Here is a 60,948-nt window from a genome sequence, read left to right on the forward strand (position 1 = left end):
GCCAAGGCCCGCGCGGCCTTCAGCCGCATTAAAGGGGACATTGCCAAAGCAACGATGCATGCGGTGGACGAGACCATTCCCTTCCAAGTAGAGAGTGACGCCTCCGATTTCGCGCTGGCTGCTACCCTCAATCGGGCAGGAAGGCCGGTAGTATTCTTCTCTCATACCCTTCAAGGCTCTGAAATTCCGCACTCCGTGGTGGAGAAAGAAGCCCAGGCCATAGTGGAAGCTATTAGGCACTGGAGGCACTATCTCGCCGGCAAAAGGTTCACCTTGCTGACCGACCAGCGCTCAGTTGCGTTCATGTTCAGCAACCAACAGCGGGGCAAAATCAAAAATGATAAAATTTTGCGGTGGAGAATAGAACTCTCCACCTACAACTATGATATCCTGTACCGGCCTGGAAGGCTCAATGAGCCCCTTGATGCCCTATCCCGGGGAGTGTGTACCAGCGCACAGCTCGACCGGCTATACGCCCTCCATGCACATCTTTGCCATCCGGGGGTCACCCGATTTTACCATTTCATGAAAGCCCGGAACCTGCCGTACTCCCTTGTGGAAATCAGGACGATGACCAGGGACTGCCAAGTCCGCGCTGAGTACAAACCACACTTCTACCGTCCTGAAAAGGCACAACTTATCAAGCCCACCCGCCCCTTTGAGCGACTGAGTGTGGACTTTAAGGACCCCCTTCCCTCCACCGACCGCAATGTCTACTTTCTTAACATAATCGACGAGTACTTTCGAGTACAAGTACTCGAAAGCCAGTTCCGGGCTTTCATGAAATGGAAAAGCCAGGTGACTCCCGGGTGGCAAAGATCTGCATGGAGGGCATATAGCCGGTCGAGCTGCACGCTGGCACATGTTCCCCAGGATAGGGCATCAGGGGGCTCATTCCCCTTTGCCATCCCCTGCCCCGATACCACTGCCACCTACATCATAAAGGCCCTACGCCAGCTCTTCACTCTGTTCGGATATCCCTGCTATATCCACAATGACAGAGGGTCCTCGTTTATGAGTGACGAGCTGTGCCAATACCTGCTGGCTAGGGGTATTGCTATTAGTAGGACCACGAGCTATAATCCCCAGGGGAATGGACAGGTGGAGAGGGAGAATGCCACTGTGTGGAAGGCCACACTCTTAGACCTTAGGTCAAAGGGACTGCCGGTCTCTCACTGGCAGGAGGTCCTCCACGAGACACTCCACTCCATCCGCTCCCTGTTATGTACGTCCACCAATGCCACCCCTCAAGAGCGACTCTTTTCTTTTCCCAGGAAGTCTGCCACTGGGACCACCCTACTGGCTTGGCTGACGTCCCCAGGGCCAGTGCTGCTCCGGAAACATGCAAGGAGCAATAAATACTCCCCACTGGTCGAGAGGGTTCACCTACTTCATGCGAACCCCCAGTATGCCTATGTGGTCTTACCTGATGGGCGGGAGGACACGGTCTCCATCTGCGACCTGGCACCCGCAGGAGCACCAGACCCCTACCCTGAACACTCCACAGTGACTATGAACCCTGTACCCACCGATGTATATCCCCATGAGACCCCGCGCACGCTCCCCTCTCAGCCGAGGCCCGCGCGCACACCAAGCCCTACACAGACTCCTCACGACACTCCCATACCGGGCACCAAGCACACGCATGAGGGGTTACTGATGCCTAATGGGCTGGCACCTCAAGTCAGGCCGGAGCCAGCACAACCACCGTCACCGATGCAATCACCACCGGCACCTGTGCAATCACCACCGGTGCTACGTAAATCGCAGCAACAGACTCGACCGCCTGACAGACTTGACCTGTAAATATACTTGTCAGAAACTTCGCCCCGTGGGGACTCTCTTTTAAAACAAAGGAGGGGTGAATGTGGTAAACTATGTATACCTGTCTGAACACGCCCCTCTGCTGACTGCTCCTGTGGCTCCTCCCACAGACCCCTGTATAAAGGCGATTGGGGCACTGCTCCTCCCTCAGTCTTTGAGATGTCGTGCTCCCTTTTTGCTGTTAATAAAAGCCTATCGTTCACTTCCAGTCTCCTAGAGTTATTGATGGTGCATCAACCCAGTGATAAAATCCAGCAAGAGGTGGGACCAGAGACCGTGAGGCACAGGCAGTGGGCATACCAGACCAGGAGGGCTCTGACACGTTATCTTGTACTGAGCACAAGTGAGACAGGCAGAGATAAAGTTGTGGCTATCCTGGGACATAGATGGCTATCAAATTCATCTCTTTATAAATTCCAGGGTCCATTGAATCACTGGATGGCCAACCAGATGGAAAGACTAACCCGACTCCAACACTCAGGGCTCACAGTGGCAGGGAAAACAGCTGGTTGGGAGGTCCTCCACCTGGGTCTGCTCCAAATATTCTATCTGCTTCTATTCCCCAAATCACCGGAACAACTATGCAAAAATGACAAAGGATGGGCTCTGGAATGGCGCTGTCTTCAGTGATATCGAACTGGCAGGAGAGAGCATCAGCCTTACTATTCTTGCTGCCAGGATTGTAGGCGAGAGTGAAATTAAACCAGGTGAAAAAAAGAGACCAGTGGGCTTGACAGGAATTAAGTCTCTTAGCATCATGGATGTCGGGGAGATGCTTGTGATCCCTCCATTACAGAAAGGGGTGCTGTGCCCTCTCCAGACAGTGTCGTGATGCTGCAAGGACTTCCTTGACAGCCTGAAGTTCTCAGTTCCTGACATCCCGACAGTTCTCAGTTCCCGACATCCCGACATTCAGCAGGAGCAAAGCAATAGGGAAGAAAAGCACAGGGGTGCAGCCAATTCTCTACAAACGAGTGCTGGGAGGGCACAGCTCCGATGCTGGCATCTGATGCATCAGCCTCAATGATGAATGGAAGGGATGGGTCTTGATGTGGTGAAGTGTCATTCCAGTTTTGAAAATGCTTGGTCTGCTTCATTTGTTCATAGGAATCCTGCAGGGGTCTTTTTGGTGTGTGTGCTTATGGAGGCCATGATAGAACTGATGTTTCTGACAAAGTGGTGATAAAAGTTTGCAAACCCCATTAAGATAGTTTGGGCCACTAGACCAACAGGGCAGTCAAATAAAACTCTCAAACAAAAGCTAACGCCAACACCGACGCTCAGAAGCAGTAACTTAATACTAAATTAGTTCTTCTCCTTCACAGCATTAGTCTAAGCTGTCGTCTTGTTCCACAGAACGAGGACTAAGGTAAGCAGGGAGCGTGGCCATTGCTGTGTTTTGATCAAGACTTAACAAGACTGAAATGAAAGGAAGGGAATTAAGTACAACCACAATTAAATACCAGTTGGCTGGTATACACTAATCGTATACTCACGAGCGTAATTGCCAACACAGTTCAGCAGACTGCCTACAAAGGTGCTCAAACTCCACGGCAGAGTCCATGGTTGTGACTTTGCCTAGCTGTTAAATGCATAATATTTGCAGAAAAACTGCTTTAGTCATCAACAGCCACAAACAGATTAACACTGGTAAAAAATCAATACTAACATTAATAGTCCTTTGTGCAACTCCAAAATTTGTATCAGGATTTGCAAGCATGATATTGTTGATGAACTTGTTGATATTGTATTCAACCAAACCTTCTGTTTCTGGGAAGCAAACCAAATCTTTTGACAATTTAAATGTTTTACAACTTATTGCTACCCTTTGTGTTCCTTTAGGAGCTGCAGATGACAGAATATCAGCAGGCGTGAGGTGGAATCATGATTTTGACATTATTTCATGCAAATCTGGCAGTGAAAGCACGGGGAGGTAGAAATTCCACAATGTATTTCTATCTCTGCAACTGAACTGCTGTCACACACAAAGAGCCACTTCCTTGCCTTCCTGTGATTTTGCTCAGTGTCATCATATTCACCCAAGATTACACTGAATGATGCATAAACCATCTTCCCACATGGAGGGAAACACAGCTATTAGGAGGGGTGGAAGGTGTTGAAAAGGAGGAAGGTTTTGAGCTACTGAGTACAGCAGGATAATTAATATTTAGATGACCTAAATGTCATGGTCAGATTTGAACATGCATCTGAATCAATAATCCACGTCTCTGGATTTCAGATTTGTTTCAAATTATTTTCATTACACTTCCTGTGAATCTTCGTTAAAATGAAATTTCTTTAGACAAAATGTGGGAGAACTAGGGCTGGAGATGCAAGAAAATTCCAATGATTAGACTAGTAATGTTTAAATTGCTCCTCCTTCACCAAACATGTCACGAGTTGCCACTGATCTTGTTTTCCTTTTCCCTTTCAGTTTGTAGCCCAATTTTGCCTCCTGACTCTCCCTAGGTGTGCCTAGGTGTTGGCAGGAACATTCCAGCTGTTCCATTGATACGTTTTGATGCAGTTTTCCACAACTGTTCCACTCATGTTCACGGGGTAAACGGTCAATCATCCATTGAGAGATCAACGGAATCTCTCAGTGGAAGAAGTCAAGCCTTGTACAGCATCAGGTCCTGTGTCATCACACATATCCACAGGCTTATCCTTGAGCCCGAAAGCTCCAGAAAACAGAGGGATATGAATGTCTTGGCAAAATAACAGGAATGACAATGACCACAATCAGGCTTCTTACAATTCACCCATTAATGAAATAAAGTCAGTATGTGTGTCAGAGATATATTTGATTCTATACACAGTTACTTCACTTTTAATCTCCAAGTAAATGAGACACAGTTGTGTCACTGATTTCCAAATTCTCCTCTGCACCTGCCAACAACACTATTTCCTGCTCCATCACTCTCCCGTGCATGTTGTGCTTTTACCCTGAGGGACTGCATTGGAAAGATGAAATACAGTCAGAATGGTAATCCTGACACATTTCATTGAGTCTGGGCTGAGGAACACTGGTGTGCAGATACATGGCAAGATGACACTGAAAGAGGTCTGAGGAATGACATGGGATCATAAACTTTGCTTGTTGGTAAATCATCAAATGTAGTCACTTTACCTGACTTGCTTAAGTCATTAAAACACTTCCCACAGAAATCCAGCAATTGGACAGAACATACTCTGTTCAACACTCCTGACTCTGTGATGAAGCACAACTCAATCAATGACACACCATGGCTGGTAGAATCTCAGATAGTGATAAGGAGGTTTAGGGGAGTTAGACATTATCAGCTGGTCGAGTGGTGTCACAACAATAACTTCACTAAGGCCAAGGAAATGACCATGAACTTCTGGGAGGGCAAGTCAGGTGAACACACACCAGCCCTCATTGAGGGGTTACCTGTGGAAAGGGTGAGCAGCTTCAAGTTTCTTGGTGCAGTGTCTTGGGGAATCAATCCTGTGCCCAACACATTGATTCAAAGAAATGTGCCAGCAGCTATGAGTCATTAGGAGTTTGAGGAGATTTGGTATATGAAAGACACCTGTGAATTTCTACAGATGTACAGTAAAGAGCATCCTGACTGGTTGCCTCAAAGCCTGGTATGGAGCCTCCAAAGCACAGAATCACAGGAGCCTGCAAAGAGCTGTGAACTGGGCCGGCTCTATCACAGGTACAGCTATCTCCACTATTAAGGGCATCTTCAAGAGACGCTGCCTCAAGAAGGCAATATCCATCATCCGGCACATGCCCTCTTCTTGTTAATAACATCAGGAAAGAGGTACAAGTGCCTGAACGTCCATCCTCAAAGATTTAGGAACAGTTTCTCTGCTCTCTGCCATCAGATTTCTGAAGTCCATGAACCCATGAACACCAACTCATTATTCCATGCTTTTTGCACTATTCATTTCAATAATTTATAGATTTTTATGTCTTTGCACCATACTGCTGCCACAAAACAACAAATTACATGTCATACACTAGTGATAATAAATCCGAATTTGAACTGCGGAATTTCAAGCATTTAACTTTGTAATTAAATCTCATCTCAGTCAGAGTGACCATGAAACTACTGGAATGTCACAATAAACCAAATGTTTCATTAATGTCCTTCAGAGGAAGAAACTTTCATCCCTATCCATCTGGTCTTTATGAGACCCCAGGAGGCCCAGTGAGATCGACTCTCAACAACTTCCTCAGTTTGGGTACAACTAGGAATGTACAGTGAATGCTTGTATTACCAATAACATTAACATCCTCTGACTGCGTAAAAAAAAATCCTTGGTTGCAACCAATCTTGGATGCTGCCAATCTTGCATTTTTCGCTACCCCTGCTCCTGACCTGCTTTTTGGTAGTGATTCATAGAAAGCCTCTTTGAATGGGAGACAAATAAATGGTAGATGAACTTAATAAGTATTTAGCATCAGTCTTCACTGTGGGAAACCACAAGTACTATGCCAGAAGTTCAAGTCAGAGGGCAAAAGTGAGTGTAATTGCAACTACTAAGGAGAAGCTGAAAGGTCTGAAGGTAGAAAAGTCACTTGGACCAGATGGACTACAACCCAAGTTTCAAAAAGAGGTAGCTGAAGAGATTATGGAGGCATTAGTAATGATCTTTCAAGAAATTCAGAATTCTGGAATGGTTCTGTAGGACTAGAAAATTGCAAATGTCACTGCACTCTTAAGAAGGAAGGGAGGCGGAAGAAAGAAAATTATAGGCCAGTTGGCCTGATATGACTGATTGGGAAAATGTTCAAGTCCACTTTTAAGGATGAGGCTTCGGGATACTTGGAAGTGTGTAATAAAATAGGCCAAGGTCAGCATGGTTTCCATAAAGGATCTGGGGATGCACCTAGACTTGAGTGGAGCACCAACACAGAGGCTGTGTACAAGAAGGACCAGAGTCACCTCTACTTCCTGAGGAGACTGAAATCTTTTGGAGTATGCAGGCCTCTCCTTCACATGATCTACCAGTCTGTTGTCACCAGTACAATCTTCTATGTGGTGGTGTGCTGGGGCAATGGCATCGACACAGGTGATGGCAACAGGCTCTATAAACTGATTAGAAAGGTTGGCTCTGTTAAATGAATCAAACTGGATATGCTGGAGGCTGTGATAGAACAAAGGACCCTATGGAAAATCCTGGCAATTCTGGACAATGTTTCTCACACTCTGCATGCCACCTTGTCTGAACAGAGGAACACTTTTAGTAATAGACTAAGACAACTGTGCTGCTCCAGTGAGTCAACCTATAGCCAGGGAAGTGATGACCCCCTCCTGTTAGACTGTTTGAAGCAACTTAATTTTTATTCTTTCTTACTTCTTTTCTAATATTTATATATCTGTCTACCTGTAATGCTACTGTGCCACTGTAATTTCCTTTGGGACCAATAAAGTATCTCTCTTAAGGGGAAATCTTGCCTGACAAATCTGTTGGAATACTTTACGGAAATAACAAGAAGGATAAACAAACGAAAGTCAGTGGAAGTCAGATTATTTGGTTTCAGAAGACCTTTGAAAAAGTACCACACATGAGGCCAGTTAACAGGATAAAATCCCATGGAATTCCAGTAAAGATACTAGCTTGGATAGAAGATTGGCTGACTGGCAGGAGGCACAGAGAAGGAGCCTTGTCTAATTGGTCACCGGTGATTAGTGGTGTTCCACAGGGTGAGTGTTGGGAGTGCTTCTTTTCATGTTATATATTAATGATTTAGATGATGGATTTGATGGCTTTGTGGCCAAGATAGTGGATGACAGAAAGATAGGTGGAAGGGCAGGTAGTGTTGAGCAAGCAGGGAGTCTGCAGAAAGACTTAAGCAGATGGGGAAATGGGCAACAAAAAGTGGCAGATGGGATATCGTGTATGGGCTTGCACTTTTCTAGATGGAATAAGGGCATATACTGTTTTCTAAACAAGGAGGAATTACAAAACTCAGAGGTGAAAAGGAACTTGTACAGGATTCACTAAAGGTTAATGTGCAGGTTGAGTCAGTGGCGAGAAAGACAAATCATTTATTAGCATTTATTTCAAAAGGACTTGAATATAAAAGCAAGAATGCATGCTGAGGCTTTACAAGGCATTAGTCAGACCCCACTGAGTATTCTGAGAAGTTTTGTGCCCCTTATCTAAGAAAAGACATGCTGGTATTGGAGAAGATTCAGAGGAGATTCACGAGAATTATTCTGGGATATGAAAGGGTTAAACATAGACCAAACGATATAGGAGTAGAATTAAGCCATTTGGCCTGTTGAGTCTGCTCGACCATTTCATCATGACTTATCCGATCTTTCTCTCAGCCCCAATCTCCTGCCTTCTCCCCGTATCCCTTCATTCCCTGACCAATTAAGAATCTATTAACCTCCACATCTGCCTGTGGCAACAAATTCCACAGATTCATCTATCTCTGGCTAAAGAAATTCCTCCTCATCTCTGGTCTAAAGGGGCACCCCTCTATTCCTCTGAAATCTAGTGAATACAGGCCCAGAGCCATCAAGCACTCTTCATATGACTGGCCATTCAATCCTGGAACCATTGTGAATTTCCTTTGAACCCTCTCCAGTGTCAGCACATTCTTTCTAAGGGGCCCAAACCTGCTCACAATACTCCAGCCTCACCAGTGCTTTATAAAGCCTCAACATTACATCCTCGCTTTTATATTCTAGTCCTCTTGAAATGAATGCATTTGCCATCCTCACCTCAGACTCGGCCTGCAAAATAAAGGTCAAGGACTCCCAAGTCCCTCTGCATCTTGTTTTTTTTTTGTTTTCTCTCCATTTAGAAAATAGTCAACCTTTTTATTTTGGCTACAAAGTGCACCATACACTTCCTGACACTATTCCATCTGCCATTTCCTTGCCCATTCCCCTAATCTGTATAAGTCCTTTTGTAAAGTAGAAGTTACTACAAATACTACCTCAGTACTTTTTTAAAAATTCTATTTTTATATAACATACAGTATCTACTTAATGCAAGTCATAGTTTTTGAACTATTACTATGTATTACAATGTACTGCTGCCGCAGAGGCAACAAATTTTACAATGCATGCCGGTGATATTAAACCTGATTCTGATTCCTCATTTTTGCATATGGACATTTAGACAATAGACAATAGACAATAGGTGCAGAAGTAGACCATTCGGCCCCTCGAGTCTGCTCCGCCATTCTGAGATCATGGCTGATCATTCACTATCAATACCCAGTCCCTGCTTTGTCCCCATATCCCTTGATCCCCCTATCCATCAGATATCTATCTAGCTCCTTCTTGAAAGCATCCAGAGAATTGGCCTCCACCGTCTTCCGAGGCAGTGCATTCCACACCTCCACAACTCTCTGGGAGAAGAAGCTCTTCCTCAACTCTGTTTTAAATAACTGACCTCTTATTCTCAATCCATGCCCTCTGGTACTGGACTCTCCCAACATCTGGAACATATTTCCTGCCTCAATCCTATCAAATCCTTTAATTATCTTAAACGTTTCAATCAGATCCCCTCTCAATCTCCTCAATTCCAGCGTGTACAAGCCCAATCTCTCCAATCTCTCTGCATAAGACAGCCCTGCCATCCCAGGAATCAACCTACTGAATCTACGCTGCACTTCCTCAATTGCCAGAATGTCCTTCCTTAAACCTGGAGACCAAAACTGTACACAATATTCCAGGTGTGGTCTCACCAGGGCCCTGTACAAATGCAAAAGGACATCCTTGTTCTTGTACTCAATTCCCCTTGTAACAAAGGCCAACATTCCATTTGCCCTCTTCACTGCCTGTTGCACTTGCTCATTCACCTTCATTGACTGGTGAACTAGGACTCCTAGGTCTCTTTGCATTTCCCCCTTACCTAACTCTACACCGTTCAGACAATACTCTGCCCTCTTGTTCCTGCTTCCAAAGTGGATAACTTCACATTAAATAATCTTTGAGTTGGCTTCATATGTGTATGCATCTAGCACAACCTGGAGATGTGAAACTTATCAGGGTGAAATCAATCCATCAGATTCCACGCACAATTTCCTCCCTTCCAAAACTCACATCAGCATTAATATGAGCTCCACAATTTTGCAAATTTCAGTTATCCTGCACAAGCATGCACTTGCTGGAACTGCAATAAATACACTTTATTATGTCAGTTATGCCTGCACAGAGATAAAGAGGTATTTTCGTCCATGTTGTAGAATGGACCCGTATATGGTCTATATAAATCAATATAATTGCACTAGGATTTTGGTAGCATCTGCTATTTGCTTCGTAAAGGATGCAACAGATGTGCTTTCAATATGAGTATGGCTATTTTTCTTGCAAAATTTGTCCCAGTTGGAAACATTTCTCTAAGCTGTAACAGCAGTGAATTATATGAGGAAATTCTAGGTAGGTTTATTCATATTGCACCAGGACAATAATGATTTAATAAAGAAAAAGAAACATTAAAGAAATACTATTCCATCTGAGTGCTGACTTTTCTATGCTCCAAAGACAGCATAATAAAAAGGGGTGGGGGGGGGGTAGAATAGCTCAGTCTCCTTTAACACAAGTGATGCTGCAGATGCTGGAAGTCCAGAGCAAAACACACAGAATGTGGAGGAAATCAGCAGGTCAGGCAGCATCTATGCAGAGGAATAAACAGTGAGATTTCGAGCAGAGCACCTTCATCAGACTAAAACATTGACTGTTTATTCCTCTCCATAGATGCTGCTTTAGTGCAACAAAATTGCACGACAGTGGAGAATAAGGTACTTATAAGCTTCTAAATATTGTAAATGGTGGCAGTTGATAAACCCTCTCTCCGTGAAGTTACTTTGCTGCTGAGTGTTGTGACTGGCTGCAGTGCAATACTATCAATGCTGCTGATCCCAGCTAACCTTTGTGAACAAACGTGCAGATCCAGAGGTGGCAATCTGCAGGGCCAAGCTGAGAACAGAAGAGACAGAGGCACCCTTCCCTGATAACCGCAGCCCAGTCGTTTCCACTGCAGGTCACTGAGTGCTCTTGCCTAGGAAGGAGACAGCAGGCCTAGTACAAAGTGGGAGGTGGGAGAGGATGGTCTAATTGTGGGTGGTGAAGAATGAGGCTTCTGATTGTGGCCATGAATTTAGCTTATCTGTCCCCTTCCTGGCCAAAAGAGGCAATGACCATACACATTATGATCAGACACCACATGAGTGAGTTCTCAGGGAAAGTTGCGAAGAATTCTAACCACCCACCAGTCAGGAGAGATGTGAATACTTTATCAATTGAAAACCTAGTCCTAAGTCACCTAGACAGAGTAGATGTGGAAAGAATGTTTCCAATAGTGGGAGAGTCTAGGATCTGATATGCTAAATGGTTATAGATACTGTTATGTACCCCTAGGATTCATATTTTTTGTGGACAATCACTTTAAAATGTCAGCAGAATGTGACTGGCTTTTGGACACTGTTTGAGCTGTATTAAGAGAGAGAGAGAGAGAGAGAGAGGGAGGCGTCCAGCACAATGAGAGAGAGAGAGAAAGAGGCAGAAACTGCTCGGAAGATTTAAGTTATGGTTTCTCTGAAAGTTGTTTACCTTTCTGCAAGGACACTTGCCTGCTTGTAAAGTCTTACAGAGAGAGGAGGGCGGAACAGGTTGATGGACAGCTGGTGTCCAACATGTGGAGATAAAAACCAGGTCCGCTGATACACAGAGAGACACACCACGAGACACCCAGTTTCGGACACTGAATGAGCTTTGTTGCACCCACAGGAAGGTGGGGTTTTTGGAGGATCAATTCAGGGAAATCGATTAGTGGCTCTCGCAGTGTAAAAAGGAGTGACCGGTGAGGAATTATTTATGTGTCCACCCTTGCCTGGGTGATAATTCTATCACTGAAGAACGGTCACACGTGTTATAGTCATAGTCGGTGACTACAACAGGATTTCGGAAGACAACGGGAAGATCAACGACATCAGCTCACCTCTCACCTCTCTCTCTCCAACGTTACACAACGTTACTCGAAGCTAACTACCTCGAACTGAAATGAACTCTCTTCATCATAGTAAGACTGTACCCATTTACCCCTAGGTTTGAAAGTGCCTAGTTTTGTTCCTATTCCCATACTTATATATATCATTGCTAACCTGGTTGATATATTTGCATTTATAGTACTGTATTGCATAGTTACTAATAAACACTATTAGCTTATAGCAATACCAGACTCCAGTGCATCTCCATTTCTGCTGGTTCTTTAACCCGGTCACGGGGTACGTGACAATACATACTTAGACAATAAATTTTACATTGAACTGCTTTTGAGTTTTGAATTCCAAACCCTTCAAATCATGGAATCTTTAGTGCTCACCTGAGCTGGTAGTTGAGGGATCACTGTAATTATCTCACCTCCAGCAATGCTACATCCCTTCAGTTATCTGACAATGTGCTTAAGTCCTGGAATAGATAGGAGATCTACCAACTAAGCTAAGTCAAGTCTTTTCAAAGAGGTGAACAATAAGAATGCCTTACTGTTGAACATCCAAGATTCCCATGATTGTTGTAATGGGTTGAACAATGGCAAAAGTAAAATCGCTATTCATGAATACAAAACTATCATCAATTCTAACAAAACTGTGGGAATTTATTATATAGGCTATGGGAACACAGCACTGGAGAAAACCAGGGTCAATATTGAAAATGCTGGAGGAATTCAGCAGGTCAGACAGCATCTATGGAAACAAGTGACCAGTCCATGCATCAGGCCAAGCCCCTTCATCAGGACTGGAAAGGAAGAGGAGGAGTCATGGTAAGAAGGTGAGGGGAGGGAAGGAAGAAGTACAAGGTGATAGGTGAAACCAGAAGGGTGGAAGGGGTGAAGCAAAAATGATGATTGGTGAGAGAGACTTCTCTTTCTTTCCAGTCCTGATGAAGGGACTTGGTCCGAAATGACAACTGCTTACACTTTTCCAGCATTTTGTGTGTGTTGCTTTGGATTTTCGGCATCTGCAGGTTTTCTTGTGTTCACTGTCAACTTTGGTTTATGAAAGGAAATTGGTTTTGATAATCCATTGGGGCTTTCTGAGGATGGAACTAGCAGAATAGATAAACGGGAACCGATGAATAAAGTATGTCTTGAATTTCAAACAGCATCTAATAAAGGGCCACACAGAAGATTATTACACACTGTGCAGGATGAAGAAGATTTTGTGTTCTAATGTACTAACGTTTGGAATTATCTGTCTGGACAACATGCAAATCAAAGCTTTTCACTAGGTACAGGTGACAAAGATAAAAACCAATGTACAATTGTGGATGGTCACAAGGTACAGTAACCAGGTCCTCAGCTAATTTTGATCTATAATTAAAGAGTTATTTGAATGAGCAAAGCATTATGTATCAAAATCTGATGAAAAACATAATTAGGTGAGAAAGTGATGCCTGCCTAGGGATGTGTGCATCCTAACTGAGTGAAGAAGAAATAAACAAAATATATAGGCAGGGGAACAGTAGAACGGTGATTTTAAACCGACAAATTTCATGGAACAAAAAGATCTAGGATACTGGTACAATGAGTGTAGAAAGTTAATATGTAGGTCTAGCAAGCAATTAGTAAGGTGATTTGTTTGCTAGTCTTAACTGAAAAGGGAGAAAATACAAGATGAAGGAATTTTATTTTATTTCAAATGCAGAGGCCGGTGGAGAGTTCACATCTACAATTCTGGGTGCAATTTTAGTGTGTTGGCTTTAGGGAATGTCTGGGACAAGATGGAGGTCAAGATTGTTCAGGTGACAACATTTTTTTTCAGTTAACAGATGAACAAAGGCAATCAAAGAAGGGAAAAAAAGGCAAAAAGAAAGGGACATGCTGGTGAACACACAGGGTGTAGGACAGAGCAGCTGCTGGAGCTGTGAAAGAAAGTGGAATCAGGCAGCATCAGTGGAGATGGCACAGAAGTATAATACTACAGGTGGACAAAATTACATCACAACTGGCATTTTTGACATAAACAGGCAGGACTGGTTATCTGAAATTGTTGAATTCAATCCTTGCTCTGAAAGGCTACAATATGTCCAGATGCAAGATGAGCTACTGCTCTTTGATCTTTCATGGGGCTTTATCGGAACTGAGACAAAAGTTTCCAATAGAGAAGTCAGAGTATGTACAGGAGAGCAGATTAAAGTGATAGGTAACTGGAAGCTCATGGTTACCCCTATGGACTGATTGGAAATGTTCCGTAAGGGAGATACCCTGTCTGTGCTTGGTTTCCCAGTGTAGATATACAGAGGGAAATTGGGGGTCCAAGTCCATAGTTCTCTGAAAGTGGCAACACAAGCGGAAAGGGTGCTTGCCTTCCTTGGTTGGGACAGAGTACAAAAGTTGGAAAGTCACGTTGCATATTTATAAAAGTTTAGTTTGGCCACATGTAGAGTATCCTGTGAAGTTCTGGAACCTACATTAAAGGTAGAATGTGGAGGATATGGAGAGGGTGCAGCAGCAGGATACATAAGACTACGGTAGTGGGCCACCTCTTAGATAATGATGAGTCAGAGTACAGAAAGGAGATAGAGTGCCTCGCGACATGGTATCACAACAAAAACCTTTCCCTCAATGTCAGCAAAACAAAAGAAATGGTGATTGTCTTCAGGAAGGGGGACAGTGCACAAGCTCCTGTTTAGAAGGTTGAGAGCTTCAAGTTCCTAGGATAGCCATGGCCTGTCCTGATCCAAATACGATGACACAATCACAGCCAAGATAGCTCACCAATGTCTCTACCTCAGGAGGCTGAAGGAATTTGGCATATTTGCATTGACCCACAAAAATGTTTATCAGTGCACCATAGAAAGCATCCTATCCAGATGCCTCACAGCTTGGAATAGCAATGTGACTGCAAGGAACTGTAGAGGGTTATAGACACAGTAGAGCACATCAGAGAAACCATAGACTCTATCTACATTTCTCACTACCTCAGTAACGTAATCAGCATAATCAAAGACCCCTCCCACCCCCACGGGGCAGAAGATACAAAATCCCGTAAGCACAAACCACCAGGCTGAAGGATAGCTTCTATCCCATTGTTATAAGACTATTGAATAGTTCCCTTGTACGAAAAGATGGATTCTTGTCTTCACAATCCACTTTGTTAACATCGTATTGTCTATCTGCAGAGCAGTTTCTCTGTAACTACTACACTTTAATCTGCATTCTGTTTTAGTTTTACCTTGTACTAACTTAGTGCACTTTTGTACTGAACTGATCGGGTCAAATTGTTTGTAAGACAATTTTTTTCACTGTACCTCAATACATGGGACAATAATAAACTAATTTACTCAGAGGTTCACCAAGATGTTGCCCTTAGCATTGTCAATAATCTCTTCCATCCGTCCAACAATCTCTCTGACTCACTTTGGTCCCTTGGGTCCAGAGGGATGTTGTTTCATTTGGTGATATACATGTATATGATCGAATGCACAGTAAACTTGAACTTGAACTTGGATTAGAGAGCATTACCTCTAAGGACTAATAAAATTTGTTTTCTCTAAATTATCAGAGGCTGAAGGGTGACCAGACCGAAGTTTATAAAATTATTTGAGCCACAGGGCAGACAGTCAAGATATCTTTCCCTACTGTGGAAAAGCCATATACTAGAGGGCAGCTTTAAGATTAGATGGGGTAGTGGTAATTAAAAGAGATCGACAAGGCATGCTTTATTTCTTTAAGAAAACACAAAATGGTAGATGGCAGGAACATGCTGTCAGGCGATGTAATTGAAGCAGACACAATTGTGGAATGGCTCCGAAATAGTTTCTTAGAGCAGCTTGTGGTTCAGCCCTCTAGGGGATCTGCAATTCTGGACTAGGTGTTGGGAAATGAACCAGATTTGATTAGGGAGCTTAAGAAACAGTGATCATACTATGATAGAATTCACCCTGCAATTTAAGAGGGAATAACTAAAGTCAGACATCACTATTACAGTGGAGTAAAGAGAATTACAGAGGCATGAGAGAGGAGCTGGTCGAAGTTCATTGGAATGGGACACTAGCACAGATGATAGCAGAGCAGTAATGGCTGGAGATTCTGGGAGCAATTTGGAAGGTGAAGGATAGATACATCCCAAAGAAGAGGAAGCTTTCCAAAGGCAGGATAATGCAACCGTGGCTGACATGGGAAGTCAAACCCAACATAAAAGCAAAAGGGAACATATAATAGAACAAAACTTAGTGGGAAGTTAGATGATTGGGAAATTTTTAAATACTGACAGAAGGCAACTAAAAAAAAATTATAAGGGGGGAAAAGATGAAATATGAAGGTAAGCGAGCCAATAACATCAAAAATAGTACCAGAAGTTTTTTCAGATATATAAAGAGTAAAAGAGAGGCAAGAATAGATATTGGACTGCTGGAAAATGCTGCTGGAGAGATAATAACAGAAGACAAGGAAGTGGTGGATGAATTGAATAAGTACTTTGCATCAGTCTTCACTGTGGAAGACACTAGTAGTAGTTCAAGAGTGTCATGGAGCAGAAGTGAGTGAAGTTGTTACTAGGGAGATGGTACTTGGGAAACTGGAAGATCTGAAGTTAGTTAAGTCACCTAGACCTGATGGACTACATCCCAGGATTCTAAAAAAGTAGTTGAAGAGTTTATGAAAGCATTAGCAATGATCTTTCCAGAATCAACAGATCCTGGAATGGTTTAGGAGGACTGGAAAATAGCAAATGTCACTCTAGTCTTCAAGAAGGGAGGGAAGCAAAAGAAAGTAAATTTTAGGCCAGTTAGCCTGACCTTAGTGGTGTTGGAATCGATTGTTAACAGAACATAGAACGTAGAATAGTACAGCACAGTAATGGCCCTTCGGCCCACAATGTTCTGCCGACCCTTAAACCCTGCCTCCCATATAACCCCCCACCTTAAATTCCTCCATCTAGTAGTCTCTTAAATTTCACTAGTGTATCTGCCTCCACCACTGACTCAGGCAGTGCATTCCACACACCAACCACACTCTGAGTAAAAAAACCTTCCTCTAATATCCTCCTTGAACTTCTCTCCCTTACCTTAAAGCCATGTCCTCTTGTATTGAGCAGTAGTGCCCTGGGGAAGAGGCGCTGGCTGTCCACTCTATCTATTCCTCTTAATATCTTGTATACCTCTATCATGTCTCCTCTCATCCTCCTTCTCTCCGAAGAGTAAAGCCCTAGCTCCCTTAATCTCTGATCATAATGCATACTCTCTAAACCAGGCAGCATCCTGGTTAATCTCCTCTGTACCCTTTCCAATGTTCCCATGGCCTTCCTATAGTGAGATGACCAGAAATGGACACAGTACTCCAGGTGTGGCCTAACCAGAGTTTTATAGAGCTGCATCATTACATCGCAACTCTTAAACTCTATCCTTCAACTCATGAAATCTAACACCCCATAAGCTTTGTTAACTACCCTATCTACCTGTGAGGCAACTTTCAGGGATCTGGGGGCATGTACCCCCAGATCCCTCTGCTTCTCCACACTACCAAGTATCCTGCCATTTACTTTGTACCCTGCCTTGGAGTTTGTCCTTCCAAAGTGTACCACCTCACATTTCTCTGGGTTGAACTCCATCTGCCACTTCTCAGCCCACTTCTGCATCTTATCAATGTCTCTCTGCAATCTTCGACAATCCTCAACACTATCTACAACACCACCAACCTTTGTGTCATCTGCAAACTTGCCAACCCACCCTTCTACCCTTCTAAGGATGTGGTTTCAGGGTGCTTGAAGACACATGACAAAATAGGCCAAAGTGGGCATGGTTTCCTTAAGGGAAAATCTCACCTGATAAATCTGTTGGAATTCTTTGAAGAAATGACAAGCAGGATAGATAAAGGAGAATTGGTGATTGTTGTGTACTTGGACTTTCAGATGGCTTTTGACAAGGCACTGAACATGAGGCTGATAAACAAGATAAGAGCTCAGGGTATTACAGGAAAGATACTGGCATGGATAGAACATTGGCTGATTGGCAGGAGGCAAAGAATGAGAATAAAGTATCCTTTTCAGATTGACTGCTGGTGACTAATGGTCTTCTACAGGGTACACAAGCAAGAGAAAATCAGCAGATACTAGAAATCCAAGCAACGCACAAAAAGTGCTGCAGGAACTCAGCAGGCCAGACAGTCCTGCCGAAGGGCTTCAGCCCAAAATGTCAACTGTACTTTTTTCATAGATGCTGCCAGGCCTGCTGAGTTCCTCCAGAATTTTGTGTATGCAGCTTGGTCTTCTACAGGGGTCAGTGTTACATTATATGTCAACGACCTGGAGCAGCGATCGAAGGTTCTAGGCCTGTACTTCCTTGTACTTGTAGAATAATGAGGGAGGATCTCATTGAAAGCTATCAAATGTTAAAAGGCTGAGATTGATTGGATGTGAAGAGAATGTTACCTTCTGTGAGGGGTGTAGTCCCAAAGGACTGCCTCAAAATCTGAAGATGTCCATTTAGAGCAGAGATGAGGAGGAATTTCTTTAGCCAGAAGGTGGTGAATCTGTGGAATTTGATGTAGCAGGTGGCTGTGGAGGCCAGGTCACTGGGTGCATTTAAGTTGGAGGTTGAGAGGGTTGGGCATGAAAGGTTATGGAGAGAATGGGGTTGAAAGGGAAATGGATCAGCCATGAAGAAATGATGGAGCAGACTTGATGGACCAAATGGCCTAATTCTGCTCCTATGTATTATGGTCTAATAAGCTTAAGAGGCATTTATACAGACACATGAACAGGCATGGCAGGATATAGACCATGTGTAGGCAGACGTGCAGTTTATCATGGTCAAAACAGACTTAATCGGCTGAATGGCCTGTTCCTGTAGGGCAAACTATATCACAACCATCAGGACCAATACACTAAATAGGAAGAAATGCATGTGAAACTCTGCAGCAGTTGAAAGAAGGGCTTAGGTTCCTGAACAATATGAAACAATGAAATGAAAGAACAGTTTTGTATTAAAAACTGCAGAAATTACTTGTTCTCAGTTCAGGCTCAGCACCATCTTGCCTTGCAAGAAAGGAAAACGTGTCATATGATATATTTGGGTACTGTGCCTGTCATGATTGAACATTTGGTTGTGTATGCAGCTGTGAAATAGAGACATGAGGTTTTATGACTGCTGTGGCAGAAATGAGGTTAACAGGGTATTTGTTGGGAAATGGCATTGGACTGAGTAGGACATGTGAGGTTACTGAACTTCTTGTATTCAGGCTAACAGGGCATTTGCTTCACAGTAAAACCATCTGCCGGGACCTGCACATTGCATCTCATCTTGGAGCGATGCAGTTGTTTTAAAGTGGAGCAAAATAATATTAAGTTCTGCATTTTCACTTTAAAAATCATTTCACTGTTTCTCATTTACCTGAGCTATCAATCATACTTTCTTTTATAAATGCAAAGTTACTTTGGACAAGAGCATGTATCCTTTGATTCCTATTACTTTTCATTATCTGCAGTGTCCCAATTCTCTGATTCACTTATGATATCAAATACTTAAGATGCTGAATCTAAATTGTCCTTCGACCCACTTTTTCTGGCGAGCTATCATTTTCATTTTGAATCAATTAACTGAACCCTAGACCAGCGGTTTATATTCCTTCTCTGAAACCATTTTATTAAGATGAATAATCTGCTATGCCTCAGTTATCTCCTAAGCAAGCCTCTCACATATATTTATGGATTTACATTTCAGAATCATAAATCAATTGAATTTCCACCTCATTTGTACTCTCTGGCCTCTTGAATTTAAACTGTCACATTGTTAAATTTATTAATCTTTTTTCACACTTCACTTATCTCCAACAGCAAAGGACTTGTTGGCTGGGTCCAAATTTACCATCCGTAACTATTGCTTTTGTGAGTCAAGGTGAATAAAAATAGAAGTTTTAAATGTGATACAAGTGCTGCTTAGAGAATTGTTTCACTGAGTGGCAAAAACAATTACTGCACAAAAAAACTTGATTAAAATACAGCCATAATGATGTTTCTGTGTTCTGTATAGTTCCTTTAATGGACCTGTAATAAACAAGCCCAGAAAACGGGAAAGCAAAATAGAAAAAAAAATCATCTGATTTAGATTTGCACACACGATATTTAAAAATGTGATGCTGTTCTCTTAATGACTCTAAAACAATCTATGGGAAGAGAGATGCAATACTCCAAATTCCAAGTTTATTTTGACATGGGTTGTGCCATTCATTCCTTCCGGAAGAAGTACCATGATGTGGCGACCAGTCTGTCAAGGGTGGCAGGTGGGAATAATGCTCTGATGTGAACTATGTGGATGAATTGAACGTTAACTCACCAAATTGGCTGATCACCACCAATGCAGACCATGAAACAAATCTGCAAACTGAGGAGGAAAAAAAATTCAACTTTGACATCTTTTCCATATGGTTCTCTTATTGAGAAGGAGGCAGGTGACCTGGAGACTGGATCAAGACTACAGCCAATCAAAAGCTGTGAGATTACTAGCAATTGACAGGAAGGTTGAGTGAGGGGGGGGAAAAGAGAAGGGGTGGCTGAAGCTGATTAGCATCTTCTTAGGAGGGTGGCCTGAGGATTGCCAATTAGTAAAGCTCATCTTAGTGAGATTCCAGTTTGGAACAGAGCCATTAAACCTAGTTGTTCTGAGACCAAGCACGAGTAGTTATTCCCCTGATTATGTACTCTAAATTTCTCTGCCATGGTTCTGGAAGAGTGAAGCATGGGGAATGACATCACTGGTTGTATATCTGATGCAGAAGTTGTATCTGACGCATGAGCAAAATGCATATTTGTAGGTGCTAGGTCACATTTTCAGAGTAAAGTAACATGAACCAATTAGAAAATAATTATTGTAAGTCAATTACTTATTCATATATTTATTTAGCAATACAGCATGGAGCAGATTCTTCCAGACGCACCACCTTAACAACCCCACAACCCCGATTAATCCTAACCTAATCATGGGACAATTTACGATAACCCATTAACCCACCCAGTGCATCTTTAGACAGTGGGAGCCAGGGAGACCCACACATTCCGCAGGAAGGATGTACAGAAACTCCTTACAGAACAGTGCCGGAATTGAACTCTGAACTTCGGAACAACCCCAGCTGTAATAGCATTGTGCCAGGCGCTACGCTGCCATGGCACTGACGTGTTAAGTTCTAATAAAGTGCTGCTGACCTGGTTCTTTCTCCACAGATGCTGCTGGACATTCTGTGTATTCCTATTAAAGGACAGGATTATTATTCTGTTTCTCTCTACAAACTTTGTATTGCGTAGCCTTGAAATAAAAGGTGCTACATGATTACATTTCTTGGCAAAAATGCATCAACCTGGTAAAAGATTAAAATAGAATTTACAGGCTGCTGTAAAAATCTGAAAACACCTAAATAAGCATAAGCTGAGCTAGACCTGAGGCATATCAATCACTGCATCTCCTAATTCTCCCAACTCCCATCCTTAGGTAAAGGACCTTCAAAGCCCTGGTTTATAAGGAAAGAAATTTGGGATAAAAAATACATAATAAATACATCATGAATTCAGATTACCTTCTCTTTGCTGCTATGGATCTCAAAAATGCCCTTTGAAGGATCAGATTAGGTTCTCTCTGTGACAAATGACAGCAGCAGAGGGAAGGAGTACTTTAAGTAAAGTAATAAATGCCTCTGTTTTGCTGGCCACATTTATTGCTCTACACCAGTGAAGAATATAAAATGCTTCCAAAGTAGCCAATATGTGCTTCAAAAGGTAATATTTCCACTGAGAGAATGCAATTACATCATCCGGATCTAATCCAATACATGCCAAAACACAGAGGAGCGAAATCCTTTTTTTTGGTAAGTTGAATAGAGTAATGCTAAGAGACCAAGACACTAATAAATTCTACTAATGAGGCCATGTATGCAAATACATCGAAGAAATTATTTAATACAGAAATAAAAAAGGAATGAACTTTCTTATATAATGTATTTCACCAGTATTCCAAAGTGCTTCTAGGCCTGAGGATCAGACATATAAAGAACTCTTTTAATCCACTAACAATGTAAATATTCAATTCTTAGGTGCAAATTTGTATAAATTAATATATACTGCCATTTATAATCATTTTTTCTTGTCACTGTCTGTTATTTCGAGTACTTTTTTCACCTGATTACAGAAGTAGGTGGATACAAGTGTCAGCTAAACGACTTCATGCATCATTATTCATGAATTCCTTCCATCCTAACAATTGCTCTTTCTATCACCTGGCAGCATTTCATAAGGAAGGGACCCAAGGGCCTATGCTGTCAATTACAAGGATCCTTCATTGGGAACATTGGCATATTCGGCCCCAAAGATTCAGTGAATTAGCATGTGAACGTGACACCTGTGCAGAGTGCAGAATGGTCATGTTACTCCTCCAATTGACAGGTGGTATTTAGAATAATGTCCTGAAACTTGGTTCCTGTCAATATGAACCTGATTCTTGCCAGCATAAACTTGGTATAGGGAGCTGACCCTAGTCAAAACAAGATCTACTGATATTTTCTTTTTGCTATAACCTATTAATGAAAAATCAAGGTTTGGCATGTGAGGAAAGTGCTAAATCAGACAAATTATTTTCAGATTCCTCCTTAATATGTGCAGTAGTGTGTAATGATGTCCTGGGTCTCTGACTGCAACCAGTGATGAGACTCTGACTGGGGGCTTCCAGAGCTTTGGGAAAAGTGGAGTTACCCCTTAGTCATTCATTGCTCCCAGGGACACTCTGACCCGGGACGGTAGTACCTGCAAGGGTTCCTGCTCAGGATACGAGCGAAACCAACAGAAGATCTGGCAGGTTCAGTAACTGAACTTATGATGGAGAAGGCGGATGAGCTAGGACCTCAAATGACAACAGCTCTAGTACAGGCCGACGAACATTTGAGAAGAGAAATCGTGATTTCTGCAGTTCGCCCAACAGAAAGCAATAGCAAACCACCGTTCCTAGATACTAGGTTTCCTAGAATCTATTTGCTAAAAAAACCATGGTCTAACTCACAAAATTTATTGCACAACAACAACAAGAGGATCTTCAAGACAATTCTGAAGATGCTTCGCTCAGTAGGGTTGATTCTGGGCAGCTGGGGATCCCCAACCATCATCAAGCTACTGCTCATAAAATTCAAGCAACACAAAAGAAAATTATTCCCGCTTGGAATGTTAAGAACCCTATATCAAGCAGGAGAATTGGACAATGCGATAAATGAAACGGAAAGACTAAAGATTAACATCATGGGAATTAGCGAAGTTCATTGGATTGGTGCTGGAACATGTCAGAATAGAAATAAAACACTAATTTATTCTTGTGGAACGTCCCATACTAATGGAGTAGGAATTCTTATGGATGAAAACATTGCAAAAAGTGTTTTAGGACATTGGGCAATATCAGAAACAATGCTCCTTGTTAGATTCCGAGGACAACCATTTGATTTAGCAATTATACAGGTATATAACGACAGATGGAACAAATGAGGATATAGATAAATTCCATGAAGAGATGAACAAGCAAAGAATGGATGAAAATCTCAAAATATTGTTATTGTCATGGGAGATCTAAATGCTAAAGTAGGACAAGGTGCTGATGGAAATACCAAAAGAAAATTTGGACTGGGGAAAGAAATGAAAGAGGTGAAAAATGGGAAGAAAGATGAATAATCAGGTCATTATGAACACCTACTTTAAAAACTATCCGAGACGCTTGTTGACCTAGAAAAGTCCAATTGACTTTATTACTGTAAACCAAAGATTTAGAAACTCAGTGACTTAATGCAAAACATATCCAGGTGCAGACTGTAATAGTGACCATAACCCAGTAATATGTCATGTAAAAGAGAAACTTTAAAAACTAAAGAAGCAAAAACCTGAACAATTCCTGACTACTCGCAATTAATTAAAGAAGAAAACTTAAGGCAAGAATTTACAATTGAAGTAAGGAATAGATTTCGAAGTCTAGAAATAGAATCTATTGAAGATGATAGCAATCATGTAGAAATGAAGTTTAACTCTTCAAAGCATGCCTTGGTAGAATCAACAAAGTCAATGATTCCAAAAAAAGAAAAAAGCACAAAGACTAAATGGATAACCGATGAAATCAAAAATCTAATGGAATCAAGGAGACAGAAGAAAGCAAATCCTATAGAATGTAAGTACTTAGATAAAAAAATTTAAAGGCTTATGTCAAAAAGCCAAAGAATGGTTAAACCAGGAATGTGAGCAACTAGAAAGAATCCCTATTACTGATCCAAAAAGGTTACATCAACAAATCAAGAATATCACTGGCAAAAAGCTCCTCTGTTCTTTAGGTAGACATTTGAAAGCAAAGGGCAGTACCATTATCATGAAAAAATATGAGATTATGAACAGATGGACTGAGTATATTCAGGAATTGTTTGAAGATGATCGAGGTGAAAAAACAGAAATTAAGAAGTACATTGAAGGTCCAAGTATTTTAAAATCTGAAGTTCGTAATGCAGTAAATAAGATGAAGAAAGGGAAGGCAGCAGGTCCTGATGAATTAGTGATAGAACAAATTATCACCCTTGAAGATTACAGAATTGAAAAACTTACTGATTTAATCAATGACATTTATGAGACTGGAATAATACCAGAAGAGATTTAAAAAAATCAGTATTTATCACTCTTCCTAAGAAACCTGGAGCAATAGAATGTGAATTATATAGGACCTTAAGTTTAATGAGTCGTATCACTAAAATACTTCTAAGAATTTTGATGACAAGAGCTAAAAGTAAGATGCAAGCTGAAATAGGTAAAAAAAAACAATGTGGTTTTGTGAAAGACAAAGGTACAAGAAACATGACATTGATGTTAAGGATACTACCAGAATGAGCTATTCAAGTGCAAAAAGATTTGTTTATCAACTACACAAAAGCATTTGATAAAGTGAAGCACAATAAGTTATTTGAAATATTACAGGAAACTCTAGACCTAGATTCTAAAGACCCCCGCCTAATCAGAATCAGGACTGGGAACAAACTGCCGTTGTAAGAGGTGAGTCAGTTTACGAAAATCAAGAGAGGTGTTAGATGAGGGTGTGTTTTCCCCCCTGATTTGTTTAATGTGTACCGGGAAACAATATTACAAAAAATAAGAGACATCTTGGGAGTCAAAGTTGGTGGTGAAAACATCAATAATTTCAGATATGCAAATAACACTGTGTTAATTGCAAGTACAGAGGAAGAACTACAAAACTTAATTGATATAGTTGTTGAAGAAAGTGCAAAAATGGGTCTATCAATCAATTGCAAAAAGACAGACTGTATGGTGATATCCAAAAAAGGAGAATCCTATCTGCAGGCTGAGAATAAACGGGGAAGACATAAAACAAGTACAGAACTTTTGCTTCTTAGGAAGCTGGATGACATCAGAGGGCAGGTGCGATATGGACATCAAAAGAAGAATAGGGATGGCAAAAGACACCTTTACGAGAATGAAGAGTATACTGACCAACACTAAACTAAGCATGACAACTCACCTCAGAGCACTGAAATGATACATTTATCCAGTTATGTTATATGGCTCAGAATGTTGGATAATATCTAGTAACATGAGGAAATGAATTGAAGCAACAGAGATGTGGTTTTTGAGGAGGATGCAAAGAATATCATGGACAAAATGAATATCTAATGAGGGTGTCATGAACAGAGCAAGCACAAAAAGAGAAATAATGTATGAGATCATGAAAAGGCAACATGACTTCATTGAACATGTGATTAGGAAAGAGGAGTTAGAATGCACGGTAATTATGGGAGAGATTGAAGGGAAGAAAGCAAGAGGAAGGCAGAGACAAATGATGATGGAGACAGCAGCCAGAGAACTGGAAATGAATACCAATGAATTGATCCACTTGACCCGAAACAGGAGTGTGTGAGCCATGGCAGTCAAAGCTCAAACTGGGCATGGCACCCGATGATGATGATGATGAGTGTGTAATGCAAAATTGTGGTTGTAAGACAAAATGGTGTCAGCTTGGAATGTGGTAAAAGCCTGAAGGTAAGCATGGGTGCACATTCGTGCAATTGGATACTGGTGAAGAATATTTACTTCCTTACTGTTATGTACCTAAGCCAAAGGTTGCAAGAGATAAGAAGGGTCTGGCTGGTACAATTAGAGGGTGGAAAAGGTACAGCGGTAAAAGTCACAGTATGTTAGATACTTGAAAAATATAAAAAGGGGCGCTTACTTGATGTAAATGGGAATCTTCTCTTAGGCTGCTTTGCAAATACTGCTGAGAGTGAAGTCGGGGGAGGTTGGGAGAGGGAGAAAGGGAGGGAGATGGGGAAGGGGTAAAGGGGGTAGAGGGGTAGTGAAGGGTAAAAAGGTAAGAAGGGGAAGAGAGAGCACTGTTGGGCATTTGTGGTTCTCTCGGGCAGTATATTATGGGGTGTAGCTTAGTGATTGGTTGATAAGTATTATTTTGTGTCCTCTGCTTCATTAACTATTTTTTTCTGTATTTATTCTTTATATTACCCTAATAAAAATATTGTTATAACTTTGAATAGATGTACAGTACATCCTTTGTTTATGAATACCTCTTGCTGCTGAATCAGAAATGAACAAAGGACTAACTTAACAATATTTTTGCAACACCACTCTCCCCATCAGTGTGTTCCAGACACCCACCACTCCAAGTGTGAAAAAACTTACCTCTGGCATTGCCTAAACTTACTCCCACTTACCTTTAAACGCATGTTTAATTCTGGCACTCCCTTTAATATTCTCTGCTATTAGCCATTGCTGCCCTTGGAAAGAGATACTGGCTGTCCACTCTATTCATGCCTCTCATAATCATAAACACTTCAGGTCACCTCTCATTGCTTCTCTCCATAGTGCGCAATTAGAATCTCTGTGTCGATGGTGAGTTTGCTAAAATCCAAGATAGCTTATTTCAGGTGGTATCAGATTTTCTTTATTTTTCTACTGTTAGCTACCAAGACTATGCATGAAGATTTTTGACTACAAGAAAGCTCCACCCATCACTCTCTGATACTCTTTAGAATATGACTACTCTGTAATGGTCTCCCTAAAAAGATGCAGAAATTTGTTAATCCGAACAGAAGGGAATGAAGTTTGACCTTGGAACTCTATAGTGACACACATCGAAGCTGCAAGCACAACATAGCACTGTACAACTCAATTTCTTAATATCGGTCAATATTATGCATGGCTTGGCCATATTTTAACACAGTTGCCATTTACAGACTACCCTTCCCTTGTCCACACTGATTCATCAAACTTCAAGGCCCTTTACTGTCTCTAAAATACATTTTTCTCTGTAAGTTCTACACCATAGCCACAGGAGTTGTGAGAAAAGTCAAGTGGGTTATATCCAAATCTTTAAAGTGATTAATTTTTCATCACTTGTGTTTGTAATTTAACAATGTCAGAGACATAGTCCGGAAGACAATGATGCCAGCAAACACTACTAACATGGACGACATTATCCAGGTGATTGTCAAAACTGTTTCTTTCACTTCTTTTACATCTTATTTTTCTTTTAAGTGTGGTTCTGTTACTGTTGGAGCCTGTGATCTACAGTTTGACTGCGTGTTTTCGGGCCAATTGGCCGATCTGTCTCCAAGAAGGTTCTGGGAGGCAAGTGGCCTTGAGGCCAAGAAGCTTAGAGACATGGCACAAGACCATGACGTGTCAAAAAAGGTTGATGACTTTGAGGCACGGAGTGTTCAGCGCTGTCTACAAACAACTGCTGGAAAGGTTTGTGTGTGTGAAGGTCTCTCTCCCTCTCACTTGCTGCTCCCAATTGGAATTGGTCTCTCTCTCCTTCGATGCTGTCAGACGATGGTACCGAAATTCTGGGTCTGCCATTTATGAATTGAACTGCAGTTCTTGGTCACTGCTTTCCCTGTTCCTATTTTGCTATTTTGAATTAACTTGAATAGGGGCAGCCTGCAGATAATGAACACTGAGCTGAACTGAAAATGGACTCTTTCAATTTTGTGTTTTATTTTCTGTGTTTTCGCTTGTTCTTTCTTGAGGAGAAGACGAAGCTCAGGGCTGTATACTGTATACATACTTTGATAATAAATACTTCCAATCTTTTGAATTCTTCGACATTACAGAAACAACAATTACATGGTCAGACCCCATTTGGGGTACTTTGCTCAGTTCTGGTCACCTCACTATGGGAAGGATGTGGAAGCCATAGAAAGGGTGCAGAGGAGATTTACAAGGATGTTGCCTGGATTGGGGAGCATGCCTTATGAGAATAGGTTGAGTGAACTTGGCCTTTTCTCCTTGGAGCGACAGAGGATGAGAGGTTACCTGATAGAAGTGCATAAGATGATGGGAGGCATTGAAAAAGTCAGAGGCTTTTTCCCAAGGCTGAAATGGCTAGCATGAGAGGGCATAGTTTTAAGGTGCTTGGAAGTAGGTACAGAGATGTCAGGGGTAAGTTTTCTATACAGAGTGTGGTGAGTGCGTGGAATGGGCACCCAGCGGCAGCGGTGGAGGCGGAAATGATAGGGTCTTTTAAGAGGCTTCTGGATGGATACATGGAGCTTAGAAGGCTATGGGTAAGCCTACGTAGTTCTAAGATAAGGACATGTTCGGCACAGCTTTGTGGGCCAAAGGTCCTGTATTGTGCTGTAGGTTTTCTATGGTTCTATACTCCGGTCAATCTCCAGATCTGTAGCTAATTTTCTGTCAGGACAACTAGAACATGATGTAGCCCAAAGCTTTGTAGGAATACAGAAAGATACTGGCAATTGCAAACCTCTCGTGTTTGAATTGTGTTAAAGGATGACGAATGATACCTCTTACTGGTCAAAGAGGATTATCTAACAAAGTAAACAATCTTTCGTACCATCACTTTGACATTTTAAAATCCTCTTAGCCAGTTAGAACAGCCATGTATATTTCAGCATTTTATGAAAATCCTGTTTAAACTATCCATTGCACAAATTGAACATAAAACCGGCAAACCATTCAGTCTTTCCTCACCTACCCAGTAAGATTTTGTAATTCCCATAGGTTTTAAACTTGAAAGTTCTCCTCTTTCTGAGAGTTAATGCCAGCTACCCATTTTCCTCACAGAAAGTAAGTCAAAGGTTCATAATATATAATCAGTTCAAAGTAAATTTATTAAGTACATACAGTATACATCACCATATACAAACCCCCAGATTCAGTTGTTTGCAAACACACTCAATAAATCCATAATATAATAAAAACCATAATAAAATGAATGAAAAACACCAACTTCAGTGTTCAACCAGTGTGCAAAAGGCAACAAACCGCCAAGTACATAAAGAAAGAAATAATACTAATAAATAAATAAGCAACAAGTATTGAGAACATAAGATGAAGAGTCCTTGAAAGTGAGTCCATAGGTTGTGGGAACATTTCAATGCTGGGGCGAGTGAAATCAGGTGATGCCATCCCCTTTAGTTCAAGAGCCTGATGGCTGAGGGGTAATTGCTGTTCCTAAGCCTGCTGGTGTGAGTCCTGAGGCTCCTGAACCTTCCTTCTGATGGCAAAAGCAAGAAGAGGGCATTGCCTTGGTGGTGGGGGTCCCTGATAATAGATGCTGCTTTCCTGTTACAATACTCAGTGTAGATATGCTCAATGGTGGGGAGGGCCTCACCCATGATTGACTTAGCCATACACGTTACTTTTTGTGGAATGTTCCATTCAAGAGCATTGGTCTTTCTATACCAGACAGTGATGTAGCCAGTCAATATACTCTCCACTATACATCTATCGAAATTTCTCAGAGTTTTAGATACCCTGTAAGTCTTCGCAAACTCCTAAGGAAGGAGAAGTACTGCCATGCTTTCTTCGTAATTGCCCTTCCATGCCCATGCTGAGTCCAGAACAGGTCCTCCAACTCAATTTAATTAAGTAATTAATTGCCCATGACGCTGCTGGTGTTTAGGGCAGCAATGAAGTTCCTCCGCATTTAACTGTTCTTGACCATCTTCACTATTGTACCCCAGGTATGGCTCTAGGTCCTCGTTCTGCTTCTACGGTATGGCGCCATGTTGTCTTTGGTCTCCCATGTTTTCTCTGCCCTTCAGGGGTCCAATGAAGTGCTGTCTTGATGATGGAGTTGGCCTCTCTTCTCCTCACGTGCCAAGCTATCTCCAATGTTTCCTCATGATGATTGTTGCTATGTCCTCTTGATGACACTGAAGGTGTAGGGTATGGTTAGAGATCCTTCTTGGCCAGAAAATAAGGAGTATGTTCTAGAAGCTCATGGTGTGGAATGATGACAGTTTAGCAAGGTTCTGCTCTGTCATGTGCCAGCATCCTGACCCATACAGAAGTGTGGACAGGACACAGCTCTGGTACAGCTTCACCTTGGTGAGGACCCTGTACTTGGTTGGTCGCCATATGCTGTTCATTGATCTGAAGATGTTTCTAGCTTTGCTGAGTCTGCACTGAATATTGCCCTTGGTCCCACCATCCTGCTGAATGATGCTGCCCAGGTAGGTAAATCTACCAGTGCTGGGTAAGTTGACACCATATGCCTCTACATTGAGGGTCATGGTCTCAGTCTTGCTCTGGCTGACTCTGAGTCCAACCTGTCCACTCAAGGTACACAGACAGTGAGTTTTCTCTTGCAAATGTTGGCTTGTACATGATGGTAATGCATCCACAAATTCAACATTTTTTAGAGAATAGAGTCCACCTAATGCCTCTCTGCTCATCTTTCATTGTTTGCCTCATGAAACAGTCAATCAACAGGTTAAACAATATTACCAGCATCACACAGCCTTTCCTCACTCCTAAGTTGACTTCAGAGCTCAAATCGCAGTCCCCAACTGTGGAGGTGAAATTAGTATGGAAACTCTGGATTCTATTCAGTAATACCCAAAACTATTCTATCCATCATGCTTCTTGCTCTTTCTCAGCTGTCAAAAGCATACCTTTCTTATCTCTCATTGGACCACTGGATCCAGCCTGAAACTTTCTGCATACCAGTTTTGATATCTTGTATCCATTTCCCTGATCACCTGCTTCAGCCTCCACTGCAAGGTCTTCCACATAGACTCTCTTATACTTTCTTACAAGTCTCTTCACTTTTTTGCTAGTTTCAGTGTATGCTAGTTGAAGTTTCACCTTAATTCATGTTGGCTTTGCATTTAACACTTTCTTCTTAATTTTCTGTCTTTAAGGTGGTCCATGTTTCCTTCTGTATTCATTCTTTGTTCTTTCCAGCTCTATATCCTAGACAAGCCTCGCTCCTCTGCTTGAAGACTGAGGCAATCTGATTTTTCATTGTGTCGTTATTTTCTACTGAGACATCCTTGTCAAGGTCGTACAAGGCCTAAAATCTGTTCTTAAGCTGAATGGTGAAGGTAGATATCACAATGGTTTCCTTGAGCTTCTCAACATCAAAATGCCTTTGTACATGTTCCGGCCGCAATGCTTCTCATCTTGAGTTTCATCACTACTACAAGAAGTTGATGATAATTTCCTGTATCTGCTCCTTTCTTCATCTTTACATCCTGCAAGGATCGTCTCCACATACCATTGATCACGTCCATTAGGTGTGCACCATGTCAATTTATGGATTTTACAGAGTAGCAAGATGGCCCCTCCTATGAACAGATTGTTCATGGCGCAGAATTCCACCAGGCTTTCCCCATTGTATTTGATTGTTCCACATCAAGATGTGCACATGACCCTAGTGAAATGTGAGATTTTTTCACCCACTTAAGATCACCCATGATGGTGATTATGTCATGGGTGGTGTTAATTCTACCTCCAATTGCAGCTGTTCATAAAATACATCCTTTTCTTCAATGTCACTGTCATTAGCTGGGGCATAGCACAGGATCACAGTCACGTTCACTTGCTTCCCTTTCAGCCTGACTCTTATCAGCCTACTGTTGATAGGTTTACACTCCAGCAAGCACTTCTCAAAGCCTTTCTTCAAAGTGATAGCTACACCATCATCATGCCGACCATCTTCCCTTCATGAGTATAAAACTGTTTCACTGGTTTCTGCCTGTAGTCTGCCAGACCCTGTCCATCTGTTTTCACTGACACCCAGTATAGGTTGTAATGTCGCATTTCTGCAGTTATTTGTGCTAGCTTGCCAGTATTGTACATGGTTCATACTTTCCAAAAACCAGTTTTGATCTTGGTCTTGGTGGTGTTCAGAGCTTCTATCATCACGCCAGCAGCTTCTTCTTGGTATTCACTACTGTCAGTCATGCAAGTCCCAGGTGAGAATCAGGAATACCATTGTACAGATATAGGATTCTTCATTGCTGTTTCCATAACAATTTTTTGACCATTCATGGTTGTTGGCCCTGAGCTGAACATCCAAACTTAACCACTCTTAGTCTGGCCTCTACCCTTTGAGCTGTTTGGTTTGGGTGACCCTTGCAAGAACCAAAGCACAAGACCCTGTCTCCAGCCAACATAGCTCTGCAGGTCACTGAGGTATGCAAGCCTCCAAACCCTATGACAAGGTTGTGGTCCTCTTCAAGGCCCAAAATTATAACATTGAAGAGTTTAAAGTTGCTGACCCTCTCCACATCTGATTCTCCAATGAGGCCTGGCTCGTGGACCTCTGGTTTCCAGCTCCTGAAGTCAATAATCAGCTTCTTGCTGACACTGAGTAAGAGGTTGCTGTTGTGGCACCATTCAGCTGGTTCAAAGTTCAAAGTAAATTTTATTATCAGAGTGCATATACATCACCACATACAACCCTGAGATCCTTTTTTTCTGTGGGCATACTCAGCAATTCTATCAAATAGTAACTTTAACAGGATCAATGAAAGATCAAGTAGAGACAACAAACTGTACAAATGAAAATGTAAATAAATAGTTATAAATATCGAGAGCATGAAATAACAAGATAAGAAGTCCTTAAAGCGAGATCATTGGTTGTAGGAACATCTCAATAGATGAGTGTAGTTATCCTCTTTTATTCAAGAGCCTGATAGCTGAGGAGTGGTAACTGCTCTTGAAACTGGTTGTGTGAGTCCTGAGGTTCTTGTAATCTTCATCCTATTTCTCACCACATTTGATTCAGCCTATGACAATGGTGTCATCAGCAAACTTGAATATGGCATTGAGCTGTGCTTAGCCACACAGTCGTAAGTGTAAAGCAAATGAAGCAAGGGGGCTAGGTATACGTTCTTCTGGTGCACTATGCTAACTGAGATTGCAGAGGAGATGTTGCCAGTCCAAACTGACTGCAAGTGTGAAAATTGATGATCCAATTGCACAAGGATGTATTGAGGCCAAGGTCTTGAAGCTTGTTGATTAGTTTTGAGAGGATCATGGTATTGAATGTCAATAAAGACCATCTGAATAATGCAACTTTGCTGTCCACACGTCCCAGGGTTGAGTGAACAGCCATTGAACCAGCATCTGCTGTGGACCTGTGGATCTGGTAGGTAAATTGAAATGGATCCAAGTAACTTCTCAGGCAGGAGAACACAAGAGGACACAGTTTTAAGGTGCTTGGAAGTAGGTACAAAGGAGATGTCAAAGATAAGTTTTTTTATGCAGAGTGGTGAGTGCATGGAATGGGCTGCCGGCTGCGGCAAAGGCGAATACAATAGGGTACAATAGGGTCTTTTAAGAGGCTCCTAGATAAGTACATGGAGCTTAGAAAAACAGAGGGCAATGAGTGACCCAAGGTAATTTCTAATGTACACTTTCAGCACAGCATTCTGCTGTAGGTTTTCTATGTTAGGAGTTGAAATATTTCATCACCAACCTCTCGAAACACTTCATTACTGTGAGCGTAAGTGCTACTAGACAATAGTCACTGAGGCAGGTTACTATGTTCTTCTTAATCATTGGTATAGTCTGCTTGAAGCAGAGATCATATTTTAATGAATGTAATTGAGTAAAATAACAAAAAAAAGGTAAAAGGTGTTACTCAAAGTAACACATGTCAGAGTAGGTATAAAGCTAACTGTCACTTGCTTCTTCATCATTTAAAATAGATTGCAAGTAGACCACAAGGCATAGGAGCAGAATTAGGCCATTCAGCCAATCAAACCTGCTCTGCTATTCCATCATGGCTGATTAATTAATCCTCTCAACCCCATTCTTCTGCTTTCTCCCCATAACCTTTGACATCATGATTAATCAAAAACCTATCAACCTCATCTTTAAATATACTCAATGACTTGGCTTGTAAGCAACTCATCAAGATCATGGGAGTCTAGAAAAAAATGAGAGAGACTTGTGGCCTCTGAGAAAACAGAAAACAACAGTTAATTTATCATCCAAAGGTATTCACCATTAGTGATAACAACTTGTTTTAAAAGAACAAGTTATAGTTATAGACTCAGAATTACAATATTATACAGCACAAAAATGGGACTTTTGGCCCAACTTGTCTCAGCTAACCAAGGTGCCTACACTGATCGATCAGTGGAATAAACTACCAGTATAGGGAAATGAATTATTAAAGCAGCGGTTAGCTGGCTCTTTGCAAGGTGGAGAAGAGCAATAACATCACCTTGTGTCAAAAATGTAATTCTTCTTTGACTATCATAAATTAATAAATATTTTAGTAAGAGCGCCAACTGTTATGATTATGGAGCAGCAATTCATAGGCACAATATTATCATACCTCCAACCTTTTAATCTCAGCCAGTATCAGTTACCATCCAATGGAGAAAGTTTTCAAAGGATAGGTCACTTTATCAAAACTTAGCCAGTTTCAATGTAGAGTGGTGTGCCTGCCCTCTTGTGGAGGAATAGTATATAGTGCAGGAAAAACAGTATTAGGACAGGTTTATTTGTAAATGAAGGAGATTTGCTCCAAACAAAAGCAATAAAGTTAGCACATTCCATACAGAAGAGCATTGTAGTAAATTTGACAATGAGGCATAAGATGCATTCTTTAATCAATACAATTTTAACCGAAACAATTAGTAAGTCAGAATCATAACTTTTAATTTAACAATGCAGAATATTTTCATAGCTCCAGTACAATGTTATTTTTACTGGCTTTGAAAGTATCTACTCAAATTGTATAAGAAAAAACGGATTTATCCTTTCTGTTATTTTATACCTGACCCTTTATTCCATGGGTCCTAGCATACGGCCAACAGCATCATTGATTCAACAGACCATTTTTTATTCATATGTAGAACAATCTGTGAAGTGTATCTTTACAGACATTCAATGGGAGACACCAAGAAGTCAAAATCTGAGAAGTAATACAAGCTTGTATCTTGAAGTTTCCTGCAACTGTATTTTAAAATGCCCTTTTAAAACCATCATTCCTTGTTAAAATATGGTCACATTAATGAAGGAAAGTAAATTACCCATGACATTCAACATGATCATTGGCCAGTTTGTAGCAAACATGTTAAGATAAACATGAAGCTATTTTGTCAGTCACCTACATTATTTCAAACTCTACTAAATCCTCCATCACTTCGATGCATAACAATGACCATTAAAAGTACCACAAGGAACAAGTCTAAACTTTGTTAAAAACAATATGTAAGCAAAAGTATATGATCTCTCTCAGAGTTCTTTCTGCTGAATAGAAAAAAAACTTTTTGGTCTTCTATGGATAAATGAGCAATTTTCAGATAATCTCCACAAAATGTTATCAACTCTATTTACATCAAATAAAAGTACACATTCATAAACATGAACAAAATCATTATAAAAATCTGACAACCTGCTTTCTTAATGCGAAACACATTGGTCCTAAATATGCTTACTTCTGATTTCAGAGCAAGATTTCTCTTCTTCAAAATGTATAATTTAGAATACCAAATATAGAATACATTATTCAAATCTTGCTCCATTCTTCTGACTTGATCTACATATTTTCTAACTTGAAATTTTCTATTTAGCACTGCTTTTCTGCAAATTTTGCACATTTGCCACTAGATCACCCAGACGTTTAGAAGGAAAGTTGTCAAGGTGGACCCATCTTGATTACCATCTTTTACAGTGCACAACCAAGCTTACATATTTATCATGCCCAACAATATTCTCCCATTCTTCAACCCAAAAACTGAGAATAAAATATGCAATCACATCCTTTGCAATTTCTTCTGCTCTTCTGGGTCAGATGCACTCTGTTGTCAGTTAAAGCCCGAAATTGCTTTGTCATTATGTCCATTAGATGTGGATCGTTAGAAATTACAATTTCCTTTAGAAATGACATCTCCACTAAGCCAAACAAAATTCCTTGATTCAGCAACCTATATCCGCTGTAAGAAATTGGGAGGGTTAAAATAATGCACTTTATTATGTATTTGGTGGAACTTTGAAAAATTCAAAACTTAACATTCGTTTGTGTAGTTAAACAAATACTTAATAAAGTACTTCCAAAAAAACGAGATAAATCTCATTCTATGAACACTGTAGGTGAAATTACTCCCAATAATTTACTTACAGGCATAAAAATAATGGAGAAGAGACTTTTTGATCTAGTAAATTTGCCTTAGATTCATCATGCTAAAAACATCAAGAGACTGTAGCCACAAAAGATTTGGGGAGCAGAAAGAACAGAAAGCAGGACTGAAAGGAGAAAAATATTTGAATGGTTCTTTTCCACTTGCAGGTGATCAAAACTAGTTTATTTTGTTACAATAAGTCTCAAATTCAAAGTCAAATCTGCATTTTTTATGCACCACACTTTCACCTAATAAATAAAAATATAACTAAATAATGAGAAACTAATAATAAAATACATTACTAAAAATGTAAAGAAGGCCTAAGTGGGTTTATATTAATGACCCAAGGACCTTATCAAATTCTCTAATGATTACATTAAAAAACAGATGCCACAGTAGCTAGCAGCATGATACTTTTACACTAGAGTTCATTCCTGGCATCCTCTGTAAGAAAATTTGTACACTCTTTCCTTGTACATGTGGGTTTCCTCTGATTGGTTAGTTGGTTAACTGGTCATTGCAAAATATCATGTGATTTGGCTAGGATTAAATCAGTGGCTTGCTGGGTGACTTGGCCCAGTGACCAGGAGGGTCTGTTATGCACTTTTAATACAATAAATACTCTTAATACAATAAATAAAACAAATTTCCGTACAAGAAAACCCACGGGGGCAAGGGATTAAGGTAATTGTTAAAAGGATGAGAGTTAAAGAGTTGTAACCTGCACATCTACAGGCATAGTATTGGGAAGATTTAAAAATCGGAGGAAGGCCTTTGTAAACCTGCTCTGACATAGTGGCCTTTTTCAAGACAGAAATATTTTTTATAATTCCACAAAAATTTTAAGGTGATTTCTGGAGGACTGACTAGCTGCTGATATTACTGTTTGCACTTGTTTTGCACTATTATATCTACACTCTTGTGTTTGTAGCAAGAGACTTTTTATTAACTCGCTCTCTGTGCTTTGGCTTTTCAAACAGTGATAATGATTAAGAGTATGTTCTGCCTTTTTTCTCACAAAAATCAGGAAACTAGCAGTCAAGTATCTAAAATTTAATTTACACTCATACATACTGTACCTGTGTAAATCAATCTTCAAGTAGTCCATTTAAAGGGTACCAAGTATCCACAGCTAAACAAAAACGTTTAAAAGTACAGCACCTTTTCCCACTTTAAATCCTGATTGCAGCTTTCCAAGAGAAATGGACAAGTCTCACTTACCTCAGGCTGTCCATAAAAGAACTGTCATTAACAAATATATTTTTATTTTTCAAAAAAATTTAAAAGTTAACATTTAAGCATTGTTGAGGATTATATCTGGTCTCCATGTACCATGCCACAAGGTGGAGAAGTTATGATTGCACCATTCTTAGAGATATGCATAAAATATGAAACCTTGCACCTCTGTTTTGCACCAACCAGACTTGGAAATATAACTAAATAATTATATTACTGGAACTGCTTCCCATCAACACTATTGGAGTATCTCTTCCATAAGAATGGCAGTGATTCAAAGTGGTGTTCCACCACCAACTCCTCAAGGGCAATCGGCATTAGGCAATACTTGGATCCCAAAAATAAATTTTTAAAAAGACCTTGCATTTTGCATCAATTAATACAGATATATTGTAATTTACCTCAGGTCAAGGGTCTGCAAGTAAGGAAACTGTTTGGGCAGTTGCTTTAACATTGTTTCAGTAATACCACTGCAGAGCATCAAGCCCAGATGTTTCAGAGATTTTCCTGAAGAATCAGAAAGAAGCTGCACATCGGCATCTGAAAGACTTGCGTTTACCAAATCGATTCTTATGAGGTTCGAAGGTAAAATGCTCACAAATTCACCAAAAGGTCCATTCCCTGACAATTTAACACAGAAATGAAATACAGATGAATCTTCCTTCAAAGTCGTACTTCTCACATGTATCAAGAAAAGTTAACAGCCAAAGAATGATTAACTGAACTATAATGCCTTTATCATTCTTAAATTTTATTATTCAATAAAATACTGGGATGCTTAATATCTCACTGATATTCGTGTTTAGAAAAAATTATGAATATCCAACAAGAAAATTAACTACTATTGAAATCAGATCACTTGATAACATTTAAAAGGTTCTAGGTTCAAGCATAATACCAGGATTTAGAAGTTAAGTCGAGTACAGTCTACTATTGCCGGCTGAGATTTCAAAAGCCAAGGCCCCATCTACTAGAAATTACATTTTAAAATTTCATGGTCACCCCATTAGTTTTCATGTGTTTGTGAAGTACCTTTCTCCCTTTGCAACCTCCATTGAGAAGCCATGTAAATGTTTATTAAATATTTCAAATTACACTGTTAAAATAATGCTTTTCAGAGGTTCTAAAGTGAAATATCTTCTTCTAAGTTACATACTTTCTTCAGCATTTTAACGAGGCTTGCCTGCAAGCTAGAGGTATGCCACTTTGAAATATTTACACGTCTATTAGTCTGTAGAATCAATGAAATTTTTTTAGAAGTCTTTAATTAATGTTTTAAAAGTTTTAAAAGATTTGATGCTGCAAATCTAGAAGATAAACAGGAAATAATCAGTTAGTCATGAGAAACAGAGCTAACATTTCTGTTCTTGTAGTTCTGTGACTCCACTGAGCTACAATTAGAATCACAGTAAGCAGCTTCTGTTTGTATTGAGTAAATTCTTTGTCGCAAAACATACCAAAGTGCTTTTCAGAAATATTTGTTCGTTCATTACATGCCATGTCGTATGACATAGGCAATCGTGGCCTTTCCATGACCATAATTGTTCTTGTCAAATTTTTCTACAGAAGCAACTACTACACCTTGCCCAAGGGTGAGCTGCAGGCTAGCAGTGGGAAGGAGCACCTTACACCTCCTTTGGTAGACTTACCTCCACCCTGCCATCCCGACAGAAATATTACCAAAAAATTTCACACCAATCTGTTTAGGCATGAAATGGCTCAGAACGCATCATAATGGCAGATTCTAAACTCAAGAGTGAAGTAGCGACTCAGCGTTTGAAAGGGACTCATGACAGCTGGAGAGAAGACAATCAATGATAAAGCAATTAATGTTAAGGATGCTGAAGAGACCAGAAATGATGGAATCGGGGTACCTTGGTGGGCTGAAAGACTGGAAAAGCTGAAAATAAAAGAGGCACAGCAGTATAGGGGGGGATTTTAAAACAAGGAAGGCTGTTTTAAACTCATGCTGTGGATCAAATGGAAGGGAATAAGGTCAGCAAGCAGAAAGAAAGATGGCGAATCAGACAGTGTGAATCAGGCAAAGTAATATCGGCTGATCTCAATTTCGTTGAAAATTACCGGTTAGTCAGGACTCTTGGATGAGGTTACTGAGGAGCAAAACGTCATCATAAAATAGAAGGGGGTGCAAGGATACATTGCTGAGGGAAATACAGAGATTAAAGATGCAAGAAGGCAAATGTTGTTCAGAGTATGACTGGATAGCTAAAGATGAAACCCTGATATTTCTGCAATATCTAGTCAATTCAAGCATACTTTAACTTCCATCTTTGTTCCCCAATAAAGTTATTACTCAAAATATAGCCATCCTTCCCAGTCCTTTGAGATCAAAGAATGCAGGTCCAATAAACAATTGAGCTAACAACTCACTGCTGGACCTGGTTGGATCATGTAGGGTACTACTGATTCCACACCTTACCTCCCAAAGCTGCTCACAATTCCTGCAACAAAGAGAAATTACTGCTTCCTTCACTCTAATGTAAAGTTAACTTAAAAACTAGACTTTGTGACCTCTACCTCCAATGACAGTGGCAAGAGTATCGTGCTCTTTGTCAACAAAATAAACCTCTCTGTCTGTTCCATCCTTCACTCTAGTGCACTGGGTCAAACCTCCCTCCTTCATTTAGCTGCGAACTGACAGTTCTTAAACAGATTCCTTACAAAAGAAAAATGAAACTGCTACATTAGTCAAATCCATAGGCAAAAAAGTACTTACAGGACAGTTCTAATTCAGTAATATTTGGCAGGCCCCCCAGCATGCTATGTACAAAATCGGTGTTCCGTGAAACACAGGACTTGGTAAGGCTCACAGAAAGGCTCTGAACATTCGAAAGTTGCTTGAGAGCTTTCCTAGACAGTGGACCATTTGCGCTGTGCAAAAGGCTCAGCTTCTCCAATTGAAGCTGTGCGATGCAGTGAGATTCCAAACCACCTGGAAGAACAAATATTTAACTTTTGCAATCACCATTACTATATTGTTTTCAAAATTACATTAAACTCTTAGATTCTCACAGCAGTTTTCACAATATCATATACACTCAGTGGCCACTTTATTACATACCTCCTGTACCTAATAGAGTGGCCAATGAGTGTATGTTCATGGTCTTCTGCTGCTGTCGCCCATCCACTTCAAGGTTCAACGTGTTGTGCGTTCATGCATATCACTGTTGTAACGTAGTTATTTGAGTTACTGTCGCCTTTCTGTCAGCAGGAACCAGTCCGGCCATTCTCCTCTGACCTCTCTCATTAACAAGGTGTTTTCACCCACAGAACTGCCACTCACGGATATTTTTTCTACTATTCTCAATACACTCTAGAAACTGCTGTGTGTGAAAATCCCAGATCAGCAGTTTCCGAATTACTCAAACCACCCTGTCTGACATCAACGGTCAAAGTCACTTAAATCACATTACTTTCCCATTCTGATGTTTGGTCTGAACAACAACTAAACCTCTTGACCATGTCTGCATGCTTTTATGCATTAAGCTGCTGCCACATGATTGACTGGTTAGATATCTGCATGAATGAGGTGCTCAGGTATACCTAACAAGGTAGCCACTGAGTGGACGTGCTTCAGCAGTTGATTTATATCATTCGGCTGCCACCGTTCAAATGTATTAACTTCACCTGTACATTCAATACCAACACATCAGTGTAAACAGACACGTCCTGCTACACTTGGAGTATCGTCAGCAGTTTTTCTAACACAGGATGTGCTAGCACATGAGAGGGTCCAGAGGAGGCTCATGAGAATGATCCTGGGAATGAAAGGGTTAATGTATGAGGAGCGTTGAATGGCTCTGAGCCTGTAGTCACTGGAGTTTAATAGAATCTCATTGAAACCTATCAACTATTGAAAGGCCTAGATAAAGTTAACATGCAGAGGATGTTTCCTATAGTGAGCAAGTATAGGACAAGAGGGCAGCCTCAAAGTACAAGGACATGAACAAAGAGGAATTTCTTCAATCAGAGGGTGATGAATCTGTAAAATTCATTACCATAGGTGGCTGCAGAGGCCAAATCAATGGGTATATTTAAAGTTGAGGTTCATAGGTTCTTAATTAGCAAGGGTGTTAAAGGTTACCAGAAGAAGGCAAGAGAATAGGGTTGAGAGGGATAATAAATTAGCCATGATTGAATTGCAGAGCTGAATTGTCTAATTCTGCTCCTATGAATAATGGTCTTTGCTGGAGATGCTTTATCACTGTACTGAAACACAAGGACAGAACCTAGGGGTTCCCATTGGAGCAGCATAGTGTGGTTAACAGGTTTAATAATAACTGTGGCAAGGATAACAATTAATAATGTACTATGACCAAAATCTCAGTTCAGTAATCGTGAGTTGTTAAGAACATTATGATGCCAGATAAAGGTCAGAAACCTGTTTAGGGAAATGTTTTTATTGCTAGCCAGCATGACCCTCATGGCTCCTTTTGACAATAGAATATGATCCAGTTTAGCCAAGGGGTATCACAGGAGCACGGTGGTTACACATTCCAGAGTTCAGAGTTCACTTCTGACACCACCGGTAAGAAGTCTGTATGTCCCCCCCATGAACGCATGGGTCTTCTCTGGGTGCTCTGGTTCAAAGACATACCAGGCAGATTAATTGGTCATTGCAAATTGTCCCGTGATTAGGTGAGAGTTATTCAGGTTTGTTGGGGCTACCCTATGCTCTTCCTACCCCTCGCTCTATCTACCCTCCACTCTACCTACCCTGCGCTGTATCACTAAGTAAAGTCTGCTGATGTTTAGTTGTGGTTGAAAGAGCCAACTTAATGAAGATTTTAAAAGATAGGCTGCCTGAAAGATACAGGTTTAAACACATTACCAACTCGATTTCTGTCATTCTACATGGACTGATAAAGAGTTGTAATTTACTATCATTCTATTTTGCTTCCTTAGTCTGCAAACATAATCCTTCATGTTTATATTTATAAATGGAAAAAAAATGTTCCTTTGTTCTAATTTTCCAAACGTTTTTATTGCTGTTCATATAGAAGATTGCTTAAGGAGGTGGGGAAAAAAATCATCTAGATTTATTTTTCCCAATTGGTCTGCGTTTTTAAGTGAGTGAAATCTGTAATGTGATGCTCATGTCTACAGATGGCATACTTCAGAATATCATACAATTATCAGAACGATCGGTGCTCTTTTCCATACCTGCCTCTTCAGGGGTCTTCCTTTCTGGTGCTGTAAAGCACAATGATAAGTTTTCCCATGTGTCCACTGAACTCAACGATAGCTCTCTCAGTTTTGGCAACCGGAACAAAATATACTGAATAGCTGACAAAGAAGGGCTCTTCTGCCTCGCGTGGAGTGTCAAAGATTGCAACTTTTTTAATTCTGCGAGGAGGCACAGAGAACTGCTGTGGCCAGACACCAGAGAACATAAACCCAAGGTTGTCAATTGTTTGAAGTTTACCACCTCCCTGAGCAGCTCCTGGTCGAGCTTTAATGAACTATTATTCAGCTGCAGCGTGTGTAAGTTTGCCAAGGGTCTCAGAGCGCGCAGTCTTTCCACGTTCACTTTCACATCCATAGAAACAGCAGCCAGGTTCGGAATCAAATTCACCATCCTCTGCAATTGCTTTGGAGTCGCTTCCCTGATCAGCAGAGATCTTATTCTCCTTTTTCGAAGTGTAGTCCAAAAACACGAGTTGCAGTTTTGTAAACTTTTGAGGACAATTGTTTTGTTCAGCCATAAAGTAGGGTGGTCAATCAATTGTTGCAAATATTTGCAGGTTGCACGAACATTAGCCTTTTCTTCAAATGTAAGATATCTGAATACTTCCAACAATATATCCTGAGGTAGGTTTAACCATTGTTGACCTATTTTTGCCATATTTGTGAAGTCTTAACTCTGCATCCAATTTTTCTCTGTGAGGAGTGAGATACCCACTGCAAGTCTTTACTTCAGTGCTTGATATTAACTCTTCAGTGTATTACTGGTAATATTCAGTACATTTTATGTTTACGTTTCTATCTAGTAGCAAATGCACTATATTCCCTAGAAAATTCTGTCAAAAAAAACATCGCTGTTGATTTCATACTTTTTTGGCATATTCAAGTTCGTTTGTTTGTCTTGGAGCAACTTGGAGACTTTCTGGAAACATAAAGATGAAACCTTTTCAGATTATCGTCTCTTTCCGAATGAAGATCTACCAATTTCTTTAGGAATATCAGCCCACTGTTAAAAGAAAAAAATAATTCAATCGAAATTGGACAATCTGTGGCGACCCACTTCCCAGCGCACTCGAACCGGCTCACAAGTGGCGTGTGCCAGCATTGAGGGCGCCAAGTCTGCTTCACCAGCAAGGGGAAAAGCCCGCGCGCAGGACGGGACTGTGAATACGCGCCCCCTACAGCAGTCCCGCCCTCCCCGGGCGGGATCAGGAAGGCTTTAAAGCGAGGCCGCGAAGTTCGAATAAATCTCTTTTGCAACTGCAGCTTATCGACTACGTGTCATTATTTCAGCGCTGCGTGTAGCACACCGTTACAATTGGTGACCCCGACAGCCCAAACGATATTTGGACAGGCAATGAACGACACCGCATCTGTTCATGCAGTTTCGTTCAAACTGCCAAGCTTCTGGACGCTGCAACCTCACCTATGGTTCCAGCAAGCAGAAGCCCAATTCCACATTCGGCAGATAACCTCGGAGGACACACGTTACTACTACGTGGTGAGCTCCCTCGACCAGGAAACAGCCGCCTAGGTTGAGGAGTTCATACAGTCTCCCCCAGTGGACAGCAAATACACGGAATTCAAAGCCCTGCTCATAAGGACTTTCGGACTCTCACAGCGCGAGCGAGCTGCCCGTTTACTGCACCTGGATGGTTTGGGAGACAGACCGCCATCGGCTTTGATGAACGAGATGCTGTCCCTGGCCGGAGGACACAAGCCCTGCCTCATGTTTGAGCAGTCATTCCTGGAGCAGCTGCCCGAGGACATATGCCTGCTGCTGTCCGACGCGGATTTCAGTGACCCCCGGAAGGTGGCGGCCCGAGCGGACTTGCTGTGGAAAGCCAAGAAGGCGAGTGGGGCGTCCGTCGCACAGATCACCAGACCACTCTCCCAGCAGCAAACCAGTCCAGGCTCAGCTGCAGAGCCCGCTAACCCCAGAGGGAGGGGTGAGGAGACCAACGAACAATGCTGCTTCTACCACCAGCGGTGGGGCGCAGAAGCCCGCCGCTGTAGCCTGCCCTGTAAGTTCCCGGGAAATGCCAAGGCCAGCCGCCGCTGATGGCTACAGCTGCTGGCCATCGGGATAGCCTCCTGTACGTCTGGGACAAGCAGTTGGAACGCCGCTTTTTGGTTGACACCGGAGCCGAGATCAGCATCTTACCTCCGACGAGTTACGACACCCGCAACAGGGCACCGGGTCCCACCCTGAGGGCCGCAAACGGCAGCACAGTAAGGACCTATGGGGTGCAGCTACAGTTCGGCTCCAGCCGGTTCACGTGGGACTTCACACTGGCCGCTGTAGCCCAACTGCTTCTGAGTGTGGATTTTTTGTGGGCTCACAGCCTGCTGGTCGATCTGCAAGGGAAGAGACTGGTCCACGCCGAGACCTTTCAAACGTTCTCCCTAGGTGAAGCCCAGTTGCCAGCCCCACACCTAGACTCCATCACCCTGTCCGACAACGACTTCACCAGAGTCCTGGCGGATTTCCCATCGGTTTTGGCACCGCAGTTCACGGCAGCCATGCCCAGACACGGCGTACAGCACCACATCCCGACACAGGGACCACCCCTCCACGCCCGTGCTCGAAGGCTTCCCCCGGACAAGCTCCGACTGGCGAAGGAGGAGTTCAAAAGGATGGAGGAATTGGGGATCATACGGCGGTCCGACAGCCCATGGGCCTCCCCCCTGCACATGGTGCCCAAAGCAACAGGGGGCTGGAGACCATGCGGCGACTACCACAGGCTGAACAAGGCTACCACACCGGACCGCTACCCTGTGCCGCACATTCAAGACTTTGCAGCAAACCTGCACGGCGCACGGATCTTCTACAAGGTAAACCTCATCCGGGGATACCATCAAATCCGGATGGTATCCGGACGACGTCCCCAAAACGGCACTCATCACCCCTTTCGGCCTTTTTGAATTCCTCCGCATGCCGTTCAGCCTAAAGAATGCCGCACAGATGTTTCAGCAGTTAATGGACACTGTGGGATGCAACCTGGACTTCGCTTTCATCTATTTGGATGACATCCTCATAGCCAGCAGCAGTCGTCAGGAGCATCTGTCCCACCTCCGTCAACTCTACGCCCGACTGAGTGAATACGGCCTGACAATCAACCCAGCCAAATGCCAGTTTGGGCTCGACACTATCGACTTCCTGGGCCACAGGATTAGTAAAGACGGGGCAACCCCTCTGCCCACTAAAGTAGACGCGGTCCGCCATTTTCCCCGACCCACCACAATCAAAGGCCTTCAGGAATTCGTAGGTATGGTCAATTTCTACCACCGCTTCCTCCCTTCAGCTGCCTAAATTATGCGCCCCCTGTTCGCCCTGATGTCGGGTAAGGGCAAGGACATTACCTGGGACGAGGAGTCCGTCGCCGCTTTCATTAGAACCAAAGAAGCCTTGGCAAACGCCGCAATGCTAGTGCACCCCAGAACAGACGTCCCTACCGCCCTCACAGTGGACGCATCTAACACGGCAGTCAGTGGGGTGCTGGAACAACTCATCGAGGGTCACTGGCAACCCCTGGCGTTTTTCAGCAAACACCTGCGGCCACCCGAGCTCAAGTACAGTGCTTTCGACTGGGAACTGTTGGCGCTCTACCTGGCAATCCGGCATTTCAGGTACTTCCTAGAAGGTCGGCCCTTCACCGCCTTCATGGACCACAAACCACTTACCTTTGCGTTCGCGAAGGTGTCAGAACCCTGGTCGTCCCGCCAGCAGCGACATCTGTCCTACATCTCTGAATACACGACGGATGTCCAGCATGTCTCAGGAAAGGACAATGTCGTGGCGGACGCTCTCTCTCACCCTACCGTTCATGCCCTTTCCCAAGGGGTAGACTTTGAGGCACTGGCAGAGGCACAGCAGGCGGATGAGGAGATTCCGAGTTACAGAACCGCAGTCTCCGGTTTGCAGCTCCAGGACCTCCCCGTGGGCCCAGGTGAGAGGACCCTACTCTGTGACGTCGCCACCGGCCAGCCCCATCCCGTCGTCCCGACAGCCTGGCGGCGGCGCATTTTCAACTCCATTCATAACTTGGCGCATTTTCAACTCCATTCATAACTTGGCGCATCCCTCCATCCGGACGACTGTCCAGATGGTCTCCAGCAGGTTCGTTTGGCATGGACTCCACAAACAGGTCAGTGAATGGGCCAAAACGTGCACGCACTGCTAAACAGCCAAGGTGCAGCGGCACACCAAAGCTCTGCCGCAGCAGTTCCACCCCACCCACCGGCGTTACAACCACATTCATGTGGATATCGTGGGCCCCCTGCCAGTGTTGCGCGGAGTGCGGCACCTCCTATCGTGGACTGGTTCACAAGATGGCCAGAGGCGGTCCCGCTCACCGACACCACCTCCGATTCTTGCGCCCGGGCATTGATCGCAACCTGGGTATCTCGCTTTGGTGTACCGGCCCACATTACCTCCGACAGAGGCGCCCAGTTCACCTCCAGCCTTTTGGGGACACAGCTGCACCACACAACTGCCTACCACCCACAGTCGAACGGACTAGTGGAGCGTTTCCACCGTCACCTGAAGTCAGCTCTCATGGCCCGCCTGCGAGGAGCCAACTGGGTGGACGAGCTTCCCTGGGTCCTGCTCGGAATCTGCACGGCGCCCAAAGATCTGCACACCTCGTCGGCCGAGTTGGTGTACGGCGCACCCCTGGTCGTCCCAGGGGAGTTCATACCAGCCCCAAGGGGGCAAGAGGAAGAACCCGCAGCAGTCCTGGGCAGACTACGCGAGAGGCTCGGTAACCTGGCCCCCATACCCACTTTGCAGTATGGGCAGAACCCAACCTGCGTACCCAAAGACCTGCAGAACTGTAAGTTTGTTTCTGTACGACGGGGCGGGCATCGGGCACCGCTACAATGGCCCTACGAGGGGCCGTTTACGGTGATCAGAAACAACGGGTCCACATTCATACTGGACATTGGGGGGAGAGAGGTGGTTTTCACAGTGGACCGACTCAAACCAGCCCATTTGGACGTGGCGCAGCCGGTCGAGATTCCGGCACCGCGGCGCAGAGGCAGACCTCCCAAACAGAGTCCGGCCCAGACTGTGGACATTGGGGGGTGTATCGCCGGTTCTGGGGGTGGGGGGGGGGTTATGTGGCGACCCACTTCCCAACACACTCGAACTGGCTCACAAATCATTGAGGCCAGTCCCAAAAAGGGTGCCAAGCCTGCTTCACCAGCAAGGGGAAAAGCCCGCGCGCGGGACGGGACTGTGAATACGCGCCCCCTACAGCATTCCCGCCCAGGGAGGGCGGGATCAGGAAGGCTTTAAAGCGAGGCCGCAAAGTTCGAATAAATCTCTTTTGCAACCGTAGCTCATCGACTGCGTGTAGCACACCGTTACAATCAATCGAAATTGGACAATCCATATCATCTCAAAGCAATGTGAACAAATTAATTTGTTTTCCTTTCTAACCTGATCTTATTCTATTGTTCACAAGCCTGGATATTTATAGACAAAATATAGAACTTAATTGAATTGACTTCATTTCTTACATCCTTCACACACACGAGGTGTAAAAATTTTTACATTATGTCTCCATCTAAATGTGTAATGTGCAATTATAATAAATAGAACAGTCAATGTAGAGTACATTCAAATCAGTGCAAATTCATCGGTCTGATGGCCTGGTGGAAGAAGTTGGTCCTGGCTTTTATGCTGCAGTACTGCTTCCTGGATGCTGAAATAGATTGTGGTTGGGATGGCTTGGGTCCCCAATGATCCCATGGGCCCTTTTTACACTCCTGTCATTGTAAATGTCCTGAATCATGGGAAGTTCACAACTACAGATGTGCTGGGCTGTCCGCACCACTCTCTGCAGAGTCCTGCAGTTAAGGGAGGTACAGTTCCCACACCAGGCAGTGATGCAGCCAGTCAGGATGCTCTCAATTGTGCCCCTGCAGGAAGTTCTTAAGATTTGGGGGCCCAAACCAAACTTCCTCAACTGTCTGAGGTAAAAGAGGTGCTGTTGTGCCTTTCTCATCACACAGCCGGTGTGTACAGACTACGTGAGGTCCTCGGTGATGTGGATGCCAAGGAACTTGAAGCTGTTTACTCTCTCAACCCCAGATCCATTGATGTCAATAAGGGTTAGTCTATCTCCATTCCTCCCGTAATCCACAACCAGCTCCTTCGTTTTTGCGACATTGAGGGAGAGGTTGCTTTCTTGACATCACTGTGTCAGAGAGATGACTTCTTCCCTGCAGGCCACCTCGTTGTTGTTTAAGATAAGGCCAATCAATGTAGTGTCGTCAACAAATTTAATTAGCAGATTGGAGCTGTGGGTGGCGATATAGTCATGGGTGTACAGGGAGTAAAAGAGGGGAGTCAGTATGCAGCCCGAGGGGCTCCAATGAAATAGCACAGGAGAAATTAATGAGATCAAAATGTGACCCTGAACCTTGTGGTTTGCAGCCTAGAATTTTAAATGGCGTCACCACAGAAAGCTTTTATCTGGTTAGGTTGAGTTGTTCTTAGATCTTGGGAAACCACCCTAGCTATACATTTTGTGAATTCTATCCAAGCTTCTATCTTCCAGAATTCCTAACATCAACGCCATGGACTGCAATGTACTACACAAAGCTTGTATTCCAGAAGGTTGGAACAAATCTAATGCAATTATATAGAGTACGGGTAGTTCTGCTATAATGCATGTTTCCATAACTTGAATTGGATATAATACAATTGATGAACTAGGGAACTCTATTTCTCTTAAACAGGTTGAATTCAATCACAAATGAGAAATAACCTACAAATTACTTTGGAAATTGACAAGCGGAAAAATGAAGCTGTCTTCCTTGCAGTAACGGGACACCATTGTCTCTTAAGAACACAGGCTAGTAGCTTTCACCACGAAAAATTGACAGGCAATTGTGTGTATAGTGACACTTGTACAACAGTATGCTATTAAACATTGTGTGTTGTTTTTCCGTCTTTTCTGACAATGAAGTAACCTGTGCGGGAAGAGTTTTACAGTGAAAACACCGTTCCACTGGGGCAGTTCCACTCTCTCAGCCTCAAAATGTTGGTCCAACAGTAAAAAAAAAGTCACGAATGGAGACTTCCTTGGCTGCAGAGGATAGCCATGATGTCTTCTGTGCTCTGTCATGCCCTTTGCTCTCCACGAAGTGTTGCAGCACCGCCTTCCTGGCCGTTGGATCTTGCAGTTGCTCTCATCCGCACAGTCGCATGCCAGGGAGGCAGATCCCCATCTCACCGGGGTTGCAGGTTCCCAGCTACCCTCAGCTGGTTCAGCCCGTCTGTCAAAGTGGTGTTGCAGGGAGCGGCCACTGTCACATGCAGTTACTTGGAGCCACAGGTGAGAGCTGAGTGGGGTGGGGACCAAACATGGAGCTCGACGAGCCCGTCATCAGAGGTGCTATCCCTCCCTGGATACCCCAAACAACATTTAGTATTGCAGTAACAAAATAAACAAAGTTATTTAAAACACCATTATTGTTATAGCAGAATTTACTTCTGATTTCTTATCAAACAATAAACTACAGCAAGCTATGAGGTGAATGGGCAGGTGTCACTCTTTGGCCACTTGCAGGGATGTGCCGAGAGAGACAAACAGACAAGTGAATCACGGAGAGTGCGATCCCTGCAGAAAGCAGAGAGATGGAAGGGTGAGGTAAAGGTACGTTTGTTGGTAGGATCCCTTTGGAGATGGCGGAAGTTACAGAGGATGACGTGTTGGACACGGAGGCCCATGGGCTGGTAGGTAAGGACAAGAGGAACTCTATCACTGTTAAGGCATCGGGAATATGGGGTGAGCGTGGATGTTCAGGAAATGGAGGAGATGTGGATGACGAGTGCATCAACGGTGGAGGAAGGGATGGGGGGACGAGAGGACAAGGGAGTCGCGTAGGGAGCGATCCCTACGAAAAGCAGAAAGAGGCGGGGAGGGAAAAATGTGTTTAGTAGTGGGATCCCATTGGAGATGGCGGAAGTTACGGAGAATTATACGTTGGACCTGGAGACTGGTAGGGTGGTAGGTGAGGACAAGGGGAACCCTATCACGAGCGGGGTGGCGGGGCAGATGGGGTGAGGGCAGATGTGCGGGAAATGGGAGAGATGCGTTTGAGAGCAGAGTTGATGGTGGAAGAAGGGAAGCCCCTTTGTTTAAAAAAGGAAGATATCTCCTTCGTCCTGGAATGAAAAGCCTCATCCTGAGAGCAGATGCGGTGGAGACGGAGGAATTGTGAGAAGGGGATAGCATTTTTGAAAGAGACAGGGTAGGCAGAGGAATAGTCCAGGTAGCTGTGAGAGTCTGTAGGCTTAAAGTAGATATCAGTAGATAAGCCGTCTCCAGAGATGGAGACAGAAAGATCAAGAAGGGGGAGGGAGTTGTCAGAAATGGACCAGGTAAATTTGAGGGCAGGGTGAAAGTTGGAGGCAAAGTTAATGAAGTCAACGAGCTCAGCATGCGTGCAGGAGGCAGCGCCAATGCAGTTGTCGATGTAGCGAAGGAAAAGAGGGGGATGGATACCCGTATAGACTTGGAACATGGACTGTTCCACAAAGCCAACAAAAAGGCAGCATAACTGGGACCCATACAGGTGCCCATGGCTACACCCTTGGTTTGGAGGAAGTGGGAGGAGCCAAAGGAGAAATTATTGAGAGTAAGAACTAATTCTGCTAGACAGAGGAGAGTGGTGGTAGAGGGAAATTGGTTAGGTCTGGAATCCAAAAAGAAGGGAAGAGCTTCGAGACCATCTCAGTGGGGGATGGAGGTATATAGGGACTTGACATCCATGGTGAAAATAAGGCGGTGAGGACCAGGGAACTCAAAATCATTGAAAAAATTCAAAGCATGAGAAGTGTCACGAACATAGGTGGGAAGAGATTGAACAAGGGGGGATAAGACAGTGTCAAGGTTTGCAGAAATGAGTTCAGTGGGGCAGGAGCAAGCTGACACAAAAGGTCTACCTGGACAGGCAGGTTTATGGATCTTGGGTAGGAGGTAGAAACGGAAAGTGCGGGGTGTGGGAACTATGAGGTTGGTAGCAGTGGATGGGAGATCCCCACAGCTGATAAGGTTGGTGATGGTATCAGAGACAGTGGCCTGGTGCTCCTTAGTGGGATCATGATCAAGGGGTAAATTAGAGGAGGTATCAGAGAGCTGTCGCTGTGCCTCAGCCAGGTAGAGGTCAGTACGCCAGACTACAACAGCTCCCCCCTTATCAGCAGGTTTTATAGTGAGGTTGAGATTGGTGCGGAGGGAGCGGAGAGCAGAGCGTTCGGAAGGAGTGAGGTTGGAATTGGAACAGGGTGTAGTGAAGTCAAGACGGTTAATGTCCCGTTGGCAATTAGCAATAAAGAGATCCAGAGCAGGCAGAAGACCAGAGCGGGGTGTCCATGAAGAGGAGGAGGGTTGAAGACGGGAGAAGGGGTCATCGGTGGGTGTAGGAGAGTCCTTGTCAAAGAAGTAAGCTTGGAGACAGAGCCGGCAGAAGAAGAGTTCAGCGTCATGGCGTACGCAGAACTCACTGAGGTGTGGGCGAAGGGGGACAAAGGTGAGGCCCTTACTGAGGACATTGCGCTCTGCCTCAGAGAGTTGAAGGTCGGAGGGAATGGTAAAAACCCAGCACGGATGAGAGATGGGATCAGAGGAGGGAGGGAGGCTGGTAGTGTCAGTGAAGAGGGAAGGGTTGGGGTGAGAGGAAGATGGAGCCTCTGAGGGCCCAGGAGCTGACGATGGGATTTGAGGGAGAGGGGATGGCAGAGTGGTGGTGTGGGAAGGGGAGACGGGAATCACAATCGCAGCATGTGAAGACCCGGCCTGGAGTTCAAGGCTGGAGTCGCAGTTGGTGGTTGCGCAATCACTTTGAAGTGTCCATGGCCGTTGGAACACACGGTGATGGCGCTGGAGTCCGGGTTTTCAATATGCCCTGGGTTGTTGGGGCAGCTGAGATCAACAGCCAGGGCCAATCCATGGCCATACAAATCTCCTCTACACTCCGCCTGCTCCCCCACCCCCATTTTACACCTATCCCTTCGATTACTTGATATTTCTACGTGGGGAAAAGTACTGACTATCTACTCTCTCTACACCTCTCATAATTTTATATAATCTCTGAAGTCATCTTCTCAGCCTCCAATGTTCAGGAGAAAACAATCCAAGTTTGTCCAACTTTATGGTTGACATCCAGGCAACAGCCAGGTGAACACTTTCTGCACCCTTTCTAGAGCCTCATATCCTTCTTATAGTGTGATAACCAGAATGCCAAACAATACTCCAAATGTGGCCTAACCAATGTTTTATAAAGCTTTAATGTGATTTATGCACAATGAAGGCAAGCATACCATATCCTTCCTTTACTACTCTATCCACTTGTGTTGCCACTTTCAGGGAGTTATCACTGCAACCCAGGATCCCTCTGGACACCAATGCCCCATTTACTCTGTGCTTTCTTCTTGCATTTGACCTCCCAAAATGTATCATCTCACAGTTGTCCAGATTAAACTCCCTCTGCCATTTCTCTACTCAAATTTTCAACTGATCTATACCCTGCTAACTGTTTGACAACTTTCTGCAAAATTACAAATCAGTCCACCTCCATTTTCATCCAAATCATTATTATCTATTACAAACATTGATTCCCAACATTGATTCTTGTGGGGCATCACTAGTCACATACCTCCAATCAGATAGAAAAAACCCTAAATACTCTACCACTAATCTCTATCAATTATGACCAAACTACTTTTGGATCCACCTCCCAACTCACCAAGGATCCCATGAGGTGACCTTTCCTAAGATTCATGAAAATATCCTCCACTCCCTTCATAAATCACTTTCATCACTCCCTCAAAATATTCAAATACATTGAACAGGAAAGTTAGGAAAATTAACTTTCCTACAGAAAAGTTAGACTACAATGACAAAGAAAATAGGGAAATTGGGCTAAGAGGTTTGCTACCCAACCTGACCTGACGGGAGCTGGGATGAATCCAATGACTTCCTTTTGTGTTGCTACAAGAGTAAAAGGTAGGATGCCTTTGTCCCTTGGAGTTTTCTAAATAGCCTACTCCTCCGTTCTCTCTTCCCTATTTATTTCCAAGCATTTGCTTAATTCCTAAATTATCATTACAACGAAATCTACTTTCACTATTATTTCAAGTTTTGTTTTATTTTTTAAAAATCTCTCTTCCCGGTAAACACAGGAGATTTTGCAGATGCTAGAAATCTTGAGCAACACACACAAGAAGGTGGAGGAACTTGGCAAAGCAGACAGCATCTATGTAAGGGAATAAGCAGGCAATGCTTCAGGCTGAGACCTTTCAGCAGGACTGACAAGGAGGCCAAAGCCAGGAATAAGGAGGTGGTGGAAGGATTAGGAATACAAGCCAGCAGGCAACAGCGAGACCAGGTGACGGAGGTGGTGTGGGTGAGGAGGATGAAAGTAAGAAGCTGGGAGTTGATAGGTGTCAGAGATAAAGGGCTGAAGAGGATGAAATCTAAGTCATAGAACCAGAAAAAAATACAGCACAGTAGCAGACCCTTCTAGCCTGTGCCTAACCATTGAAACTACCTTCTCTCATCGACCTGCTCTGGGACTATACCCCTACATATCCTTACCATCCATGTATCTATCCAAACTTCTCTTAAATATTGAAATCAAGCTCGTATGCACCACTTGCACTGGCAGCTTGTTCCACACTCTCTGAGTGAAGAAGTTTCCCCTCATGTTCCCTTTAAACTTTTCACCTTTCACCCTTAACTTATGACCTCTAGTTGTAGTCCCACCCAACCTCAGTGGAAAAAGCCTGCTTGTATTTACCCTATCTATTTCCCTCGTAATTTTGTATACCTCTATCAAATCTGCCCATCAATCTTCTTTGTTCCAAGGAATAAAGTCTTAACCTATTCAGTCTTTCCTTATAACTCAGGTCCTCTAGACCCAGCAACATTCTAGTAAATTTTCTCTGCACTCTTTCAACCTTATTTATATCTTTCCTGTAGGAAGGTGACCAAAAATGCATTGAACACTCCAAATTGGGCCTCACCAACGTCTTATACAACTTCAACATAACATCCCATCTCCTGTTATCAATACTTTGATTTATGAAGGCCAATCTGCCAAAAGCTTTCTTTATGACCCTATTGATTTGTTATGCCACCTTCAATGAATTATGAACCTGTATTCCCAATCCATTTGTCCTACAGCGCCCCTCAGTGCCCTACTCTGGTTGGTCCTACTGAAGCGCAACATCTCAAATCAAATCAAAATCAATTCAAATCAAGTTTGTCATTCAAACCAGACATGGATACAGCTGGATGAGACAGCATCCCTTGGGGCAAGGTGAAAAAAATATACACATGTGTTCAAAAATAACAAGAAAGGGGGAAAAAATAGTCACGTAAGAAAACACATTTTTAGTCCAAGACCCTGAAAGATACGTCACACAAATTAATGGCTCCCAGCAGTCCAGCCTGTAATTTCACCAATCCAACAATGGAGGGCAGCACCAAAGGGTGAGGCCACCCCCCAACCAAGTTCAGAAGCCATGCTACAACACAAGCCTAAAAACTGAGGCCTCATCCTCGCTACAAACGAGGCGACACTGCTATCTCACCACCTGGCTCACCACCAAACAATGGAAGCAGGCCTGTGGCAATCAACGTTCAACAGAGTCTCACAATTGCAAAAGGAATGTCTTAGACAGTCACCCACAGCTTCTCTACATGCCGCCTTTTTGCCAACACAATGACACCAACTCCGGTGCCTCCAAGTATCAGGCAGCAGCATGATCCCCACCCCAGGTCAGCTCTACTGAATCCAATCCGTCTCCTCCTGCAACCCGACAGCCCGGCACGAATCCCCAGATCAAATGGCCCAGCTCAAATCCCCAGGCCCGACAGCCCGGCACGAATCCCCAGATCAAATGGCCCGGCTCAAATCCCCAGGCCCGACAGCCCGGCTCAAATCCCCAGGTCCGACAGCCCGACTCAAATCCACGGGTCCGACAGCCCGACTCAAATCCCCGGGTCCGACAACCCGACTCAAATCTCCGATCCTGACAGCCCGGCTCAAATCCCCAGGTCCGACAACCCGGCTCAAATCCCCAGGTCCGACAACCCGGCTCAAATCCCCGGATCGGACAGCCCGGCTCAAATCCCCGGGTCCGACAGCCCGGCTCAAATCCCCGGGTCCCGACAGCCCGGCTCAAATCCCCGGGTCCCGACAGCCCGACTCAAATCCCCGGGCCCGACAGCCCGACTCAAATCCCCGGGCCCGACAGCCCGGCTCAAATCCCCGGATCGGACAGCCCGGCTCAAATCCCCAGGTCCGACAGCCCGGCTCAAATCCCCGGATCGGACAGCCCGACTCAAATCCCCGGGTCCCGACAGCCCGGCTCAAATCCCTGGGTCCGACAGCCCGACTCAAATCCCCGGGTCCTGACAATCCGGCTCAAATCCCCGGGCCCGACAGCCCGACTCAAATCCCCGATCCCGACGGCCCGGCTCAAATCCCCGGGTCCGACGGCCCGACTCAAATCCCCGGGTCCGACGGCCCGGCTCAAATCCCCGGGTCCGACGGCCCGGCTCAAATCCCCGGGTCCGACGGCCCGGCTCAAATCCCCGGGTCCGACGGCCCGACTCAAATCCCCGGGTCCGACGGCCCGACTCAAATCCCCGGGTCCGACGGCCCGACTCAAATCCCCGGGTCCCGACAGCCCGACTCAAATCCCCAGGTCCGACAGCCCGACTCAAATCCCCAGGTCCGACAGCCCGACTCAAATCCCCGGGTCCCGACAGCCCGGCTCGAATCCCCAGGTCCGACGGTCCGGCTCAAATCCCCAGGTCCCGACAGCCCAACTCATCCCCGGGCCCGACAACCCGGCTCAAATCCCCGGGTCTGACGGCCCGGCTCAAATCCCCGGGTCCGACGGTCCGGCTCAAATCCCCGGGTCTGACGGCCCGGCTCAAATCCCCGGGTCCGACGGTCCGGCTCAAATCCCCGGGTCCGACAGCCCGGCTCAAATCCTTTGGCTGGACAGCCCATCTCAGCCTCCCTGGCCTGAAGGCCCAACAGGACTCTCTCAGCCCAATGGGCCAACATGCCTTCCCTGATCTGCCAGACGTCCCTTACAACATCCCAACTGACTACTCCAAACAATGAACAGCTCACTGATGCGGAGGACCTGCTGTAAGAATAGTCTTTCTAGATATAGAAACACATTTAACAAGAACAGAAACACCTTTGGCTGGCCCCCAAGAGACTGCTGTATGTATACATGCTGCCATCTTAATGGAAGCTCACACTTGTCTGGATTAAATTCCATCTGCCATTTTCAGCCATTTCTCCAGCTGGTCCAGATCCCTCTGATAGATTCCTCACTGTCCACTACACCACTAATCTAGGTTTCATCACAAATTTGCTAATCCAGTTAACCAGATTATCAACCAGATCACTGAAGCATAAGTTCCCACTTGCTTCAAAAAGGCAACAATTATACCAGTGCCTAAGAAGAATAATGTGAACTGCTTTATACCCGGCAGCACGCTCATCTATGGTGATGAAATGCTTTGAGAGGTTGTTCATGACTACACTGAACTCCTGCCTCAGTAAGGACCTGGACCCATTGCAATTTTTCTATCGCCACAATAGGTCAACAGCAAACACAATCTCAATGGCTCTCCACACAGCTTTAGACCACCTGGACAACACAAACACCTATGTTAGGATGCTGTTCATCAACTAAAGCTCAGCATTTAATACCATCATTCCCACAATCCTGATTGAGAAGTTGCAGAACCTGGGCCTCTGTACCTCCCTCTGTAATTGGATCATCAACTTCATAACCAGAAGACCACAATCTGTGCGGATTAGTGATAAGATCTCCTCCTCTCTGACAGTCAACACTGGTGTACCTCAGGAGTGTGTGTTTAGCCCACTGCTCTACTCTCTACATACTCATGACTATGTGGCTAAGCATAGCTCAAATACCACCTGAAAATTTGCTGACGATACAACCATTGTTGGTAGAATCATAGATGGTGACGAGAGGGTGTACAGGAATGAGATATGCCAACTAGTGGAGTGGTGCCGCAGCAACAATCTAGCACTCAACGTCAGTAAGACAAAAGAGCAGATTGTGGACTTCAGGAAGGGTAAGACAAAGGAACACATACCAATCCTCATAGAGGGATTGGATGCCAAGGGAGTGAGCAGTTTCCTGGTTGTCAAGATCTCTGAGGATCTAACCTGGTCCCAACACATTGATGCAACTATAAAGAAGGCAAGACAGCGGCTATACTTCATTAGGAGTCTGAAGTGATTTGGTATGTCAACGAATACACCCAAAAACTTCTATAGATGTACCATGGAAAGCATTCCGACAGGCTGCATCACTGTCTAGTTTGGGGGAGGGGGTCTGGAGCTATGCCTGGACCGAAAGAAACTGCAGAGAATCATACATTTAGTCAGCTCCATCTTGGGTACTTGCCTACAAAGTACCCAGGACATCTTCAGGAAGCGTTCATTATTAACGACCCCCACATCCAGGGCATGCCCTTTTCTCACTGTTATCATCAGGTAGAAGCCTGAAGGCACACACTCAGCGATTCAGCAACAGCTTCTTCCCCTCTGCCATCCGATTCCTAAATGGACATTGAATCCTTGGACACTAACTCACTTTTTAAATATACATTATTTCTGTTTTTGTATGATTTTTAATCTATTCAGTATAGTATATTATAATTGATTTACTTATTTATTATTATTTTATTTTGTGTTTTTTTTCTTCTATATTATGTATTGCATTGAACTGCTGCTGCTAAGTTATAAATCTAATTCTGATATAGATGACAAACAATAAAGGACACAGCACACCACTAGCCACAGGCCTCCAGTCAGAGAGGCAACCATCTCCTATCACACTCTGGCTTCTCCAGCCAATGTCTAATCCCCAATTTACTGCCTCATCTTGAATCCCAAGCAAATGAACCTTCTTGGCCAACCTCCCATGTGGGACCCTGTCAAATGCCTTGCTGAAGTCCACGTAGACAACATCCACTGCCGTGCCTTCATCAACTTTCCTGGTAACTTCCCCAAAAACCTCTGTAAGTTTGGTTAGACATAAGAGAGAGGACAATGAGCCAAGGAAGTAAGGGAAGGTGAAGGGGAACCAGAGGGAGTTGTTGGGCAGGTGGGTGACGGTGACCAAAATGGGGAATGAAAAAAGGTAGAAGGGGGGTAATTGCCATATGTTGAAATCAATATTCATGCCAACAGGTTAGTGGCTACCCAGACAGAATGTGAGGTCTTTGTTTATCTTAAATTAGTATGACCCTTATTGTAAAAGTTTTCCTTATGTACTCAATCAAAATCCATTCATAGTGTTGAACATTCTCTTGAATATCAAAATCTTGATTGCACCAAGATACGGGATATCTGAATATTACAGAAGCCTAGAAATATGGGGATAAGGGTTGTGCAGACAAATTGTGCTGCACCAGATCAGAGGCAGAATAGTTTGCTCCTATTTCTACAACACAAGAGATTCTGCAGTTGCTGGAAATCCAGAGCAGCACGTACAGAATGCTGGAGGCCAGGCAGCATCTGTGAAAGTGAATTAGCAGTCGACGTTTTGGGCCGAGATCCTTCATCAGGATTGTAAAGGAAGGGGGAAGAAGCCAGAATAGGAGGGTAGGGGAAGGAGTACGATCTAGAAGGTCATAGGTGAAGCAAGGCGTAGGGAGGTAATAGGTGGAAAATACAGAGTGCTGGAGAAGTAATCTGATAGGAGAGTGCACCCTCTCCTTGAAGGTTGGGTAGGCTCTAATCTGATAGCATGACTACTCTAACTTCCAGTAATTTTTCCCTTCCCTTTCCTTCTTCTTCCATTCCCCACTGTGGCTTTCTTCCTACTCTCCTCACCTGCCTATCACCTCCCCATGTTCCTTTTTCTCCAGTACTTTACCTTTTCCACCTATTACCTCCTTGCTTCTTCTTACTTCATCACTGTCACGCACCCACCTGGCTTGACAGATGACCTTCCATCTTGAACTCCTTCCCCTACCCCACTTTTTTATTCTGGCTTCTTCACCTTCCTTTCCAGTCCTGATGAAGGGTCTCCGCACAAAACGTTCACTGTTTGTTCACTGCTATTGCCTGACCCCCTCCTCTAGCATTTTGAGTGTGCTGCTCCTAATTGTCCATATATCTCTCTTATCATTAGGCAAAAAGCCTAGCATTCTATATCAGTTAAGCTTCATATACCAATTTAATAACTAATCACATCAGAATCCTTTGCAAGTACTGAATGTCCAAAATGTTCCAGCTTTTGCTCTATGTCTGTGCTCATATTTCCAAAGCCATGGATTTCACTTGCACTTTCCTCAAAATAATTTTAACAGGAACACAAGCAAAGTATTTTAAACAAACATAAAATAGCCGTTAAGAGAAAGGCACGCACCATGAAGACCTGCTCACGCATGGAAATGGTTTCAGCCGGAGTCTCGTCGCGGGCAAAGTACGTCATGGATACGCGCACCAATCGGCGTCGAGAGCCCAGATTTGAAAGCTCCTAACGATCGTGCCCGTTTACAAATGGAGGGTGTGGGTTGTGCGGGTGAGTAGAGACCGAAAGGTTTGGCGGTAATGGGGAGAGGGGTAGTTGTGGTGCCGGTGATGGCTCATCCTGCGGCTTAGCTAACGGCTCCACTTCGTGTGGCCGTAACAGTCGGCGGGTCGTTGGCACAGCCCAGCTCGCAATAACAGCCGCCTGTCCCACCCGCGTCCCGGTCAGCTCCCACTGATACCAGGCTAAGCTGATGTGGGTTACCAGACTACCCTGGACCTCGTCAGAAATTGCCTGCCCGCTTAATTATTGCAGGAAAATTTACCCAGTCTTTGTTTCGTTTGTCTCACCAGTAAGCACGTTTCTTATGTTTTATATTTTAGACAGCTTGTTCATTGTTTGGTGCTTTGGAGAAAGATAACCAGGAATTCACATTTCAGTCACTGAAATGCACTCAGGACTGATGAGTTAGACAAAGGCTCGTTAAATTGAGACAGACGTTCAATTAGTTGGCTAGGTGGATCTTTACTAAATCCAACATGGATTTCTAGCTGGAATGTTGTGCTTGATTATCATTCAACTTGCCTGCTTTTATAAGATGAATACATTTTTAGTGGAATAAGAGAAGAGGAAATCTTGTCTGACTTCCCTTTCTACAGGAAATTGATAAGATCATTATCAGTAGACTGTTACCTCCGGCTGGGAATTGAGCAGGTGACATATCATTTCAGTAGGGGCTTGACGTTTTTGGATTGAGGTGTAGGTTT

The 60,948-nt window shown here is 43.4% G+C and overlaps 1 protein-coding gene across 1 annotated transcript; it reads right to left on the reverse strand.

Moving 5' to 3' along the window:
- Positions 1-34,342: 34,342 nt before the first annotated feature.
- On the reverse strand, positions 34,343-60,124 carry im:7136021 (uncharacterized). The gene is made up of 5 exons (XM_059959470.1): positions 60,077-60,124; positions 42,601-43,627; positions 40,154-40,369; positions 37,818-38,037; positions 34,343-35,994 (listed from the first exon to the last, which is right to left on the reverse strand). Exons 2-5 carry the CDS (start codon positions 43,280-43,282, stop codon positions 35,784-35,786), a joined length of 1,329 nt encoding a protein of 442 aa, XP_059815453.1. The 5' UTR covers positions 43,283-43,627; positions 60,077-60,124; the 3' UTR covers positions 34,343-35,783.
- Between the last annotated feature and the right edge of the window lie 824 nt (positions 60,125-60,948).

This window comes from Hypanus sabinus, chromosome 2, assembly GCF_030144855.1.
Source record: "Hypanus sabinus isolate sHypSab1 chromosome 2, sHypSab1.hap1, whole genome shotgun sequence".
In the NCBI taxonomy this organism is placed as follows: domain Eukaryota; kingdom Metazoa; phylum Chordata; class Chondrichthyes; order Myliobatiformes; family Dasyatidae; genus Hypanus; species Hypanus sabinus.

Excerpts from the sequence above, each read along its gene's own strand:
- im:7136021 (XM_059959470.1), bottom strand. The coding sequence starts at position 43,282 with ATGGCAAAAATAGGTCAACAATGGTTAAACCTACCTCAGGATATATTG. Across the intron at positions 40,370-42,600 it reads GAAGACCCCTGAAGAGGCAG|GTGGTTTGGAATCTCACTGC; the intron begins GTATGGAAAAGA and ends TTGTTCTTCCAG. Across the intron at positions 38,038-40,153 it reads TACTGAATTAGAACTGTCCT|GGAATGGACCTTTTGGTGAA; the intron begins GTAAGTACTTTT and ends TTAAATTGTCAG.